The sequence below is a fragment of the Camellia sinensis genome, chromosome 12, assembly GCF_055761805.1.
Source record: "Camellia sinensis isolate YWXY chromosome 12, ASM5576180v1, whole genome shotgun sequence".
Taxonomy (NCBI): Eukaryota; Viridiplantae; Streptophyta; class Magnoliopsida; order Ericales; family Theaceae; genus Camellia; species Camellia sinensis.
In genome coordinates this window covers 39,685,176-39,757,264 of record NC_138972.1, presented here as the reverse complement: position 1 = coordinate 39,757,264, position 72,089 = coordinate 39,685,176, and the positions used below count along the sequence as shown (strand labels likewise).

At 39.6% G+C, this 72,089-nt stretch overlaps 2 long non-coding RNA genes and 1 pseudogene across 3 annotated transcripts; all 3 read right to left on the bottom strand.

Moving 5' to 3' along the window:
* Nucleotides 1–48,949: 48,949 nt before the first annotated feature.
* On the bottom strand, nt 48,950–52,664 carry LOC145803520 (peroxidase 60-like; annotated as a pseudogene). Its single transcript, XR_014345534.1, has 5 exons — nt 52,600–52,664; nt 51,078–51,223; nt 49,922–50,172; nt 49,648–49,807; nt 48,950–49,478 (listed from the first exon to the last, which is right to left on the bottom strand). The product of XR_014345534.1 is annotated as a peroxidase 60-like (transcript).
* Nucleotides 52,665–52,708: 44 nt separating this feature from the next.
* Nucleotides 52,709–53,562, bottom strand: LOC145804136 (uncharacterized). The gene is made up of 4 exons (XR_014345753.1): nt 53,434–53,562; nt 53,222–53,328; nt 53,005–53,049; nt 52,709–52,777 (listed from the first exon to the last, which is right to left on the bottom strand). It is a non-coding gene; the product is annotated as an uncharacterized LOC145804136 (long non-coding RNA).
* Nucleotides 53,563–58,095: 4,533 nt separating this feature from the next.
* LOC114272014 (uncharacterized) lies at nt 58,096–61,059 on the bottom strand. The gene is made up of 3 exons (XR_014345752.1): nt 60,668–61,059; nt 60,413–60,590; nt 58,096–58,624 (listed from the first exon to the last, which is right to left on the bottom strand). It is a non-coding gene; the product is annotated as an uncharacterized LOC114272014 (long non-coding RNA).
* Nucleotides 61,060–72,089: the final 11,030 nt, after the last annotated feature.

Here is a 72,089-nt window from a genome sequence, read left to right as displayed (position 1 = left end):
GAACCTGTGTTTGGTTCTGCACTTGGTGCATTCTGCTGCTTTGTTTTAGTAGTCTTGTTGTGTCATTTTAAAGTTGTTTCAATTTGTTTATCGAGTTGTATTTGTGTTGTTTTGTTTATCAAGTTGTTGCATTGTTTATTGTGTTGTTATTATTATTTGTTCATCAAGTTGTTTTGCTTTGTTTGTTATGTGTTGGTCGGTTCATTACCTGATTAAGAAAATGCCAATACATTGTACAAGTGTTCAATTTCCATCAATCTTGTTTTTATGCAATGTGGTGCTCATGCGGTGCTTAGGATCCAAAATACAACACTTTTCATCAAAAAGTTGTTTTCATTCCGATCATGGTTTCTTTTTACAAAAGTGTACAAGTTTTTAAAGAAAATAAAATTGTCTAAGTTGTACAAAGTGCTAACACTACTAGCAAAAAAAAGAAAAGAAAAAAGGAAACTAAGTAAAAAACATATGAATCAACGCTAGCTATCTCAGTCTTAAGAAGCCCTCTTCGTCCTCTTTCTGGGCACGGACTTAGAGCTGTCCCTGTCAGTGCCGCTGTTTGTACCTCCCTCTGAACCAGAATCTGAACCAGAGTCATCACCACTCTTTGCCTCAGAGCCTGGCTCAGCGTCATCACCACTGGCAGAACTCGAGCCGGCATCATCGTCTCCGCTTTCGGATGACTCGGTGTGCTGAGCCACAACTTCCTCGGTCTCGTTGGTCTCATCATCGTCATCACTCATGATAGGCTCTGAAAGGCTGCTCTAATCTCGACCGCAGCGTCTTCCCCGGCCGCATGCCGAAGCCTGTCTTCCTCTCCCTGCTACTGGAGGGGGTGCTGATGGTCCTACTGTTGCTGCCGCCTCTGCTGTCGGTAAATATGGGACTTGAAAAGCCAATTGGTATATGTCAGCCATAGTATGTGTATCCGGTGCAACTATGGTGCGCAGAATGAGTACATGCAGAAGTCAAGAACAGAGTATGAATACAATATGAAAATACAGTGTGTCAGATGTGATCTATACATGCAGTGTATTAGTACAGTGTGGGAAAGTGTTCAGTAGAAGTGTCATTTTCAGTATGTCAGCAATGTGATGACCGAAATGCAAGAAAATTGAAAAATTACCTGAATACCGTGGAAGTTGAGCAGTGCCTCCCTCTTCAATATCATGCCCTCAAATGAGGCCAACATCTCGAGTAATCCCTCGACGTACCCTGTGGGTGCCTGCATATGAAATTTGAAATGATCAGTGTCCGGAATTAATGAATATATGAGTATCTAGGCAAGAATGGAAAAAATGAGAACTGTAGTGCATACCGGAGGTGAATCAGGTGCTCTGACATATCTGTGACCAGCCATCGGAGGCATAATCAGAATCCTATAAGCCTCTCTGGTGTACCGCAAACCTGTCAACTAGGTCGAAAGCTTTGGCCAACCGAAACTCTGTCTAGAGGAGGGCACTCCTCTGGCCCTACCCCTCAGCGCTCGAACTATGCTCTTCAAAGGGATGTCTATTGCTCTCCCTGTATAAGCATGAGTACCTGTCAAGGAAGGTGTAGGGAAGTGGTTCTGGAAATACTCTTTGGATCCAATGGGGCACTGAAAATCCTCAGCTAGTAACCTGAAAAGGAATGAACACTCTGATCGGGGGTGCTGGAATTAGCACTCTGACGGATAAGTCAATATATATTCTCTCGATTGCTTGTATCTTAAGTTAAGCGTACTAGTTCTCACATACCTTTCTCTGACTGATGTCCCTCTATTTATATTATTCCCCTTGGGCCTTAGGGTCAGGCCCACTCTCGATCCATTGCATGTACATCTACTCGACTTTTATTCTACTGGTTGGAATGTCGATTCTTTTATTCGGCTCCTCAATCGACTAGGATCAATGCCGAATAGAAGTTATGTTCCTAACTGACCTCATATCTACATCCGGCCCTATTGACCTCCAATTATTCAGCTCCCACAATTGCCCCCCAAACACCCCACTAGCACTAGTCAGTCGATGTGTTTGGTTTCGAACTTGGAAAGTCAAAAATTCAGCGGTTAATCCTAATCCCAATGTGTGTCAGAACGCACATGCTTTTTGGTCATCATTGTGATTTCCCGCCCCTTCGTACGCTGCCTCCATTTAATGTGATTTAAAATTTTGTCTTTTCGAATGTATGTTTTGAATACTCAAAAGCCTCTAGTTCACCTTCTTGTGCAACTCCTTCACTTCGCGGCTTCTACAACTCCTTGTTTCTCATTTTCCCCTCTGCCTCTTGTAAGTCTTCTTCTCCTTCACTTCCAATCCCATTTCCTTGTTTGCTTTTAGTTTTTCATAATCCTTAGGCTGGCTAGGATGGCAAAACATTTGAAGGAGCTCCTTTCAGCGGATCAAATCTCCAGCTTCCGACGCTATTTTTCCATTCCCGATGACATCCATCTATCACTTTTGGCAGATAGCACCACTGATATGGAGAGGACTGATGAGAGCACAATCGTTTTTCCTCTCCTGTCAATTGCTGAAGGCGGAGTCCGCTTTCTCTTCCACCCATTTTTAAAGGCGGTCCTTTGACACTCTCTTCCCAGCCTAACGTTAATTTTTTCCGTATCATAATGGGGATTATAGCGCTGAACCGGCATCTTAGGGTAAACCTAGGTATACCTGCAATTCGGCATTGTTATGCCCTAGCCAAGTCTACTGGCCGACTGGGACGCTACTTTCTTGGGGTCAAGGATACCGATCATCACTTAGTGGCTATGCTTTCAAGCTCTGGCAAGCGTGTTGATGGCAAGATGGTCGTTGTCTGAGGCAACTAGGAATTCGACGAGGGTGAAGATCGCCTAGATCCCATGCCAAGGCGAAAAGGTGAACTAGGTGGCCGTACAGTTCATTTTTGTTTCTTTTATTACCATATCTGTATTCGGCTCTCCATCCATCTACTTATCGTTTTGTTTATGTAGGCAACGACTTGAAAAGAGTGTTGGTTTCAACTGACGACGTTGTACTTGCAGAAATTAAAATCGTACTACAGTTCGTCAACTCTCCAAACCTTCAAAAACAAGGGAGGGCGGCCCACATTGTTCTGCGGTACAAGCTGACTTACGCGACATTTTCGGCGGCAGACAACATTTCAATCTCGAGAGGCGACGATCATCTTACAGCCCTTATCGTCCCCAGCTTCAAAAACTTAAGACAGATTGGTTTAGAAGCCTCCGATTCGGAACACGTGGAAGAACATGCAACCGAATTGGTTGCCGAGGACCCGAACTAGTTGGCAGCCGAGGTAGACGAAGCTCTTAACTCGGCCTTTGAGGAAGCCGGACTCAATTCGGTCGACCCTCCCTCCATATCAGGACCTGGGGACGTCTTCTTCGAAGATATTTTTATAAACTTGGGAGACCTTCCCGGCGCTTATCTTGAGGATATGGCTAAGGAATCGCTCACGCAACTTGTTCGGAGGAAGAACGCCAAAAGGATGGCTGCTAGGAGGAGAGTCGAGGCCGTCCGATCAAAAACTCCGGCCGCCACGGTCATTGAGTCTTCACCTGTTATTGCGGAAGAAACGACTCAGACTGAAACCACTGAGATGGAGTAGGTGAAACAGGTGTACGAGGCTGAGCAAAGGGGAAAAAAGTGCCCAGCCGAGCAAGAAGCCATGCAGGACGAGGACCAAAGCAACAAACAGCCACGTATTGATGAATCGGACTTGGTTGTTCCGTTCACTGTTCAAGCAAGGATAAGGAACATGCCGATTGCCTCTGATGCATCGGCGTTGAAGGATTCGGATGTGGCCCAAAGTATGGCCTCTTCAATATCCCTGCCGATTGACAGAGCCACATTCCACGCGGAGCCCGATCTAATGTTAATTGCTTTGGCCGCTCAATCGGCCTTATCAGTACATTATTTGCCTTATCTGCATCCTCCCATCTTAATACATATATATATATATATCAATATTTTTCTCTTTATTTGTTTGTTGTAACTCTAGTTCCTTGTTTTGTAGACGGTGGGCAGAATAGCTGAGATCGGCCGCCATCAACATGATGCGATAGAACAGATCGGCTTCTTGAAAGCTAAAATTGATAATGAAAAGAACAAGGTTGTGATAGCCTCTCAAAGAGCTAATTTTGAGGCAACGCAAGCGGCGGAGGAACGAGCGAGAGCCAACTCTAAGGCCGAGTGAGCGAGGAATTCCGACCAATTGAGGCTTGCCGCCGAGGAGAGAGCGAAGGCTAGCAAAGATGCGCTCCTATTGGCCAAGGAGGTAATCTCCAAGCTGGAAGCCGACTTGGAAGAATCGAAGAAGGCAAAGGAAATAGCCAACTCTGAGATTTCCAAGGCGTTCCAAGATGGGAAGGATGCCGCCTTGGAAAGCTACGTGGAAAAAGTGCCGAAGTTCGAGAATCGGGGCTTCATACACAGCTGGATCAAAGCCCTCACTGCTGCGAATCTGACATTGGCGCAGCCGATTCCATATGAGCAGGTAGACGTTGAGCCACTGGTGTCTGACCCTGAAGACTGATTTAAGGGATATTTTGGTTTTTGGTAGGCATCTTAGATGCATAACTCTCGTGGGTTTTTGTTAGTAGATTTTCGTTTATTTAAATGTAAGCTAATTTTCATGTGTAAATTGACTGCTATTAGCGCTCAATCTATTAATAAAAATTTCCATGCTTTCCATTTATTGCATGTATTGTTTGTCTTTAATTTGTTAATGATAATTCTTTATGCTTCTCTGTTTATTATATGAGTAAGTAGTATTTCCGGTAGGTTAATCGAATCAATTAAACACCCTCTGCCTCTTTGCTCTTTAGCCAAATAACTAAAAGAATTAGCAGTTAACAATTTGTAAAGGTGCATGAAAATTCAATAGACTAACAAGTAAAACGGCTTAAGGATTCGGCATCTGGCCGATTATATTATTGAATCCGCCCTTGTTCAGGTCCTTAGATTGATGAATCTGCCCTTGCCCCAGCAGGTGCATGAACTCTGATGCCGAATGATATTGGTCCATGGAGCAACTGGGGCACTCAACTTGGTCGGTGTAAGGGCTTGCCTTATGGCCGATTAGATTGATGAATCTGCCCTTGCCCTAGCAGGTGCATGAACTTTGACGCTGAATGATATAAGCCCATGGTGCGGCAGGGGCATTGAACTTGGTCGGCGTAAGGGCTTGCCTTATGGCCGATTAGATTGATGAATCTACCCTTGCCCTAGCAGGTGCATGAACTCTGACGCTGAATGATATTGGCCCATGGAGCGGCTGGGGCACTCAACTTGGTTGGCGTAAGGGCTTACCTTGTGGCCGATTAGATTGATGAATCTGCCCTTGCCCCAGCAGGTGAATGAACTCTGACTCCGAATGATATTAGCCCGTGGAGTGGCAAGGGCACTCAACTTGGTCGGCGTAAGAGCTTGCCGTATGGCAGATTAGACTGATGAATTTGCCCTTGCCCCAGCAGGTGCATGAACTCTGACGCCAAATGATATTGTTCCATGGAGCGGCTAGGGCACATGATTCAATTGGGGCCGGGCTTTTGGAGTTTGGCATTAATGAAATCGCCTTGGGGTTGGTGCGCCCGTAGGGAACAAATGGGATGAGTGCTTCGTGCGCGTAGGCCCCATTTGTGTGTTCAAACTCGACTCAACCAGTCTGTAAGGAAGGTTAGATAAGTGTGAATGTCAAATAGACTATTCTTTAACAGCAGAGGAGAGGGGAGGACATTGGCTGAGCTTGACGCAGAGATGAATCGTAGTGGCGAGCCTATACGCATAGGTAGTAGGACCTCGAGGGAGCGGGGGAGACGCCAGTCCCCACGTCGTTGAAGTAGGTCGCCCAGAAGGGAAAAACAGCAACAGGACAGCTCTCATCAACCATGCTCAAGGGGAGAATCCAGTACAACACCGAGACCGCTGAGTTTTGCGATTTTTGTGGGGAACAAACTGATGACGGAGGCGGATTCAATTGTGCACGACCCAACTATGGCAGTCGAGTTCGCTCGACAAATTTTTCCACCAGAAGTCCAGCAGTCGATGGTCGATTGATGGGATTTCGAAGTGTTTTGGGAAGGCATCCATGGAGCGGTGAGAGGGTTGTACACCGCCTATGAAATCGGCATGCATCTATGTGCAACGCGGCGGGAGATAGAGCAGAAGGATGAGCGCATTTGGAACTTAGAAGCTCGTGCGAAGAAGGCTAAGCGTGAACTGAAGGCCAACACTACCCAGACACACTCGGCCGGCCTAGATAACCCAATTGTGGATGAAAGGGTAACGCAACGGCTGATAAGTCATGCGATTGCTGATCGAGATACAACAAGTATGTTTGCGACAGAGAATGCAAAGGCCACGGCCTATGAACGAGGCTTCCATGATGGCCGAAAAGTTGGGATAGACAAGACGAGGGAAAAGCTCGCCGAGGAAGCTTGTCGGTGTGAGAATCGTGGATTCAAGCACGGGTGGGTCAAGGCCCTCTGTGCCGTGGAGGCTCTCCGAGCTGCAGGCATTGATTCGGCGTCGCTGTTATACTAGAGTAACGATTTTCCTTTTGTGGCTTACGAAGTGGAAAAGAGCGACGATGAAGGGGACGTCGAATAAATATGATTCTATTGTAGCGTTTTTAACGCAAGTTTGAATGTAAATTATGTAATCTTGATCTAATTAATAAAATGTCTCATTTTAAATGCTAGAAAGTTGTTTATGCTATTTTCCATTTTTTGTCTATTGCTTAATCGGCCCAAAAGTGTCATGCACTGATGGGGCTCCAAATTCGGAGACGGCCAATTGGGATACCCACGATGGGCACTCAAAATCCGGAGGCTTAATCGGTCCAAAAGTGTCATGCACTGATGGGGCTCCAAATTCGGAGACTTATAATTTGGCCAATCATGATATCCACGAAGGGTACTCCAAATCCGGAGGCTTAATCAGCCCAAAAGTGTCATGCACTGATGGGGCTCCGAATTCGGAGACTTGGCCAATTGTGATATCCACGAAGGGTGCTCCGAATCCGGAGACTTGATCGGTCCAAAAGTGTCATGCACTGATGGGGCTCTGAATTTGGAGACTTATAACTTGGCCAATCGTGATATCCACGAAGGACGCTCCGAATCCGGAGGCTTAATGGGCCCAAAAGTGTCATGAACTGATGGGGCTCCGAATTCGGAGACTTATAACTTGGCCAACCGTGATATCCACGAAGGGCGCTCCGAATTCGTAGGCTTAATGGGCCCAAAAGTGTCATGCACTGATGGGGCTCCGAATTTAGAGACTTGGCCAATCGTGATATCCACGAAGGGCGCTCCGAATCCGGAGACTTAATCGGCCCAAAAGTGTCATGCACTGATGGGGCTCCGAACTCGAAGGCTTAATCAAAAGACTTGTTTTAATGAGCTGAATTTCAATGAGGAAACAACAAACTTTGTATTGCAAAAATGAAACTTGTACACGGCGAACATTCAAAACAAGCATCATGCCCCACAAGTCGGGTTAATGATAGAATTTACGCAAATGCGTGGAATTACAAGGCCGTGGCAGACTCCTCCCAGACATGTCTTTGAGTCGATATGCCCCTACTCCCGCGATTGAGTCGATCTGATAGGTGCCGTCCCAGTTTGGACCCAGTTTTCCATCAGCCAGATTCTTAGCAGCTGGAAGCACCGTCTTCAGGACCAACTCTCCTGGTGTATATCGGCGCAGTTGAACACATTGATTATACGACTTAGCAAGCTGCTGCTGGTACCGTGCCATGGATGCAAGGGAACAATCTCTTCGTTCTTCAATCAGAATCAAATCCAAGGCCAGCATCATGTCGTTTCGGCCCAAATCGAAGACTTTTGTTTTCAAGGTTGGGTGGCCGATCTCCAAGTGGATGATTGCCTGCGTTCCGAAGCACAAAGCGAACGGCGTCTCCCTAGTGGACCGCCTCAGAGTAGTGCGATGAGCCCATAACACACTCGGCAATTCTTCAACCCATCTGCCTTTAGCTTTCTCCATCCTTTTCTTGATGCCGTCCAAAATAGATTTGTTAGAGGCTTCAGCTTGGCCATTACTCTACGGATAAGCCAAGGTGGAATAATAGGGCCGAATACCATACTTGTTGCATAGTTCCCCGTAGACACCGCAATCAAACTGGGTGCTGTTGTCTGAAATAAGTGCTTTTGGAATGCTGAATCGCGTTATGATATTTCTCAATACAAAATGTCTCACATCAGTATCTCGAATGTGCGTTAGTGCCTCCGCTTCCACCCATGTTGTGAAATAATTTGTTACGACAATCAAAAATCGCTTGTTACCCGTGGTGCAAGGCAATGATCTAACGATGTCAAGTCCCCATTGGGCGAACGACCAAGGACTGGTTATAGAGCTTAACTCTTCAGCAGGCAGATGGGTTATGGGAGAAAACTTCTAGCACTGTTCGCATTTCTTCACGTAACATTCGACATCAGCTCTCATTGTCGGCCAATAATACCCCTGTGTCACAGCTCGATGGGCCAAAGTGCGGACGCCATAATGGGCACCACAGCTACCTTCATGTATTTCAGTAAGGAGTTCCTCGACTTTATCCAAATGAACGCATTCTAGGTATAGGACAGAAAGGGATTTTTTGTAAAGCTTTCCTTGCGGATCCAAGTAGTATCACAGGGCTTTGTTTCGCAGCTTGTGTGCTTCTTTCTTATCCGACGGGAGCTGTTCGGAAGATAGGAATGCAGCAATGGAGTCCATCCAACTCGGACCTGACTCTATGACATTGATCTGGACTTCCTCCGAAGGTCCAATGCTCGGCTTAGGGATGAAACCTACTTCAATTGTCCATTTAACCTCCGAGTTAATGGCGGAGGCTACACAAGCCAAGGCGCCTGCATGTGTATTCTGATCACGGGTTATTTGGTTCAATTCATGATGATCAAATTTTGCAAGCAAGGAATTTGCCATTTTCATGTAAGCGGCCATGCGGTCGTTTTTGGCCGCATACTCCCCCTTTAGTTGATTGATCACAAGTTTTGAATCACAAAATATAAGTAAACGCCGAGCACCCAGGAGATGTGCATTCCGCAAGCCGGTTAGCAGGGCTTCGTATTTGGTCTCATTGTTCGATGCTTCGAAGCTGAGTTTCACAGCCTGCTCAATTATTGCTCCGTCGGGAGCCATGATCATTACTCCGGCTCCGCTCCCGCGTTGATTGGACGATCCATCACAGTACAACTACCAAATGTCCCCAACATAAATTCTCTAGTTTGGCTTAGGCTGAATTTGATCGAACTTCAAGTCGACAAGACCCCCAGTGAATTTGGCCACAAAGTCAACAAGCACTTGCCCCTTGAATGAGGTTCTAGGCAAAAACTGAATATCGTACTGGCCGAGTTCAAGAGCCCACTTTGAAACGCGCCCTGATGCTTCTGCACTGCGGAGTACTGCCCGGAGGGGGTAGTCCGTTAGTACCCCGATGGTATGCCCCTAAAAGTAATGCATCAGTTTTCTTGCTGCCATGACGAGGGCTAGGATGAGTTTTTCCAATGGAAGGTAACGTATTCCGGCGTCAACCATTGCCTTGCTCACATAATACACTGGCCGTTGCTCCCCAAGCTCTTCCTTTAATAGTATGGCACTAACGGCCCGGTCGGAGACTGCCAAATATAAAATGAGCAGATCCACTGCCGAAGGAGTTGTCAAGAGTGGAACTGATCGGAGGTAAGTCTTCAAACTGTTCAAGGCAGCTTCGCACTCGGAGGTCCATTCGAAAGCTTTACCCTACCGAAGGATACGAAAAAATTGTCGGCAGCGATCTGTGGAACGACTGATGAACCTGTTGAGTGCGATGGCCATCGCCATCAGCTTTTGAACCTCTTTGACCGACTGAGAAGAGCCAAGTTCAAGGATTGCAGTGATTTGCCTCGGGTTGGCTTCGATTCCGCGGTGGTTAACAATAAAGCCAAGGAATTTGCCAGATCCAATCCCGAATGCACATTTGGAGGCGTTCAGCTTCATTTTGTACTTGCGTAGAATGCCGAATGTCTCTTCCAGATCGGCTAGGTGGGTTTTATCTTCTTCGGATTTGACCACCATATCATCAATGTACACTTCCATAGTTCGGCTGAGTTGCTCCTTGAACATGGCAGTGACTAGTCTTTGGTACGTTGCCCCCACATTTTTCAGCCCAAAAGGCATTACCTTAGGTCCCTCTTGGGATGAGGAATGCAGTTTTGTCTTGATCTTCCAGATGCATGGCAATTTGATGGTAGCCTCTATAGGCATCGAGGAAGCTCATGCGTTAATGATGCGCCGTGGCGTCCACGAGTTGGTCTATTCTGGGGAGAGGAAAACAATCCTTGAGACAAGCTTTATTTAATTCCGTGAAATCCACACAAACACGCCAAGTCCCATTTTTCTTCTTGACAACCACAGTGTTCGACAGCCATGTAGGATAGGTAACTTCCCGAATTGCCCCGGCATCAAGTAACCGGTTAACTTCCTCGACAACAGCAACAGTGTGTTATGCGGCTGACCGCCGGCTTTTCTGAATAATCGGCTTGCATTTGGGGTTGACGTTTAAACAGTGCTGCGAAATAGACGGATCCACACCCGACATCTCATAAAGTGTCTACGCAAATACATCAAGGTTGTTGAGAAAGAAGGAAAGTAGCTGCTGCCTGTCGGCTTCATTCAGGGAGGCGCCGACTATGATGAACCTGTCTGGATTCCTGTCAATTTTAACTCGATCCAGGGCTTCCGTGGCCTTTTCACTTGGGAACCGCCCAACATCGTCGAGGCTCTCTCCATCCGGCACCTCAATAGAATTCACTTCTAACTCTTTTGGTGTCTTTGCGGCAAGGAGATAACATGCTTGTGCCGATTTTTGGGAACCATAGATTTGCTCAATGCCGTATTATGTCGGGAAGCGGAGTAGTTAATGATAGGTTCTTGGCACGGCCTGCATGGTATGCAACCAAGTTCGCCCCATAATGAGATTATACGGCGAAAGAACCTTGACAACCAAGAATTCCACATCCACTGATCGGGAGCCCGCACGAACTGGTAGTGTGATTTTACCCAACGGGTACTCCGGATTAGCGTTGAAGCCGAATAATAGATAAGGAGCCAGAGACAGGTCCGACACGGGGAACCCAAGCTTGATGAAGGTCTTGTAATGCATAACCTCCAAAGTACTCCCTTGGTCTATGAGAACGCGTTCAACGGTGAATCGATTTACGTGTAATTCGTTGACCAATGGATTAATGTGGGGAGTGTTACACCGATTAAATTAGAATCGTCGAAGGTAGTATTTGGAGCTTCATGGGGCCGTTTTACTGGTGTGATTTGCTTTTGAGGGCCTGGATGTGACTGAATTGCATGCACGGTGGGGGCTGTCGGTAAGCTGTATATCATATGGATGACACCGAGTAGAAGTGACTCCAGCCGTTTTGGTTGAGTTGTTCTTTCGGACGTGTTGCTGGAGCCAACTGTCTTGTACCAACTCCTTAAGGTGATCTTTCAAAGCATAGCAACTGTTGGTATCATGACCAAGATCTTTGTGATATTCGCACCGCTTATCCTGTCGCCTCGTGTCAAGAGGTCCCACCATTTTTTATGGCCATTTGAAGAACGGAAGGTGTTGAACCTTAGATATAACCACACTGATTGGCTCTGATAACTCCGTGTATTTCTTGTCGACGTGCCTTGTGCGCCTGCTATCCACCTGAAGCTGCTCATTAGCTCGGTATAGACATTGGTCGTTTGATCGACGTGAATTCCGCCTTTATCTCGTATAGCCCGAGTCCGTGATTTAGGGCTCCATTGTGGTACAGCGTTTATCGACTGCACGACTTCAGACACGGCTGACTTAGTGACTTTATGCCCATCTTTGACCCAGAGGGCATAGTCTTCTACTTTGCAGTATTCCTCAACTTTTCTCATCAACGACCAGACTGTTTTTTGGAGCCGTCTGGTCAAAGAGCTGCGGAGGGCACTGTCTGGATGTAACCTCATCTTGAAGGTGATAATGGCCATGGAGTCATTGTAGGCTCATCTACTAGATTAAAACATTCCTAATACTACGCCGAATACGCACGAAGGGTTTCTCCTGGTTGGATTTACATTGCCCACAGAGAATCAGCTTGCTCGGCTGGACCTCATTAGCGATGAACCTTGCCCTGAAGGATTTTTGGGGTTGGTGGAAGCTCTTAATCAATGCTGACTCCAGTTTATAATACCACCTGACAACCAGTGGTCCCAAACTGCTCAGAAATATTCGACACATGAGGGCCTCGTCGTCTGCATGAAGCGTCGTGGCTTGCTTGTAATAACGAATGTGATTAGTGGGGTCTGATTTACCATCATATAAGGTAAATGACGGTGCTTTGAACTTTTTGGGTAGCACTGCCCTTGCAATCTGTCGTACAAAGGGGTCATGCGTATCCTTTTCATCTGAATCATTTCTTCTTCGCTTCTTCTGTGCACGCAGACTTCCCTTAGAAGAACTGGAGACTTTGACCCGCCCCTTCTTTTTGGGGTCTGGGGATGAGGAGTCAAAATCACTGTCACTATCTTGTCTCCGAGTTTGAGGTTGTCGGACATCCTTTCTCAGAGGTTGTGCCCAGTTTTGGCGCGCGGCCTGTTGGGATTTTGCCACCTCCAAGGCCAAATCCTGTCGAAAGCGCTCATTTTCAGCCATCATGTTCTCAAACCTCTGTTCGTTTTGCTTCGCCTGATCCATAGTTGCTTGTATTGTTTCATCAGCTGAATTGAAGTTCAAGGCTCTTCGAGCAGTAATGTTTTCTGGTCCCAGCATGGTGCTTGGAGTTATAACGACTGGTGGTGTAAGGTTGTCAGCGACTGCCAGAGGACCTTCCGTGACGCCCGCCATGGATGTGCTGGAATATTTCCACAGACGGCGCCAATTGTGGGGAAATGGTTCTGGAAATACTCTTTGGATCCAATGGGGCACTCGAAATCCTCAACTAGTAACCTGAAAAGGAATGAACACTCTGGTCGGGGGTACCGGAATTAGCACTCCGATGGATAAGTTAGTATATATTCTCTCAATTGCTTGTATCTTAAGTTAAGCGTACTAGTTCTCACATACCTTTCTCTGACTGATGTCCCTCTATTTATATTATTCCCCTTGGGCCTTAAGGTCGAGCCCACTCTTGATCCATTGCATGTACATCTACCCGGCTTTTATTCTACTGGTTGGAATGCCGATTCTTTTATTCGGCTCCTCAATCGACTAGGATCAATGCCGAATAAAAGTTATGTTCCTGACTGACCTCATATTTACATCCGACCCTATTGGCCTCCAATTATTCAGCTCCCACAGAAGGCATGAGATGAGTCTAGATATATGTCACATAATCCCCCTCTCCAACAAAGTAGTCGACCTCCATGCCTTGTGTAAAGTCGATCACCTCCTGGGAGGATAGACTCTCTGTGGCCCGCATGGATGGCGAAGGTAGCATGGGAACTGCCTGTGATAGAAAACCCAAGGCCTGGCTAAGGAAGCGCTTGCCTAAAAACTTGGCTCGCCCTACTGGTCCCTCAAGCACGAGCAGGTAATGGGAAGCGCCCCAAGTGCTAGCGAACTGGTATCTGACACCCTCAGGCATCATTGCCCAGGGCTGCCATGAGATCTGCAGACAACAAATACACAGATTGTTAGTTGCCATCAGATATGCAATATGAATCAGAGCTGACGTAAAGCAAAAAGAACTTTAAGTTTTGAGTTACCTCCGCTGTGCTCACTGTGTCAAAATACTAGCGGAAATGAGAAAGTCTCTCGAGTCCTTCGTAGGCATCTCTCGTCATACCGGTGAGAGTACGGCACGACATGAGGCATCTCCACCTCCGACTCCGGGGCAAGTGTCAGAAAATATGCATATACCCATAACTAGAGAAAGTAAAAGGGCAGCAGTGAGTATGCAACAGATAAATACAGATAATGTGGAATACAGAGTATGTGTGCAATGTCCAGAAAATGTGGAATGCAGAATAAAAGAAAATACAGAAAGCAGAGTATATAGTGCGGGGTACAGAAAGTACAAATGCAAAGCGGAGATCAGACTATGTGTGTACAGTGTACAGTGTGTGCAGTGTACATAAAGCGCAAAGCAGAAAGCACGGCAAGAAATGTAAAGCAGAAAAGTAAAGCATACCTCCCAGGCTCTCCAGTAGTCGCCTGCTCTGTTCTTGCTCCTGTTGGATGTCAAGCTCATGTAGTTGTACAAGGTAGCGAGGCCAGCGCCGCCCCAGTCGTAATACCGGACTTGAGACAAGTCCACCAAGGCACTCAAGAGATATAGCCCAAGAGTGTTCACCCTGTCGGTGAACAAGGTGGTGCCAAAGAGGAACATCAAGAAGCCTTGGGCGTACTGCTCGATCTTCTCTAGTGTCTCTGGCTGTGTCCCCCTGAAATGATCTGCAAACCAGGTATATCGAACCATCCCTGATCGAAAGAGAGGTGGGCATGCCCCCAGTAAGTAGATCCAGGCGGCCTCCCACTTGCCCATGTCTGTATGATATGGGATCAGTCGACCATCTACCTCGATGCCGATGAGCATAGCAAAGTCGTGCGGGGTCATCATCATGTCTCCCATGGTAGAGAAGTGAAAGAAATTGGTGGTGTTCCACCACCTCTCTACCAGCGCGCCAAATGAGGCCCTGCTCGCTATGAGACACGATACCCCTATGCAGAATAAGCCAAACCCGGCCTCGTCGACAATATGGCAGACACCAATGGGGAGGTCCATATACCACTCTCTCGCAGATGTGGTCCCATATCCTCGAATAAAATCAGAATTCCCCTGTAATTAGAATGAGCAAACGAAAGGCAATGAAAGAAATACAGTGCACGAATGTGCTTGAGACAAGCAGATGAAAGACAGTGCAAGAATGTGATCCATGCAAGAAACTCAAGGTACATGGCAAAAAATGTAAGAAGACAGTGTATACCTCAATGGCTCCGTATGATAGATGAGACTCCGGCTCCCGTAGCAAGAGATCCACAGGCACACCTCGTGTAAATCTTCTGAAATAATGGATAGTATCGGGTGGTAGCACATGCGCCTCGGGGTGGTATGTCTCCGGGTCGAAGGCCCGAACCCTGGGTGGTAGTGGTATGTGCTCGGGATCTCCCTCCATCCTTGGAGAACCTTCGTCATCGGGAATGTCGTCTGCTATCTAGAAAGGAGATGAGAAAGTAGGCGAAAAGGAGCGAAATGGGTGGAGAATGCCAAAAGTCAACAAAAGTCAACCCTCGAAGAGAGAAAATGGGAGAAAAAGTCAAAGCCCGGGAAAATGAAGAAAAAAGCACCAAAATCAAATTCCAATCGGTTCAAAACGAAGGAAATCAAGAGGTTTTAGTGAATCAACTTCATGCGGGGCGTTGGAAAATGCGTATAAAGCTCGAATCTAGAGAGAAAAATGGTCTAGGGTGAAAAAGGGGCCAATTTCGGCTAGGGAGGTGTGAGGAAATGAAGTTTGGGATTGTGTATTTAAAACCCGAATGCAAAAAGACTAAAATGGCCTGAATTGCCATTGGTGGCCGACCGACCACCATTTGTGGCCAACAACATCCAGGTGTGACCGACAGGTGGCTGACACCGCTCCAGGGTGGCTGACAGTCTTCCAATGATCTCCTTGTGTGCTTTTCTACTGTTTTGTGCCCTTGGTTCTTGAGAAAGTACAAGAAAAGTTCACTTTAAGCTCAAATTGTCTCTGCGGAAGTTCCGAACCGTGTCTTCGGTGCATGACTCATCACTAGTCAACATGAACGAGGTGTATCCTTTTGAAATATATTGCAACTCCTCCGAGAGGTAAATCGGAGGTTGTGACAGAGTCGATTTTGTTAGACACACTTTTGTTATTACATAGAACGTGTGTTTCTTTGTCGTTGCACGGAACGTGCCATTTGCATGTGATCTTTCATAGACTGTGCATTCCTCGCATTTACAAAGCCAGGCTTTTGTTTCCCATTTGCATAAAGCATGCATTTGGTAGAACATACTATTAATCTTGAGTTGAACATGCATTTTCTACAATTGATCACTGCATAGAACATGCATTCTATATTGCTGCATAGAATGTGCATTCCGACGTTGCATAAAACGTGCTCCGGTTTCAGTGCATGGAGCATGCTCCTAATAATCATGCATAGAGCATGCTGTTATGACATTTGCATAGAACATGCTTTGCTTATCTTGCTTAGAACATGCACGCTTACTATATTATGTTTGTTAAGTATCTTCCACATGCAAGCATAATATTGTATGTATGGTTCAATCAGAGGAATTCCAGATGAGATCATTCTTGTCCTCCTAACTCCTTTTGGTTAAAAGCATTCGGGCGTGTCTCCGTGTTTACACCACTCCTTTTGGTTAAAAGCATTCTGGTGTGTCCCGGTGTTTACACCACTCCTTTCAGTTAAAAGCATTCAGGCGTGTCCCTGTGTTTACACCACTCTTTTTGATTAAAAGCATTCGGGCGTGTCTCAGTGTTTACACCACTCCTTTTGGTTAAAAGTGTTCGGGCGAGTCTCGATGTTTACACCGCACCCTTTTGGTTAAAAGCATGTGGGCGTGTCCCGGTGTTTACACTTCTCTCTTCTCCTCTCGCGTGTGACGCGTTAGGACACTTCGGTTAGGAACACACGGGTGTGTCCCGGTGTTCACCACCCTCTTTCTCCTCTCGCGTGTGATGCGTTAGGACACTTTTGGTTAGAGACATTTGGGTGTGTCCCAGCGTTTACCACCTTCTTCTCCTCTCGCGTGTGACGTGTTAGGACGCTTTCGGTTAAAGACATTCAGGTGTGTCCCTGTGTTCACACCATCTTTCTCTTTGCATGTGCAACGTGTTAGGATCTTGTTTGATACCTCGGGTGCGCCTGGTGGTTGCGTTGTTCTTTTCCTTTCCTGCATGATGCATAGTTAAGTTTACATAATTTTCTTACATCCTTTCTACATGAAATGTGGTTTGGTTCATGTTTGCTTACTTCTTTTTATGTATGGGATTACTGTAGCATTTCATTGCATGACACTTGCATCTACATGTTTTATTACAGCCTCATTGCATGATCATAAGTTATGTTGTCGCATCGTGCATATCACTTGCATCATGCCCCAGAACTACGCTAGTTTGATTCCTTGCAAAAGGATACGTAGGCAGCCTGCGGGCGCAACCATTCTCTATTTTGCTTGTCTGTTTGTCCAAGTCTTTGGTCTTGTCAAAAATAGTCCTCTCTGGGCTTTGACATTCACTCCCATCATTTTATGACTTCCGAGTTCTATCAAAGAGGGGCAACTGTAGACACCCCATTTTTGACCGTCCTTAAGACTTGGACGTCATCGTTTGTGCACTCGGTGATTGTACTTGTTTGTGTTCGTATTGAGCGCCCAAAGTCCTTGGCGGAACGCCTTGTCTTTGAGCCTCTAAACCTTGCTGTTTTGTGCATGTTTTTGCACCAAGAGCTTGTTGTCTCTTGCCTGGAGAGGAGGGTGACCTGTTGGCCAGCCTTGGGGCCTGTGGGCCATGGCTTGTTTCTATCGGCCACCAGTGGTGGCCGACGACCATTGATCTGCTTTTTCAGATATTTGTTTTACAGCTGTCCAACTGTTGCTCACTGAGCTGCATCTTCATACATTTGTATGGTAGGATGTATACAAGCTCAAACCTTGATTTTCTATATATAGGGGGTGTCCTCCCTCATTTTGGAGGGTTAGACATTTTAGATAAAAAATCTCTGTCTTTCTCTCTCTCTCTTCTTATTTTATGCCTTAAAGTCTAGTTTCTCTACACTTTTGCACATCAACCTTGATTAAACTTGACCACCTTGGAGTTGAGGTCTCTTGAGGCCCTCTTTGAGCTCTAGATGAGGATTTTGGCTTGATTTGGCTTGTTTTGTTGCTCTAACTTGCATCTTGTCTTCAAAAGGTATAACACTTGTATTTTAAGCTTCTTTTAAATACTTGTTTAGCCATCTTTTTACACTGTTTTTGAGCTGGTTTTGGACTCCAAAAAACTCTGTTTTTATGGTTTAAAATGGTGGTTTGAGGCTATTTGGTGTTAAGGGATAGTCCACCCTTCTTGTTGCTTAATTGTTTAGCTTTTTGTGCCATCTTTCATCACCTTCAAATCAAAGTTTTTGGGCCTTTAAACCACTGAAATTCAGAGGATTTTCAATGACAAAAACCTACTTTTGAAGTCCAAAATTGGAGGGGATAGCCTCCCCTCCTTATGTCTTGTTTGCGTTCCTAGTTAGCATCATATGTTAGCATGTTTTTGTAGCTTAACATAGCTTATTTCCAGCATGCTTTTGCCTTAGATTTGGGCTCCTTTGGCTCTATTTTGGGCTGTTTGTGTTGTATGAGTAGTCTTTTGCATAGTTGTAGTGTAAAGGGCTTCACTAGTTTAGTGTTTTAGGCCTTTAAACATGAATTGTTTAAGTTGTTTGCATGTTGTGGTGTTGTTTTGCATGTAATTTCAGCATCATAAGCTCTGTCACTTACTCTTTTGTTTCACTCTTTTATTTTCTTTTGAGAGTGGTTTCAAGCTTGGGGTCCTTTAAGCTTGAGATTGAGTTCATTGCTTAATGGTTTAATCCTCTTTGAGGGTTCATTATCAACGGCATGAACTCTCTCTTGCCTTAAATCATCCCTTGGTTGACACTTCTTTCGCTTTAGAGAACACTCACTTTTGGACTAATTAATTAAAGAATTGATTGGTAATCTAAAATAAGTAAACAAAAACATGGCAAGTAAAAGAGGCAAGATTAAGCATCTTTTGTGTTGCATTGCATGTGTTCGAATCGGACGTTAATTCGAACACAAGGAAAATGGGACATTTCATACTTGAAGTGATGAAATGTGCCATTTTTCTTGGTCACCATCACCCTTGATAATGCATGATAGGGTGGTGGTTGTTTTGGTCTTGTTTGTGCACTCATTAAGCTTGTACAAGCTTGGCTTCTTGGCCATCATGCATGGAAAATGCTTGGTTGATGGTTTGAGGGTCAAGAGTTATGCTCCTTTGAACTTGTGTGATGATAAGGAGAGTAATAGTACACCCAACCCTTGAGAATACACTGCTTTGCCTCTGTTTGCTCTCTGTTGCAGCAAAAAAGGAAGTGCGGGAAAGGGGTAGCCGACCGGCCACCAGTATCAGCCGACCGGCCACCAATGGTAGTCGACTGGCCATCAATGAAGAAGGTTGCTCTATGTGCTCCTAAAGGGGATCAGAAGTGTTCTTGGAGTTGGCAGAATTTTCAGTGATCAAACGTGCGCAAACAGAGGCTGCAATGGCAAGCCGGTGGCATTTTCGGGTGGAGAAGCCGAGCATGCATGCATCCCTCGTCCCTCAAGGCCATTTAATTTCTTAATTAGTTAGTTGTAGCTAATCCATTCATACAAGTGTTGTAACTATTTAGTTAATTGATTCGTTTTGTAATTAATTAGCTTAATTCGGATTGTAATAATTAGTTAACTAGAATAGTTAATTAGTTTCATTTTGTAATTGTTAGCTTAATTAGCGTTGCTAGTTAACTTATTCATTTAGACCCTCCTTTGCGAGGGCACAATGTTGTAATAAGTGTGCGTGCGTGTGTGCATGTCTTCCAACCCCACGTCTTTCTCTCTTTTATTTAACCGCTTTTGATGGTTAAATTAGGAGCATATTTCGATTAGCATATCGCGTGGTTGCATTCATTCATTTGTCTTACATGCACCGAAGCTCGGCACATCATTCAAACTGTATTGTTATTTCAATACTTCTTTGAATATGTATTTCAAAGCATGTTGTCAAAGTGTTGCAAATACGATTATTAAATAGCCGAGCCTATTTAGTTGCATTATTGCATGTGTTGAATTAAGCGCTTAACATAGTTAGGATCACGTATCTTTCTAACTAGTTTTTGTTTTTGCTGGGAGTACTTGGTAAGCTTTTACACTTTAGCATACTTGCATGAGTGTGATTGCTATGTTGCCGTGTTCACATGCTTGCCATGAGGCGATGTCCTTAAATGCTAAACTGCATGAATGCCTGTGGGTGAAGGCTTGTTGTTTGAATTGAAACGATTCAACAAATGTAAGTTTTAAGCTCGCTTTGTCGTGGCAAAATCATGTTTTAAGCCCACTTGAGGGTGGCAAATTCAAACCAAACATGAGTTGAGTTGTTCCAAGTCTTGCAAACTAGTCTATACTTGCTTGTGTGCATCTCATAGTAAAGCTAGTTTAATAACCAGAGCAAGAACACATAATGTTTATAAAAAGAACATATCATGATTAGTAGAGGCCAATCTTTGATTGATTGAGCGAGCGGGGGTGCTTATTTCAGGACCTTCCCCTCTCGTACCTAAGTTCCCGAGCCGAGGTAACTTTGGTGATGATGGACACGTGGCCTTTGGCACGAGTCAGGGTTTCCTAAATTTTTCCAAAATAAAATATTTAGGTGTCAACTCTGTATCTGGCAAAGCAGTCTAATTTTGGCATTATTTGATTAAAAATCAATTTTTCAAAAATATTTGCCAGATCTAGATTCTTTGGTGTTTATCAGTTTCACATTGCACTTGTGAGACTAGATTCAGAATCGCGGGAGTCCGAACTGTGAGACCTTCTTTTCAAACCCTTTCCGAAAGGCAAGGTGCGAAAAAAGGCGAGTCCACACTCACCCGAGCCAGACCCCAGCCTTCCTCAAGTCAACTTAATCCCCCTCACTAAAAAACAAAAGATGGCTAAGAGGAGAGTCGTCTGAGCTTTAATCACCGAGCAGGCTTCTACCTCCAATGCCGAGGTCCAGGCTGAGCTACCTCCACCTCGTCAAACTCTCAAGAGTGTTGTTGCCCTCCCTTCTACCCAGGCTACCTCATCTCGCCTAGAAAGAGGCCTCACATTTCATCAGCCAAACAAAATTTGGTGGATGAAGAGCAGACCGAGCAACTTGGGGCCGAGGTGCTCGCAACCCAACCTTCTCCAGAGGCCATCACTCTAACTGTGCTGACTCATCTTTTCCCCCTGCTGTGGGCACCAGCCGTCACCTTTAAAGGCCGAACTATGATCACAATTGATTTGGTGATCACTGAGGAGGACCATATGTTGGCCTTCAATTTATCCAAAAGCCTGTGCCTGCTGGCCGACATAAAATGACACAAACAGTTGACAGAGCTCAAAGCAATTCGGTCGGCTGCCAAGTCCATGGTTCTAGTGAGTCATCACTTTGAATTTCCACTTCCACTTTTCTTTGAACTTTTTGCTCGGTTATTTTAAAAGCTGCTTGATTGAATTGCAGGCCATATAGAAGAGCCACGTTGCCCATCAGCGTGTGCTAGAGCTAAGGGAAACAACTCGGACGACCATTGCTAACGATGAGGCCAAAGATGCTGAGCTGATGGCTCTCAAGGAGACGTTGGCCAAGCTAAATGTTGAGAAAGAAAAGCTGGCCCAATTGGTTAGCACGACCGAAGAAGAAAAGTAGAAAGCCTTTGCCGAGAAAAAAAGAGCGATATCTGCGGGAGCTCTCCAAGCTTGAGAAGAAGAATGATACCAATATAAAAACACTGCAGTAGAAGATGGAGGATACTGAGGACCGCGGCTACAGGGAGGGCGAAGAGACCTATGTCCAACAGTGCAAGGAGGCCAAGGATATCTTCTTTAAGTGCGACTGGAAGACGGTGCTGGAGAAACTCAATCATGCGCCAGACTTGGATATATTTCTGAATCCTTCTCCACACTTTACACCGAGCTCCATGATGGCTTATGCTAAAGCCATTCAACAAAAATTTCTACAAGAGGAGGAGAAAGATACCCCGTCGCTGGTTGATGTTCCTCTACCTGTTACTGATCTCGATCGACAGAGTTCTTTGCCAGCACGAGCGAAGGTGTACAACCATACCGAGTTGAGCTTGATCGTTGCAGAAGGCATCACCGACTTAACACAAGAAGATGATGCTGGCGCCGACCTGGCGAGTGGTGAAGTCGGTGTTGTTGCCGATGTTGAGCTGGACAAGGTTTTTGCTTGACCGTGATGATACTTTTTGTTCTTTCTTTTCTTCTTTTGATTTTGTTATGCAACCGGGCTATATGCCCCTTCTTGTAATCCTTTCTTCTATTAATGAAAAACATCTTTTTGTACGATTTTGTGTCTTTCTTTAAATATGTCACAAAACTTTTTTTTTTGTACGCTTCGCCGAGCTAGCCAGTTCGGCCCTGTATGGTCTTACCAACCTTCTTTAGCTGAGATAACCATCGCAGCTAAAGAGTTCAAAAATAAGTTTGGTCAAACCTGCCAACCTTCTTTGCCCGAGATAACCATTTCGACTAAAGAGTTCAAAAAAATGCTGGTCAAACTTGTCAACCTTCTTTGGCTGAGATAACCATCTCAGCTAAAGAGTTCAAAAAATGAAGTTGGTTAAACCTGTCAACCTCCTTTGGCCGAGTGTGGACATGCCCGAACGTCCCGGGAAAATCTCGTTTTGTTCATTGGGGCTGCTACAGTTCAAACTCAAATGTCACGGTTCTGAATCTAATCTCACAAACTGCAATGCAAGACCGATAAATCACCAAAGAGTCCAAATCTGGCAAATCGTTTTAAAAAACTGATTTTTAAGAAAGAAGTGTCAAACATGGACTGCTTTGCCAGATACAGAGTCGCCACCTAAATATTTTATTTTGGGGGAATTTAGGAAACCCTGACTCGTGCCTAAGGCCACGTGTCCGTCATCACCAAAGTTGCCTCGGCTCGAGAACTTGGGTACGAGAGGGGAAGGTCATGCAATGAGCACCCCCGCTCGCCTGATCAAAGATCGGCCTGTACTAAGCATGATATCTTGTTTTTGAAAACACATGCGTTCTTATTCCGGTTAATTAGCTAGAATTACTATGTGATGCGCACAACACACAAGTATATACTAGATCGCCTAATTTGGGACAAAGCATTGCATATCCATTTGTTTGGAAATGGTTTTGAAGTTTGCTACTCGTAAGTAGGCTAAAATACGGATTTCAATGAATTGTTCCAATTCAAGTAATCCAACATTCACCCACAAGCATTCAGGCAGTTATATCACATAAGCAATTAGCCTTATGGCAAGCATGCTGTCATGTTAACATTCACACACATGCAAGATGCTAAAGCATAAACACTCACAGTGTACTCCGAGCCAAAACCAAGAACTAGTTAGTAATCAATGCGTGATCCTAATTCATGTCAAGATGGGTAATGCGACACAAGCAAAATGCAACTAGAATAGGCTCGGCTATTTTAAGACGGCATATGAGATGCGACAATTCGATACATGTATTCAAGTAGGGGCCAAAGTACAATGCAGTTAGTATGATGCGCCGAGCCTGGTGCTTGTAATACAGATGAATGGATACTAAATGAAATATGCCCTAAAACTAACCATCGTAAACGGTTAAGTAAAAGAGAGAAAGAAATGGGGGTTGGAAGACATGCATCACACACACGCACGCTTATTACACCAATTGGCTCTCTCGAAGGAGAGACCGAAAAAATAATACAAACCATCTAATTAACTAACTAACTAGCTAATTAATTATTACACAATCAAATGAATAACTAGCTACAACTAATTATTACAACACTTAAATAATTAACAAATTAGTTAAGCTTCGAAAAACGGTAAGGAGGCCTCGGGGAGAGGGACAAATGCATGCTCGATCAGCTTCTCCCGGAAATCCGTTGCCATGCCTCATGTTGCCTCTGTTTGCACTGCTCTGTACCTCTGTAAACTTTGGAAATTCCCAACACACTTCTGATTCACCCCATGGGCACTGTGGGAGGCCATCGGCCGAAAATCATGGTCATCGGCTAGGATAAACAGGTCATCGACCAAATATTAAGCCATCGACCAAACACTTTTAGCTGACCGGTACTGAAGATGGCCAATCGGCCATCCCTTCCTGTAAAATGCTCTTTTTTGCTGCAGCAGAGGACAAACAGAGTATGACAATGCATTTACAAGACAATGTTTGCAACTACACTCCTTATCATGTTTAAGACTCAGAAGAGTGTAGTTCCCGACCCTCGGACCATCAATCACACATTTCAATGCATGATGGCCAAAAGAGTGAAGGGTGCAATTCAATATCAAATGAAATGCACAAAACACATAACGGACCTTAACCTCTATCATGTGTGATCAAGAGGCAAGGCAATGCACACACAATGCTATGCAACCTAAGCATGCAACAACATGCAATGGAACTAAATATGTAACAAGCATGCGACAACATGCAAGGCAAGATGGATGAGCATCCAACAACATGTCAATTAGCAAGCATGTGACAACATGCAATATGACAAGCATGCAACAAGCATATAAGCATGATGTAAAGTAACAACTTTGAATAACATGGTAAATAGACTTAAACTAAAGAGGGACAGACCTCAGCCATGCCCAAAACCAGTGGCCAAACTTATGAATTGGAAGCATGAAAATGCAAAACAAACATGCACATGTAAATGGTCCAACACCTAGGCATAGGAGGGCAACTTTCAAGAGCACTTAAAAGAGGACAAATATGGACATGTGACAAACATTATAATCTCTGAAATCATGCATGGAAAGATGTCAAACCAATCAAACAAAGCAAGCAAAGCATACAAGAAAGCCCAAAGCTTAAGGCTAGCCAAGGAACTCAAACCATGGCCATGCAAGGCAAGCCCCAAAGGGCCAAGGGCACTCAAAATAGTCCCATGGTAGGTCAAGACAAGACCAAAAACATGCTCGAAACTAGCCAACACAAGCTAGAATACAACTCCAAAAGGCATGAGGCATGCAAGGCTACAAAGGGGGTGTTACACTACACCTATCAAAACCAAATATGGCATGAATTGTCCATTGAAAAACAGTGTTATGGCATATCAAAATAAGCCCAAATACCCACTTAGATGGCATCCCAAAGACCTAAGCATGGAGGCATACACAATGGTCCATTCATGAGGCATAAGGCATTAACTCTTTAAAGCATTAAAGGGGTGATAAGTGCAAGTATATGAGCATGAAACATGGACTGAAATAATATTATAAATGATGTCAATTCATTGAAATGAGCCAAGTAATGCATGCTTAAGGACTCAATACTCAAAGCTAATAAGCTAGATTGAACCATGGCTATACAAAGCAAGTCATGCATGACTAAAACAACCTAAATCAGAGCTAGAGCATGCTAAAACATGGACAAAAGTTTCTTGAAGTTAAGCCAAAAGCATGCTAGAATGACATGTTAAGGCATGATGCATGTTAAGGCAAATGAGAGGATTGCAAGACAAGTACATGAAACATGTAAGAGCCAACAAAACCCACCCAAAAAAAGAGTCATGGCATGCTAAAACAACACCAAAAACCCACTCAAACATGAAGCATATAAGACTAGTTTGTGTGATTTACACTACAAGTGTATTAGGCATGCATGGAGTGACAAAACCAAGCAAAAACAGTGTTGTATCATGGCAAAACAAAGCCTAATACATACTGAAATGAAGCTACAACAAGCTAAGCCGATGTCCTATCAACATAAGCCACTTATGCAAGTATACAAAACAACAAGGAGAGGGGATGACCCTCTCCTATTTAAGACCTCAAAACTACCTTTCCACCACTGAAAATTCTTTGGATTTCAGTGGTAGAAAGGTCATGCAAAGCCAAGAACAAGGGCCAAAAGGGATGGCCTAAAACAAGGCCTAACAAGGCCTAAGAGGGGGTAGACAACCCCAAACCAAAAAGTGATCTTAAACAAAGATCTAAAGAATAAAAAATCAGAACTTTTATCAGTTAAGAGTTAAGCTTAAAACAATAAGCAAGTAGGTCTAAAAGCTTAAGCAAGAATGGGGGTTTAAAAGCAAAAAGCTCACCCTTGAAGACCACCTTCAAGAACACAACTCCAGCAGCCTCCTCTGACCAAAACAAGCTCAAGAACAATAAAAACAACTCCTAAGGGCCTCAGCAACTAAAGGATGGTGTTCAACTAGGTGCTCTAGTGCAAAAGTATGAACAAAATACACTTTTTGAGCACAAATACACACACAAATATATATAGAGAGAGAGATATAGAGAGAGAGAGTGATATATATCTTCTTCTCTCAACTTTCTGAACCTATGGAAAGGGAGGAGGAGCTCCCTCTTTATAGAAGTTCAATTCCTAAGCTTGTTGAGCAAGCTAAGCAATTGAATCAAATCCCTCCATACACGTGTATGGAGGATGTGAATTGTGCATGCCAGCTACGACAGCTAGCATAAAATATCTGCATAAAGCAGATGAACAGGGCTCAGCCAGAAAATATGGCCGATCGACCAACATAAGTGCCAACCGACCAAAAAAAGTGCCAATCGGCCAACACTTTTGGCCGATGGCAAGAAAACAAGGCTGATGGCTTCAAGCCTTGGCCGATGTGTTGAGGAAATGGCCAACAAGCCACCCTCTTCTCTTGGAAGCAAAAACACAAGTGCTTGGTCCACAACCAAGCACAAAATAGACAAGTTGAGAGATCTTGAGACAAGGTGCGTGACCGAGACCCCGAGAACTCAAAACGAACATGAGCATGGATGATCATCGAGTGTTCAAACGATGACGTCCAAGTCTTGAGGACAGTCAAAAATGGGGTGTCTACACCGAGATAACCATCTCGGCTAAAGAGTTTAAAAAATGGTGTTGGTCAAACTTGCCAACCTTATTTGGCCGAGATAATCATCTCAGACAAATTCTTTGGTCGAGATAACCATCTCAGCTAAAAAATAGTGTTGGTCAAACTTGCCAACTGTGGACGCGCCCTCGGGCTTTATGCCACCACAGTTCGGACTCCCTTTTGTGTCACGGTTCTTAGTCTGAACCAAAGAGTCTAAATCCGGCAAATCGTTTTGGGAAAATAGATTTTTAGAAAAGAAGTGCAAAACATGGACTGCTTTGCCAGATACAGAGTCACCACCTAAATATATTTTTTTATGGGGGAATTTAGGAAACCCTGACTCGTTTGCCTAAGGTCACGTGTCCGTCATTACCAAAGTTGCCTTGGCTCGGGAACTTGGGTACGATTGGGGAAGGTCAGCTATGAGCACCCCCTCTCGCCCGATCTGAAGATCGGCCTCTACTAACCATGATATCCAATTTTGAAAACGTTATGTGTTCTTATTCCGGTTAATTAGCTAGAATTACTATGTGATGCGCACAGCAAAACAAGTATAGACTAGATCGCCTAATTTGGAACAAAGCATCGCATATCCGTTTGTTTGAAAAATGTTTTGAAATTTGCTACTCGCAAGTAAGCTAAAACACGAATTTTAATGAGTTGTTCCAACTTAAGTAATCCAACCTTCACCCACAGGCATTCAGGCAGTTCATATCACATAAGCATCTAGCCACTTGGTAAGCATGCTGTCATGTTAACATTCACACTCGTGCGAGATGCTAAAGCACAAAATACTTACAGTGTACTCCAAACCAAAACAAAGAACTCATTAGCAATCAATGTATGATCCAAGTCCATGTTAAATGCCTAATGCATACAGAATGCAATTAGGATAGGCTCGACTAATCCTAGGATGGCATGTGAAATGCAACCATTTGATGCACATATTCAAGTTTAGATTTGAAATACTATGCAGTTAGTATGATGCGCCGAGCTCGATGCATGCGATACTGATGAATGATGCACGCATGCATGGCATAAGGATGCTAAATTAAATATGTCCTAATACTAACCATCAAAGCAGGTAAGTAAAAGGGAGAAAGAAGTGGGGGTTGGAAGACATGCGCACACGCACCCACACTTATTACAAATTTGCCTTCGCTCGAAGGGACAGAAAGAATAATACAATTTAACTAACTATCAAGCTAATTAAATATTACAGACAATTAACTAGTTAAGCAAATTAACTAAGCTAATTAAGCATTAAAAGTAGCCTCGGGAAGAGGGCCTAATGCGTGCACGCTCGGTTCTGCTCGAAAGTCCATTGCCATGCACAAGTTGCCTCTGTTTCCCCTGCTCTACTCCTCTGAAAATTGCACAAATACCAAGGTATGCTCCACGGACACTGTCGATCACCACTGACCAAATGGAAACCCCACCGACCATGTTCGGATGGTCATCGACCATTTGTTGAGCTCTCGGCCATCAATAATTGGTCAGTCGGCAGTATAGATGGCCGGCCGGCCAAAGCTTCCTGCAGCAACCTGTTTTGACAGCAGCAGAGGGCAAAACATGGCATGGCAATGTATTTCAAGCACATGTGTGCACCAACACATCCCTTATCATGTTTGTGACTCAAAGGGGTATGTTCCTTGATTCTCGGACCACCAATCGCGCATTCCAATGCGTGATGGCCCAAGAAACCAAGTATGCACTTTGATTTCAAATGAGATGCACATCAAACAAACAAGTGAGGGTCAACCTCTATCATACTCAATTCAAGAGGCAAGGCATGCATGCCTATGCAATGCAACCTAAGCATGTTAACTAAGTATGCAACATGGGCATGCAATGCACAATGCATACTAGGCATACAACCTATGCAAGCAAGCATGCAAGGCATGAGGCAATGCAAACCAACAAGTGTGCAAGATGCAATGTGGATGTTCAAACATGCAACAACACACATGGAGCAATCATGTTAAATAACCTAAACATGTAACAACACACAAGTATGCAATCAACACACAAGGTGAGCATGTAACAACATGGGAATAATGGACTTAAACTAATTTGGGCCGCTCTATACTAAGCCCAAAATAGTGGCCAATGCTAAGGAAATGGGAGCCAAATGCACATACAAGCATGCATGCAAACATGGTCCATCATTTAGGCATCAAGGAGCAACTTCTAAGCACACTTAAAAGAAGCTAAACATGGGCATATGGCAAGCAATATAAGCTCTGAAAATCACATGTGGATGGTGCCAAACCAACCTAAACCAAGCAATCAAAGCATGCTAACAAGTCCAAGGCCAACCAAAGGGCTCAAACCATGGCCATGCCAACCAAGCCTCAAAGGGCCAAGGGGACTCCAAACAGCCCTAATGCAGGTCTAAACAAGACCAAAGACACACCTAGATGACATCTAAATGGTTTAAACATGCAAGCATATAAAAGAGGCCAAACATGGAGCATAAGATTACAACCTTATAAAGCATTAAAGGGACATCAAATGCAAGCATACAAGCATTCCATGAGGACTGAAATGATGCTATAAGTGGTTCTAAACCACTGAAATGATGCAAGAATAGCACGTTAGAGGGTCCGATACTTAAGGCTTACAAGAGGGATTACATGGTAGCTATACAAAGCGAAGCATGGATGACCCAAATGACCAAAAACAGACCTCAAGCACACTAAAACAATCATAAAAGCTTCACAAAGCTAGGCCAAAACACATGAGCATGATAGTCTAAATGCTATGTACATGTTAAGGTAAATCATGGCATTACAAGACATGTATGCAAGGCAAGCATGGTGTGTCTAAACCAAGTGAAAACAGAGGTAAAGCATGGAAAAATACTACCAAATACCTACTGAAACATGGCCAACATGAGTTCAAAAATGGTGCTCACACATGAGGCTTAAATGGCACATTCTGAAGATAACAAGGAGAGGGGGCGGCCCTCTCCTTCTTAGAACCTTAAACCACCATCCTCACCACTGAAATCTCTCAAGATTTCAGTGGTGAGGAGGCCCAAACAAAGTGGTCCCGAAGCTCACCAAAATAGCACAAAAATGGGGCCAAACAAGCCCTAAGAAGGGTCAAACAATCCCAAACAACAAAGTGACCTTAAAAAACTATTTAAAGCACTCAAAAACAAGACTTTTATTAGTTATATACAAAGTCTAAAAACAGTTATAAGATAGGTTAAAAAGCTATGCAAAAATGGGGAATAAAGGGTGAAGTTCTTACCCTTGTAGACCTCCTTCACAAACAATGCTCCAGCTGGTTCTTTGAGCTCAAAACTAGTCAAAAACTTCAAGAACAGCTCCCTAGCACCTCAGTAGCCAAGGTAAGGTGTAATGGTGGGGGTTTGTGTGCAATAATAAGACCAAACACACACTTATACACAAAAGAGAGAGAGAGAGATAGAGATAGGGGATATGCAAACCCTAACCCTAATATCAGAGCCCTCTGGAAAAATGTTGTAACCCTAATGGAGGGAGAAGAGGCTCCCTTTTATAGACAATCCCTCTTGTAAAGCTTTCCAAACAAGCTAGTCAAGAGGGAGATCCCTCCCTACATGTGTATGGAGGGGAGCAAAGTGTATGCCAGCTTGCACAGCTGGCATAAAAATATCTGCAAAAGCAGATGAACAGTGGTCGGCCAGCCAAAAATGCTATTTGACCAACATAGATGGCTGGTCGACCATCTAGAGTGCCGGTCAGCCAAACATTTGGCCGATGGCAGCAAAACACAGCTGGTGGCCTCAAACCATTGCCGGTGGAGTGTGGGGATGGCCAACAAGCCATTCCCTGCCCTCCAGATCAAAAACACAAGTGTTTGGTGCAAAATCAAACACAAAACAGTCGAGTCGAGAGATCCTGAGGCAAGGCGCATAGCCGAGACCTCCGGGAACTCAAGATGAACACAAACAAGGATAATCACCTAGTGTTCAAACGGTGACGTCCAAGTCTTGAGGGCGGTCAAAAATGGGGTGTCTACACCAACCTTCTTTGGCAGAGATAACCATCTCGGCTAAAGAGTTCAAAAAATTGTATTGGTCACACTTGCCAACCTTCTTTTGCCGAGAAAACTATCTTGGCTAAAGAGTTCAAAAAATAGTGTTGGTCAAACTTGCCGACCTTCTTTGGTCGAGATAATCATCTCGGACAAAGAGTTTAAAAATGGAGTTGGTCAAACCTACCAACCTTCTTTGGCCGAGATAACCGTTTTGGCTAAGGAGTTCGAAATATTGTGTTAGTTAAACCTTCAAACCTTCTTTGGCCAAGATAACCATCTCGGCTAAAGAGTTCAAAAAATAGTATTGGTCAAACCTGCCTACTTTCTTTGGCCAAGATAACCATTTTGGCTAAAGAGTTCAAAAAATTGTGTTGGTCGAACCTGCTAACCTTCTTTGCCCCCAGTTAGACAAAGATTTATATACAAATCGAAATAAATACAAGTATTGAAAAATTTACCATAAAAAGTTGTTTACTTGTTTTATTGAACATTGGACGAAAACTTTAAAGAAAATTACAAGTGAAAAGAGCTAAAAATAGAATATCTTGAGATTGACGGTGTTTCATGGCCGTGGAATAGCTCAACCATCCACATCTTCTAAGTGGTAAGCTCACTTTCCTACTAATTCCACCACTTTGTACGACCCCTCCCAGTTTGGTCCCAATTTACCGTCCCTAGGCAGCAAAGTGTTTCCCATTAGTTTGCGTAGCACCTAATCTCCAATCTTAAATTGCCTTGGATGCACCGCCTTCTTGTGTTTTGTAGACAGTTCATGTTGATATGGGGCGATATGGACTAGTGCCATTTCTCTTCGTTCTTCGGGTAGATCTAGCTCCAAGGCTATGGTCTCTCCATTCAAATCTAGAGCAAAATTTTTGCTTCTAATGGTGGGGAGGCCGACTTCTAGGGGGATTACTGCTTCCATGCCATAGGCCAAGGCAAAAGGTGTTTTGTCAGTCAACCGCCTAGGTGTGGTATAGTAAGCCCATAAGACATGGGGAAGTTCCTCAGCCCATTTTTTTTTTTTGCTTTTTCTAGCCTCTTCTTCAGACCAACTGAGACTACGTTTTTGGAGGCTTCGGCCTAGCCGTTGGCTTGAATGTATACCGGCGTGGGGTTGTAGAATTCGATCTTGTGCTTTTTGCAAAAACCACTAAAGATTCTTCCATCAAATTGGGTGCCGTTGTCAGATATCAAGGCCTTGGGAATTCCAAACCGGGTTATGATGTTCTGCTAGACAAACTTCTTGACGTCTTTTTCTTTGATGGATACAAGTGTCTCTGCCTCCACCCGATTGGGAGTGGTCCTACTATGTCTAAGTCCCATATTGTAAAAAGCCAAGAGAGGGTAAGAGGTAGAAGCTCTCTGGTAGGTTGATGGATTTGATGCGCAAACTTCTGACATTTTTCGCATTTCTTGACATACTTCTCTATATCTGCTTGTGAGATAGTTCGATAGGCTAGAGATCTCCCCCTTTGGTGGCTTCCACAAATGCCTTCATGGATTTCGAACAAGAATGCCTCGGCCTTGCTCGAATGGACACACTTCAATTACGGTCCTGTGAAGGACTTTTTGTATAGTGCTAGAGATGGGGAAAGCCAAAAATCTTGTTGACCTCCTTCTTGTCTTCTGGCAAAATGCTATCTTTTAGGAACACAATGATGGGGTTCATCCAGGAGGAACCTAGTTTGACGCAGAATACCTCGGCTGCTTCAAGTTCCTCAATGCTCGATCTTTATAATGCGCCGAAATTGTTACAATGTACCCACCTCATAACAATTGAGAAGTGATAACATATATGAATTGATAAGCTTTCATAAATCAAAGTTTAATATACAAAAAGTGACACATGTGATATACATTCATAAACGGTACATCCTGAATCTACAACATGTGTTACAAGATTGAGAAAAGAAATAAAAGCTGAATAGATAATTATATGCCCTAAAGGCTTACACATTTCCAAATCAATGCTTGGGTACATCAAAAGCGAGCCTTAAGCTCAATACATATAAAGCCCTATGCTTGTACAAAATTAAACAACAAACAAAAACAACATTGAGCTTTCAGCTGCACATTCCTCCCAAGCTAAGTCCTTGGTGGAGTCATATCCCTAGCACCCGAGAATGGTTTTCCCTTAATAAGGTAAGCCAAAGCCTAGTAGAAATAATCTAACACAACATATGCATCTTAACAAAGATATAACGGTGAAATGCATACACAATGCCCTTGTCAAAACGGTTTAGATTTTTTTCTCAAAGTCTTGCCATGCTCAAATTATATCGAAATTCTCAAATCATGTCCTTCACCATAGGAAACAAGGGGCAAATTCTTAAACCGATACAACCTTTCATGAATATTTCGTCCGCAGAAAATCGTCAAATGGCACCCATGTAAACATAGTCTATACAGACACTACTATTTCCATTTTGTAGATATTTCGTCTGTGGGAATCGACACCCATGTATACGCATGTTTTTCAAAACTTTCACCCTGGACACACATGCCAACTTAATTTGGTGATACACACCTCTTTCCAACATTCACCCCTTTTTTTCTCAAAATCATATACATTTATAATGTATTAAATGAGCAACAAATGTTCAATGCACGCGGATGAGAAATTATTTTCAATTCACCTAATCCTCATGCAATTTCTACAACAATCATAGATATCCTCCACCGATAGCCCAAAACAAATATTTCTAAACATATATAAAATCTCCAATACAGATAAACTATCCAAAATTTAAGATGTGAGCGATAATACACATCCAACTCCACCATCCATGTTAATAACCATCTAATTTCACATTTTCATCATCAATTCCCTTTATTTATACAAAGTAAATATTTGGGACATTTAGGGCAAACTCACTTTTCTTCCAAATCTAATCTTTTACAATGGTGAAGAAAACATTGGCTATTATTCACACAAAAATGAACTCCAAATACCCATCAATTTTACATATACAGTAAATAAAAAGATTTGACAGAGTCAAAATCTTAAAAACAAAATATGGTAAAGATGTACAAATTAAACCCATTAGCAATAATGACAAACCTAAGTGATTTGTGATTCGAAACAAACTTAATTGCAACAATCCCCAATCAATCAAAACTAACAATCTAAATCATCTAATACGTGTGAAAGTGATTTAAATTGTTGTTTCACAATTAATAAATTGGCACAAATCATTTTATATGAAAAAAATCACAGTAGGAGCACCTCCAATTGTGATTAGAAAAACCACGGGCGAAATGCCACTAATCAATATGAAGAATAAAAATACAAGATTACTAAACAATTTACCCAACACTCTATAAAATTGTCTTCAACAACTTGTGCCTCATTCACCAAAACCTTCGTCTCAGAATTGACTAATCTGATGTTGAATCCATAACATCCACGTTGAAACCACAACAACGAGCCACTTCAAACTCCTTAAAAGCCTTCACGCTCGAATCTTTAAAATCAACTGAACAAACTCTCTTTGATTTGGATGATCAACCAACCCTTTGATGTAAATGATTCAAATCATGAGATAAACTCACAAAGACATCAAAGGAAACAAGTAAAGAATCTCAATAGAAAAACCCTAACTCCCAAGAATAAGATCTGTTAGTTGTAACCCTAAAATCTAACTTTCGCGCTGCTTTATACTGAATAGGGTGGCAGGGACCGCTCAAACCATGGAATGGTCACTAGAGCGGTGTGCCTCATATGTGTGGAATCCATAAGTGCCTTCGCTCGAGCCACCAAAAGGTTCACTCGAGCGAACATTGAACTGTCCCAGTACTTTTGCAGAGATGTTAAACTTCTAGGAGCATGGATTCTTTGCTCGAGCGGCCATTGTGTTGCTCGAGCGGTCATGAAGAAAACAACCACTGATTACATTTGGAAAAAAATGTTTTGTTTGGGGAATTGACAACACAAGGGAACTAACAATTTTCCCCTTTGTCAATTCCCGGACAAAATGCATCTAACATTCGAATCCTGATAAACTCATGCTCTAGACACAAAACAAACCAAACAAACTAAAAAAGTACTAAACCATTATAAAACACCACCTTCGAACCACCATGAATGAACCACCTGCAAAGAAAACAACATTGCACAAACACTAGAAATCGATAACTGAATGATTAGCATGATTAGTAGTGGTCAATAAATCAAGTAACCCATCCAAAATCCAACCAATTAATTATCCCAACCAAATGATCCCAACCAAGGAAACATAATAATCCAAAACCAAAAAACCCCCCAAAAATACTCCTTTTTTTTTTGTCAGGGAGTGATAGAGGATACAGTCAGATGGGCCAAAATAGTACTACCAACATACTGTCAAAATAAGAAACAAAAAATATATCCATCAAAAAAAAATAAAAATAAAACTGCCCAAAGTAAAGAAACACAAAAACACCCATCATAGATACAGCGGTAATGGAGGGTGCTGCTGTATCTGAAGCATGGAAAGAATCTGGGCAAGCTAGAGAGAGGATTGGTCCATGGCATGCTCAATCTTTCCAGAGGAAGCCTCCAAAGCAGTGAGACACGCATTGTTGGATATCTCTAAATCAGTGATACAGGCATCGTACAAATCCATCTAAGTATCTAACCGATCATAATGTGCGCTCATGGACTGCTCTATTTGAAGGAGTTGTCTCCGAACAGTCCGAGCATGAGCAAGCCGCTCCCCCTCGCCAGTTGTTGTAGCGTCAAACTCTGTACCCTCATATATCTGATCCTCAGCTGCACCTAAAACACCGGCCCCGAACGACTCCTCCCTAAGATAGGCTTGACTCTAGGAAATGGTCTTTTTGGTGATGGATTTGATAGAACAAGAAAACTCATCATCAGCGGAGGATGGTATACCAAGAGGTGTAAAAGGCTGGTTTAGAAGACACTCGTAGGAAAGACCCAAAGACTTCTTACCCTCAAACACAGAGATCATTTTGGAAACTATTATCTGAAGGAGATTAATGGAAAGATGGTGATCAATGCAGTAAAGAACATAACCTTGATCTTGTGAGATGTTTGAGCTATGTGGGTGACATGGATGTTGGCACAAACAATGATGTTAAAAAGCCGAAAGTGGAGAAGAAGCTCATTTTGCCTAATGAGAGACTCGGCAATCCAAGTCCGCGGAGTGCCATACAATTCAATGGCAACCATGTCAAAATTGGCATTGCAAGCAACAAGAAAAGGAAAGTGACAATTTTGGACTTCAGGAATGCCAAGAATAGAGCAAATAACCTCATGATCAACTAAAACTTCCTCAGAATGAACCCAAGATTTGAAAAAGGGAGAAATAGAATTAATTGAGTGGATGTTATGATAAAATTCCCAAACCCAACTGAGATTTTGTTGGCCGGAGAAAAGAAGAACGGGCTCACCACGCAAGGAATCAAATACAGAACGAATAGAGATGTACTAAAAAATGGAGGGTTGGACATAACGTTCCAGGTGAATAGTCCTAGACACATAGAAGTCTCTATACATGTTGGCTTTTTTCTTTCGACAAAAATTTTTCTGTGTTATAAGTGAGACAAGAAATTGTGGCCTTGCGCCTTTTTGAGGACTGGGCCATGACTAAAACTGAAAAACAGAAGACCAACAGAGAAACCACCAATAAACCCTCCCATAGACAACCAACCAAGAGACAATACCAAAAGATTCATAGTGAACCAACCCCAATGTCAACCAGAAAGCACAACCTTCATTAGTAAGAAGTAAACAATTAGAGTGTAGCATGATATATAAGAGAGGTTCAATTACTCAATTATGAACTCGGCCAACTTTCACACATTATTCAAAAGAAAACTTCAAACCCTAAGAAAATGAGAAAAAAATGGTACCCTATAAATAATCACACATGACAACTAAAAAACATAAACTAGATGGAATGCTAGTATGAAATTAAAAAAAAAAAAAAAAAAAAAAAAAAAAAAAAAAAAAACAGCAACAACAACAGCAATAACTAGAAACCAACCAAGAAACATGAGAGTCCATATACAAACAACACTCACGAACAATAGAGAAAGATGTAAAATATAAGAAAAACAAACAAGAGAAACTGAACTATGATGAAGAAAACTTACCCAATAGTGATGAAAATCACTAAATAGGAGCCTAAACCAAGTGAAATTAATAAGCCAGTCAAAAATTGCCGATGGGGGAGTATAGCCCTAGGAAAGAGATAGAGCTTTGACTGGATTTGGGAAAATGAATTTGAAATGATGGATTATAGGTATATAAATGAATGCAAACTGCTTGAACTACTAATTGTTCGCTCGAGCGAAGTCACTAAACATGGAGCAGTCGCTCGAGCCAGTATTTTGTCACTCAAGTGCACAAAACAAGCTTGCAGTATTTGGGGCCACCTACAAAAGTACTAGAATGGGGAATTTACCGCTCGAGCGCAAGAACCATCGCTCGAGCAGTGTGAACAAATAGAAAAGGCTTGCAAGGCCCTCAAACAACTTGTTGAGCATCCAAAACCACTCATGCAACTATGTATCGCCTGAAACAAAAATGGATTAGTACGATGGCAATACTGGGACACTAGATGAGATAATCCACACATCATGAAACCCTCAATATTGCAAGATGGACAATATGAACATGATATCATTCGCAGGCAATGTAAGCATATATCAATGAACATAGGTAGCATATGGATGCAGGACTCAAGAGACAATATGAGAACTTACATAGTTAGTGTGTGTGTGCAATCCTTGAGTGTCAACAATTGCTAGAGTTAATCCTAGTAGTGATTGGATGGCTGGTCCTCTGGCAAGTGAATCTAAACACGGCTGAAAAAAGTCAAACCACTAGGAATTAAGGGGTTTTTGTTGAGTAAAAGTGGAGGCTCCCCCGCAATCAATGGATCATTTTTATTGATTTTTCTTGTTTTTTTTTTCTTTTGGACACTCAGTGGCGGCTTTCACGCTCAAGAGTATGGAAACCAAACCAAAGAAGCATGGATATAATAAGGATGGCCTGGTTGGTGCCTCTGAGGTAGCCTTTCCCTTATGCCTTGACTACAAAGAACTGAAGGGAAAGCCTTGGAGATACAAAAAGATGGTAGGTGGTTAAAAGATTCAACATTACCCATGATATACTAGTATATGTCAATTCCTCTAGAAATGCATAAGACACAATGCTAGAAGTCTATAGAGAAATTTGATCACTTATGCGGAAACCCTTGCAATAGTTTAACTCAATGATGCGTACAAAATGACGTGAAATCAATGAGCACGTACTTACAAAATGAGCCATTGGAAAATACACATGAATCCTTGCAAGCAACATGAGAGATGTTCAAATAAATCTATGTACAAAGATGACAAGTATGAATGACAATGAGATTATAACATCCAAGCACATACAATGCCAGTTACACACAACCACTTATGCAACAAGCCACACTCTAGTTTATAAGCACTACACCCACGGTCTTTTTAAGGAACTCAAACCTAAGAAGATCAAGGGGTTTTGTAAAAATGTCTACTCTTCGATGCTCAGTGGGTACATTTTCAAGAACTACAAGGCCTCCTCAACTAACTCTCGAATAAAATGGTGATGAATGTCAATATGTTTAGAGCGAGAGTGTTGAACTGGATTTTTGGAGATATTAATGGCACTAGTATTACCACAGAAAAGAGTAAGTGTGTCATGGTCCATACCATAGTCATGAAGCATTTTCTTTATCCAAATCATTTGAACACAACAACTCCCTGCAGCAATATACACAGCCTCGACGGTCGAAAGAGAGATGGCATTTTGCTTTTTGCGCCATGCAACCAATTATTCCCGAGATAAAAAAAAACCTTCGGATGTGCTTTTTTGATCATCAGTACACCCTGCCCAATTGGCATTAGAATAACAAATAATATCAGTTGTAATGTTGGACAAGAACCAAATCCCATACCCCAAAGTCCCACTGATATACTTGACAATTCATTTGACAGCTAAATGATGAGACTCTTTAGGACAAGCTTGATAACGGGCACAAACACCTATGCTAAACGCAATGTTGGGCCGAAAGGCTGTGAGGTACAGAAGACTTCATATCATACTCCTATAAAGGGTAGGATCTACATCAGTGCCAGAAGAGTCTTTAGAGAGGTGGAGACTCGTGTTCATAAGGGTTCACGCATGTTTGCCCGACTCTAGACCAAACTTAGACACAAGGTTCTTGGTATACTTGGTCTGAAAAACAAGCAAACCCGACTACAATTGCTTAATTTAAAGCCCTAAGAAAAAAGACAATTCTCACATCATGCTCATTTCAAATTCATGTGTCATGCAATCCGAGAAATATTTCACAAAAGATTCAGATGTGGATCTAAACACAATATCATCAACATAAATTTGAGCAACTAGAATATGTGACTTAGTAAGTTTCACAAATAAGGTCTTGTCCACACTACCCCTTTGAAAGTTATTGTCAAGAAGAAAGGTAGCGAGCTTATCATACCAAGCCCAAGGGGCTTGTTTCAACCTATATAAAGCCTTGTCTAACTTGTAGACGTACTTTGGAAATTTAGTGTCACGACCCGAACCCGCCCCCATGGGTTAAGGACGTAACCGGCCAGTAATCCTGTGATTACCTACGGCCTCAAACCAAAATAGACATAAGTCAACAGAGTAGAGGGGCCAAACGGAAGCAATAATCAAAAACTTTGTCCATAGAGCCGTGCTTATATGCACTTCAAAACAACCCAAACTTATATACGTTAATAACCCACGTCAAAAGTACAGTACCATAAAATTCTTTACAGACAGGATCGTCTAATTAAGTCAACCCATGACAGACTATTTACAAATATACATAAAGTCCTTGCCGGCAAGACAAAATATAATTACATAACAAAAAGGCAAGGATAGGTCTCAAGAGTGAGACGCAAGGCTGACTTCCTCAAAACTCGTATTTTCCTAGCAGACCTCACTGGGGCTGGGTTTGGACTTCCCTTGGCTCACCTACAAACACATGAATGAGCGTAAGTGATAGCCCAGTGAATAATATCAAATGCAGAAGTCATATAAACAATATGTAGAATAACGGCCCAATTCATATTCCTACTTAACATAGGTACATTTATATCAAAACGGCCTTTGGCCCATTCATTCTTGTCAAAACGGCCTTCGGCCCATTCATTCTTGTCAAAACGGCCTTTTGCCCATTCATTTGTATCAAAACGGCCTTCGGCCCATACATTTATTCGTATCAGACTTGTCCACGATCCCAATTAGCAAATTCATAAGGCTTATAAGGGAATAACAATTGGACATTCACAAGCTTTCAAATATTGATATTACTCACAATGATCGGCTTGTGAATTTGCCCTGAAACTTGACCCTACACATTTCATGAACACAAAAGGGTCACTAACAGTTCAATCCGCTCTTTAATTTACATATCTCTCTTTAGGCTTAATTCACATTTCATTAGCTCATTTACAAGGCTTAACATATGCCTAAGAGTGCTTACACGTGAAAGAGAACGAAAAACAGAACACATAATGCATTTCCAGAATTTCAGAAAACAGGGTGCCCGCTCGAGCGTCAACTTCCCCGCTCGAGCGGAACTCTAAGGCCTGCAAAAGTACTGGATGGGTGAAATTTACGCTTGAGCGTCCAACATAGCGCTTGAGCGGAAAGCCTCTCAACATAGCTCCCCGCTCGAGCGTGAACTTTCCCGCTCGAGCGGACACCAAGCCTGTAAGAACAATTACTGGGAGCTCGAAATCCCCGGTCGAGCGTGAACTTCCCCACTCGAGCGGACATCAAAATTCTGGGTTTCCCAGACCATGTTCTTGAGCTCCAATTCAACCTTCCAGCTACAACTCTTGCATGCAGTGGCTCAAAACTCAAATATACACATATTAGTATGATACCAATGCAATATTACAACATTAGGAAGCTCAATCTCTTATATCATTTACATGCATGCCTCAAATTAATCCCAATTCATCACCAACATATCAATTTCTAACATGCAAAGCCTATCCTTTCATAATCTCCTCTTGCATGTAAGAAATACACATTATTCACAACTTATTTGGTGAGGAAATGGTCACACACATGGATTTCCTTCAAACTTCAACATGGATTACACAATTTAAGCTCAAACATGGAAATCTATAACAATTCTTCACATGCATGCTTCTATTAGCGTGAAATTCAACATGTACAACTCAATTCCTTTTCATTCAAACTAATTCATGTTCTTGACCATTATTTCAACTTGAATTCACAAAATTAGAACTTAATATCCATGAATTCACTTACCTAGAGGCTTGATTCTCCCAATCTATGGTCAAAACTTGAATAATCTTCGAGGCTCCCAAGCTTTGAGCTAAGTTTGCTCAATTCTCTTCTCTCCTCCTCTCTACAGCCGGCTCTCTCTTCCTCTCAACAGTCTAACTCAGATTTTGAGTTCATAAAGGCTAGAGGGGAGTGTAATACTATCATACAACAAGGCCCACTAACATAATATTTCAATATAAAATATTTGGGCACTAATTCATCAATTAAATCGACTTAATCTGGCCCGAATTAATTTTTCAATTGAATTTTACCGTAGGCTCTAAAAATTACGCTAATCACAAAGGCGTAATCAATTTCGGGTTTTGTAGCCGATAAGGCCCTCAATTTAATTTCCAAAGCGGATTATTCAAATAGATATTCCTACGGTGAACAGATAGAATTGCAAAATCACATATATTCACATAATGGCACATAAAATCACGCTAAACACATAATCATATTCAAATTAAGGACCAATTTAGCATATTACGGAACAGGGGTATCACAGTCTCCCCCCCTTTAGGAAGTTTGGTCCTCTAAACTTAATTTACCTTCGTCGGGAAACAAATGTGGGTAGCGGGGTCGCATTTCCTCCTCTTTTTCCCATGTAGCATCTGTCCCATAGTGTTCTTTCCATTCCACTTTTACCATTGGGATGGATTTGTTCCTCAACTGTTTCACTTGCCTGTCAACAATCCGTTCCGGCCATTCAGCATATTCCATATTGTCATCAATAGCAACCCGGTGATAGTCAATCACATGAAACGGGTCTCGGAGGTAACCCCTCAACATCGACACGTGAAACACATTATGGATTTGCTCAAATCCCGGTGGCAAGGCAACTCTATAAGCAACTGGACCAAGCCTTTCCAAAATCTGAAATGGTCCAATGTAGCGGGGCGACAACTTGCCCTTTTTCCTAAATCGGACATGGCCTTTCATCGGAGAAACACGGACGAACACATGGTCACCAATCTCATACTCAAGAGGTCTTCTCCGAACATCTGCATAATTCTTTTGCCGATCCTGAGTTGTTTTGAGCCTTTGACGAATAGTCTTGATTTTCTCAGATGTGTCTTGCACAATTTCGGGCCCAAGCAACGCTCTATCCCCGACCTCTGTCCAACAAATAGGTGATCTACACCTCCTACCATACAAAGCCTCGTATGGTGCGATACCGATGCTGGAGTGGAAGCTGTTATTATAAGCAAATTCTGCAAGTGGCAAATAATCTTCCCAACTCCCCTAGAAATCCAAAGCACACATGCGAAGCATATCCTCCAAAGTTTGAATTGTTCGTTCTGATTGCCCGTCTGTCTGTGGGTGAAAGGCAATACTGAACCTTAGTTCTGTTCCCATAGCTTCCAGTAAACTCTTCCATAGTCTAGACACAAATTTCGGATCTCTATCCGATACAATAGATACTGGCACTCCGTGTAAACGAACAATCTCATCAACATAAATGGTAGCCAATCTATAAGCAGTAAATGTAGTTTTGACAGGCAAAAAATGTGCAGACTTAGTCAGTCTATCAACTATAACCCAAACAGAATCCATACCTCGAGAAGTCTGGGGTAGGCCAACAACGAAATCCATAGTCACATGTTCCCACTTCCATTCAGGAATAGGGAGAGGTTGAAGTAGGCCGCCTGGTTTCTGATGTTCAATCTTAACTTGCTGACACTGTAGGCACTTGGACACATATTCTGCAATCTCTTTCTTTATTTTAGGCCACCAATAGGTTTGTTTCAAATTCCGATACATTTTATTGTTACCCGGATGCATAGCAAATATGGACCTGTGGGTCTCATCTAAAACCCTCTTCTTTAATTCTGGGATATCTGGGACACATATCCGATTTCGGAATTTCAACATTTCATTCTCAATACTGAATTCTACTTTCGGGCTTGCCTCGAATTCGTCAATCACTTTCTTGAGGTACTCATCCTCTTTCTGTTTCCGTTTAATTTCATCAATGATCGCCGGCTCGGCTGTAATAGCGGCTATCAATCCGCCCTGTTCACACATTACCACTTCAATTTCAGATTTCTCAAAATCTTGCAAGATCTCTCTCTGTTCAGTAAGCAAACAGGCTATACTCCCCGTTGATTTTCTGCTCAAGGCGTCAACAACTGTATTAGCTTTCCCGGGGTGGTACTGAATTTCTAGGTCGTAATCTTTTATTAGTTCCAGCCACCTTCTCTGACGCATATTCAACTCTTTCTGCGTAAAGAAGTATTTCAGGCTCTTATGATCCGTGTAGACTTCACACTTTGCCCCATACAAATAGTGCTGCAAGATTTTCAAAGCAAAGACGATTGCGGCCAATTCAAGGTCATGTGTTGGGTAGCTCTTCTCGTGTGGCCTCAACTGTCGGGAGGCGTAAGTAATAACCTTTCCGTTCTGCATTAACACACTACCCAAACCCTTATAAGATGCATCACTAAAGATTTACACGCTTTGCCCCATACAAATAGTGCTGCAAGATTTTCAAAGCAAAGACGATTGCGGCCAATTCAAGGTCATGTGTTGGGTAGCTCTTCTCGTGTGGCCTCAACTGTCGGGAGGCGTAAGTAATAACCTTTCCGTTCTGCATTAACACACTACCCAAACCCTTATAAGATGCATCACTAAAGATTACGAAATTTTCCGTACCTGAAGGTAGTGTTAAAATTGGTGCAGTAGTTAAAATTGGTGCAGTAGTCAATCTTGTCTTCAATTCATGAAAGGCTGATTCCCTTTCTTCGTTCCACTCAAAAGGTTGCCCCTTGCGTGTCAGTTGGGAAGAGGCACTGCTAATTTCGAAAAGTCCTTCAAAAACCTCCTATAGTACCCCGCCAAGCCCATGATGCTACGAACTTCTGTCACATTGGTCGGTGTAGGCCAATTCACAACTGCCTCTATCTTCTGCAGGTCCACTGAAATTCCTTCCTTGTTGATCACGTGCCCTAAGAAAACAACCTCATCCAACCAAAACTCACATTTCTTTAATTTAGCAAATAGTTTCCTTTCCCGACAGTCCTCAAATGATGTTCATGTTCAAGTCTATCTTTAGAGTATATCAAAATATCATCGATGAAGACTACAACAAACTCATCAAGGTAGGTTTTAAAAATTCTATTCATTAAGTCCATAAATGCTGCCGGAGCATTAGTCACTCCAAACGGCATAACAAGAAACTCAAAATGACCATACCTCGTTCTGAATGCGGTTTTCTCAACATCCTCTGCCTTAACTTTCAGCTGATGATACCCGGATCTCAAATCAATCTTAGAAAACACCTGTGATCCCTGCAACTGGTCAAATAAGTCGTCAATACGGGGTAAGGGATATTTGTTCTTTATCGTTACCTTGTTCAATTCCCGGTAATCAATGCACAGGCGCAAAGTACCATCCTTCTTCTTTACAAATAACACTGGTGCACTCCAAGGCGAAGTGCTAGGCCGGATAAACCCTTTATCAAGAAGGTCTTGCAACTGTTCCTTTAATTCTTTCATTTCGGCAGTAGCCATTCTGTAGGGAGTTTTAGAAATAGGCTGGGTGCCTGACACAGTTTCAATGGTAAACTCGATCTCCCTGTCTACCAACCCCCCTGGTAACTCATTCGGAAACACATCCGGAAATTCTCTAACGATAGCAATATTATTCAATTCAACATTCTCAGATTGTTCAGACAACACGTAGCACAAATAACCTTGGCACTCTTTCCTAGTCAGTTTACATGCTTTCATTGCGGATATCAAATAAGGTGGAGGCACTTCCCCGTTACCCACAAACACAATCTCTTTCTGTTCTGGTAGGTTAAATACAACCCTTTTTGTCACACAGTCTATGGTGGCACAGTACTTGGTCAGCCAATCCATGCCCAAAATTACATCGAAATGTCTAAATTTCAAGGGCAACAAATCTACATATAGGGTAGCATCCTCGATATGCATGTCACAAAACCGATATATATATAATCACATAACACAGACTCCCCTAATGGAGCGGAGACACATAACAAATATGGCAATAACTCTAGGGGTCTATTCAGTCTGGATGCAAATGTATATGTTACAAATGAGTGCGTTGATCCAGAATCAATTAATATAAAGGCATCCTAATTACATATTGAAATAGTACCTGAGACAACAGCATTGGCATTCCGTGTATCGCCCGAAACAAGTGCAAAGACTCTCCCCTGTCTCACTGTATCCCCAGCAGTAGCAGATTTCAAAGTGTTCCCCGGCTTCGAAACCGATGCAGTGGAACTAGCTGCTAGTTTCCCACTGTTCTGATTACATTCTCGGGCTATGTGCCATTGCTACCCACATTTGAAACAGGCTCCTAATGCACGGTAACAGACTCCACGGTGCCTTTTGCTACAAATATTGCACATGGGAGCTACGTCTCGGGAAGAACTCGAAGTATTTGAGGAGCCCGTGTTTTGCTTTTTCAGAAATTTCTTCTTCGAAAAGAAACCTTGTCTTTTGTTGTCTTTCCATTCTGTCACTGGCTTAGCTTGTCTGGCTATGTTAGCCTCTGATATGATGGCTCTGTCAAGCACCCCAATGTAGGTTTCCAATTTCAGGACATTCACCCTCTCTAGGATGTCATTGCGGAGCCCACCTTCAAAATGTCTTGCTTTCTTATAGTCCGTGTCAATTACGTGTGGTGCAAACCTGGCCAATTCAGTGAATTTGGCCTCATACTCAACTACAGCCATCCTGTCTTGCTTGAGTTCCATGAATTCTGCCACTTTCCTATCCCGGACACACTGCGAAAAGTACTTGTCATAGAATATTTCTAGAAACCTTACCCAGTTAACATCCATATGGTTTTCTCGCATCAACATCCACCATCTTCTTGCCTCGTCTTCTAGCATAAAGGTGGCTAGAAGCACTTTCTGAGTCTCTGAACAGGGGAACACTTCGAATAATTTCTCAATGCCGAGGACCCACGCTTCGGCTTTCAACGGATCTAATCTCCCGTGAAACTATGATGGTTTCATTTTCTTAAATTCTTTAGTGAGAGCTAACACTGCTGGAAATTAAACTTTTAGTGGCGTTTAAAAAACGCCGCTATAGCTATCAAAAACGCCGCTAATTGTTTTTGTGACGTTTAATACCAAACGCCGAAGATGCGGCCGTCGCTGTAACTTTATGACGCTTTAAAAGCGTCGCTACATCAGTATAGGCGACGTTTTAAAAAACGCCGCTAAATGTGCTGCATAATGATACAATGACGTCACTCCACATTAGCGACGTTTTAAAAACGCCGTGATAGATCATTTTTATTTTAAAAATATAACCGTTAGTATTCTACAGTGGCGTTTAAAAACGCCGTTATAACTTTATTTTTTTTAAAAAAAAAAAAATAAATTGTGCTAATTCTGTGAGATTTAACCCAAAAAAAATCCCTTTTATAAAGATGAAAAATATACAATATATTGACTAAATTTAGGTAAACATAATACTAGATCAATTCATGCTTCTCAATACGCAAAAATATTTCAATTCCAAGATGAAATAAAGTTAACTTAGTACCTAGTGGTAAGTTGAAAGTTATTACAAAACAAATCGGCACAAAAGATGCAATTCAAACAAATTATACATACAAGTACTATGAAAGCATCTACTAAGAAACAAAAATTCCCGGGTTCTATAAGGAAGATGATGGTCCTTTGTTCACATCTCAGCATGGTCGACACATCTTGTGCTGTCACCTACCAAGCATTCACCAAAATAGGTGTTAACAAGGACAAATTTACCACACAACCAGTAAGTACAGAGAATACAAATGTAGTTGCCTAAACAATCACAGTAGTTATCAACAAGAAGTTAATAATCTAAAATGAGATCAAGACACTAACCTTAACAAGAAGGCTGCGGAACTGTGACTTAACCCAACCCACCATGTGGTCTCTGTTACCTATGAAATACACATAAAAGAATTAGCCTTATTAAGTCTATGTTACCTATGAAATACATAAACACACACACACACACACATATATATGTAAAATTTAAAGTGCCCCTATCTAGCTATGATACAGGTTCCGGCATCAATTGAAACATGTCCAATATCAGTCTAACAAAATCATGTAGCCATCTAAAAGCACTAAAATAAATTTGAAACTCCAAATGTTCAATTTTTCTTTGTTTTCTCCAAATTCTACTTCCCTTTTGTGAGGAGGTGGGTTCCTTTTGTTTTTGACTCCATTTTTATGGGGAAAAAAAAAAAAAAAGAGGAATCAACACTGAGATGATAAAATTACAAGCATTAAACACACCAATATCACTTCAACCACAAGTACAGGCAGATGGTTTGGACCAACAAAACAAGGAATATACTTGAGAAAATCTTAATGTGAATCCACATAACCCTTCTACTTTCCCAACTAATTTTTCCTTCTTTTTTTCTTCCAAGAGATGCTTGAACATGTAGAATTTTATGAGACATTAAAATTTGGTTGGAGAATGGTTTACAAGGTTTCAAATTCCTCTATAGATTAAAATCACCCAACAATAGTTTCTGAGCAAACAAAGCCCTTATGCCTCTGCATGAATAAACATTGGGTACAAATGGAAAATCTACAGCATTGGTATAGAAGAGTAAGCATGCCCATCACTCGTTGTACATAAATAAATGTCTCAAAAACTTGAATGCCACTAGCAATTCATGAAGAAAAAAAATATGGAAGAATACTGTAGTAGGATGCGCAACAAGATTCAATGCTTACCCAATTTTCAGTATAAGGACAGGACAAGCAAGTGCAAGTTCTGTAATTAAAGCATTTTGTATAGTCACAATAGAAAATAAATACTCAAAGAATAATCAAACAATTTGAATCATGGCCGACTCTACCAAGCAACTGATGGGGAGCCATCTCTCCATCAGCTTGCCAAAAGCTTTTGATTTTTTTTTTTTTAATGGTAAATTTTTTACTTAATAATCAATTGACCCCAACAAATCAGTGGTTGAATGATTGCTTGATAATATATATAGAAAATGATGTGTTTGACACTATTGACAATGAATTTATCATGCAAAAATTTCAAAAAATGGCACCTCATTGAATGCAATTGTAGAAGTTTACATATTTTTTTGATTTGTTAAGACACTAGTATTTTATTAAAAGTTTATTTTACTTGAAGTTGAAGAAGTTTAAATTTTAATTAGTTTAATTTTTTTTTCTCTTAAAAATTGGGGAACTTAAGTTTTTGGAGTGAACCCCATCCTTATAAAAACCTGGAGTCGCCACTGATTTGAATCCAATAAGATTTTAAAGTAAATTGATGCTTAGATTACATACCCAGATTTTTCTAAATTATTATAGCATAATTAAGTTACCTTTAGGAAACTGTTAGACTTAAAAGCTTTAAACTCAAGAGACAAATGTAAACTATGGGAATGCATTATTGTCAAACCTGATGGTACTTATTCTCAAGTAAGATAATCTGATCACTGAAGTCCAGACCGGTTTCATTAGCCATCTTTTGTACCTGCAGCAAATAGAGAGAGAGAGAGAGCGAGTGAGTGAGTGAGTCAGAGATTTGGGGGATTGGTTTCTCTGAGACTGTAGTGTTTCTCAAATTGAAATAAGTTGGTGAGAGATTTGAGGGTTTGGAGAGAGAAACACTGTTACCAATTTTGCAGTTTCATCTTCAAGGTCTGAAGCTGCAATCCAGTCAACTGATGGCTTCAATGAACACGCAATACAAGCATGCAGATAGAGAAAAACGTGGGGTGTCATTAAAATAATTCATAGCCACATCACTACTTGAAAGGGAAAAATCGTAGATATTTGGTATATTTACATAGCAGATAGCTTTGAAAAGAAAGAGCATTCATGGTAAAAACAAACACTCATCATCCTATTGTCCTAACAGTTGATGAAACAGAGCTTCTTATTCCTAGAGAACAAGTTTATCAGAAATTTCTTGCCACAAGCCTAAGGTCCTACAATCAATTTTAACAGCTTTTTCCTTGGGCTATATTTCGATCATTGACTTGTGGTGGGAAAAGTCAAGAAGAAAATGAAGTGAAATAAGACTCTTTTTTTTTCCACTTGATAAATCCATGATCTGAACATAACACTAATTTGTGTTGGTGTGATCGTGCAGGTTTGTCACTTCTGAAATCCCAACTAGAGAATAACAGCCATTCTGAACAAGCATAGAGGATGTCAAAACCATTCAAAAGCAGCATAAATTTGATTTGGAAATCATATCCCACGACTGCTGCGTATTTCACTGTGTCAGTGGTTTGTGGATCCAACGCCAACTCTTGATCAATTTGAAGAATACCTTTTCCTAGTAGTATTTGCTGGTAATAAGAATTATCCACAACATAGGCACTCACAGGGTTCTCATCAAGATCAGCAGTGTTATCAACTGTTGCATTTTGAGGACACCGAGATTTCAAAATCTCTAACAGCACGAGATTCATGATCGGGTCAGGCTTTCCACTGTTTTGAAAATTATAGAGACGATCTTCGAAGAGTGAACAATGTGCAACTCCAACAGTGTGACCACCTATATAAAATAGTCACTTAGTCATTAACAAACAATTGATTTGTCGTGCATATATCAAATAAATCACTTGAGAAGCAGTGATGACAGCACTATATTCGAAGCATTTTGCTGTGAAATTTTACTGTTTAGCATTACTAGATGAGAAATAAAGGCGGCGAAGGTAAATTACCAAGAAGATAAACCATGTCGATGACATCAAGTCCTTTATTGGCAAATACATTGATGGAATCAGACACGGATATAAAAGGAGCTGGGAGATCCACATTTTGAGCTAGAGATACAAGACCGTCTCTTCACCCTGTTTGCACCGCGTATCTATTTCCTCCAGCCTACATGTACCCAACCCAATATAAACCACCATTGTAAGTTATCACATCATTATATGTTGATTAATAGCAGAGAGAGAGAGAGAGAGAGAGAGAGAGAGGGGACACATTACTCACCAAAGACACTACATCTCTGGCAGCCATAACAATGATATCAGCACATGAAACTACTCCAGGACACACTGCCTCAACAGCAGCTTTTGCTGCATCAATAATGTGAAAGCCCCTTACACTTAGATTAGGAAATGCAGTTTTCTCGTTGTTGCTCCCATCTAGTAGGATTGATGCATCACATCCCTTTTCATTGTTTAAACCCAAATAAATAAATAATAAATCAAAGTTGGTGTAACAAAATTCAAATTGAACATCTACATGTAAAATGAACATCTACCACATTAATCAATATCCTAGAACAGTTTCTTCTGTTTTTCTCATTAGATATCATAGACCAATTCTATTAATAACAGTTGAACCTGATAAATAATCAAGCATTACAACAATGTCTTCATGTATAGCAACTACTCATGTATACTCAAGCAAATTGATAAGTCAAGCAAACAATGAATGAGCTTTTCCCACAAGCGTCACACTAAAACTGAAGAAGCTTCCAAAGAACAAACTAAAGATAAACTCACTCAGTTATAGTAATTCATTCAGAATCATTACACCAAAGCAAGTTGATTAGCCAATGTTAAAACCCTTGAATAAACTAACTTACAAACTATAAAGCCAGAACGACAAATAAAACAAAATACCACATAAATAAAGAACTCATTTTTGATGAATAATATTGACGTCTTCAAATATTGAATGTTCACTAAATCAAACATACAGCAGAAAAAAATGTATCCAATCCTTGACATATACACACAAATTTCACATGCACAAACAAAATACATACAAAACACTGATGATCATGGACAAGAGAGAGGGAGAGAGAGAGAGAGAGAGGGTACCTCTTTATTCAAAATTATGATGCTTATCTTCTCACAGAGATTGAAAACCCTAAAGAACAAAATCCACATAAATATCAAAACGCCAACCCCCCAAAAAAGACAAGACAAGACTTCTTTTTCCTAAACATTCAAATGAATAGGCAAAAAAAGTAGAGAGAAAAAATGAAAGAATCAGTAAAGTTCAATGTTTCATATCTTTGTAGAAGCAAAAACAAGGTCAACATATGCAAATGCACATTTCAAACATTTTTCTGTACCTGGCGGACAACAGCTGATGTCAACACGAGCAACACAAGGTCAATAGCTGATGTCAATACTTTTCATTGACACGATGTTAGGATTTGAAGCCTCAACACGAGCAACACCAAAGTCAGCTATTTTAACTGTACGAGTCTTGTCCAGAAGCATATTCTCTGTCTTCACATCTCTGTGGACAATCTTCTTGGAATGAAGATAGCTCAACCTGTAAAACATTGAGAGGAAAAAGAGTACCTTCAGTAAAGCACAAGTTGCAAATCATCTTAGGAATGCCAAACTCCACAAAACTTGTGAAAAATGAATTTGGTTTCAACAATTTGAAATACAAAATAAGATACAGATGGAGTTAAGGTTTGACCTTGAGAACTAAATACCAATTGTTTATAGTCTAGGAAACACATGCTGCAGCAGTGACTTCCTACATCACTGCTCCCTCCGTCCCATTTTGTGTGCTACTTGACAATGCACAAAATTTTAAAGACAGAATCTTTGAACCATAAATTTACAAAAAAAAAAAATATCCTTGCTCATTTGAATAAATCTTTTGGGATTGTGCATGTGTTTAAACATAAATGTAAAGAAGAGATAATATAAGGTAATGTTAAAATCATTTTTTTTTCTTTCCAAACCAAGACACATAAACAACAAGACTTCCAAAAATCATTAAGACAGACACAAAGTGGGACAGTGGGAGTACCAAACAACTATTGTTTCAATTCTCAACATGAAGTAGAGATAAGTTCATGAATATAGATCTTTCATGAATATCCCACATGGAATAGCAGATAAGTTCCAATAACCCTCATGCATCACCTTCTGGTAGTTTCATTCATAGTTGGATGGTAAAACCCAAAACTATGATTCTACCTTAAATTACAACCTTCAAGAAAAATTATTAGACTATACCCGCTAAGAAAAATTATTAAACTATGATTCTGAAAACCAAATTTATAAAAATGTAAAAAAGAAACATCAGCCAAAATAACAAAATTATGTAAGTTTTGGCACCAGATGGAAATGAAATTGTTCAAATTTAACTCAAACCATAATTGTAAAACACAAGCAGATGAAATCTATTTTCAAATTTAACTCAAACCATAATTCTTTCACTATCACATCAGTATGACTAATACATGCATAATGATTTCATCTAGTTAGCACATGCACAATAAGATAGATTTCTAATTTTATGACCGATTCATGTTAATTAAATGTGTCTACTTCACCTAAAAATATCATGCATATGTATGTTAATTCCATGAAGCACCTTGAACAAAAATATCATGCATATGTATGTTAATTCCATGAAGCACTTTAATTAAATGATTTCATCTAGTTAGTCACATAATATGTAGCCGGACCCAGAGTCTCATTATCCCTCTCATATATAATCTGATTACTAGAACACCACACTTGACTGCAAAGTTGGAATCTGTAAGCCAATGGGAAAGAGGAATTCGTCAGATTTGGGCTTGGAAATGTGCTTTCAATTAACAAAAATCAAAATCAGCCATGCATAACTCCTTATTCATATGCATTATATGGGTTCAACGCATTTTAATGGGTTCAATTATACATTACCTTGCTAAAAATGCTGATAGCCGTTCAACAGAACGACATCTAATTAATAGTATTACTATATCCATTGGTGAGGATTGAGCTGTCTTCAAAAGAAGGGTCATGAAGGCACTTACAGACAGGAACACTACGATGGCAGGGAAAGTTCCTTTGAAGACAGCTCAATCCTGAAGGCAGAACACTAAAAGCAGACAAAGAATGCAAATTGATTATAAAGGTGTTATATCTGGTGAATCTAAGCAGCATCAAGCACATGCATGTTTGACTACTGATAAAGGTGCTGGTTACTAGCTTATGGTGTTAAACACTAAACAATATAATGGAAAATGACTGAAATTTCCTTTAGCAACATTGAGTGTTCAAAGGCTACTGAACAAGGTCAAAAAAATACAGCAACGAGAGAATCACCTGTTGTTCGAACTTTCTATTGTGAAGTTATTGGCAACTAAATTACTGCATATTACATCCCAAAAAATCTCGTTGTTAGTTTCAATAGTACAAAACCAACGCAGAAGATATGAAGAGGTACAAAATGCAATCTTAACAAATATTTTGCACTCAAAACTATTACAGGATGACAGGATGGTAAACCACAAAATCTGAAAATAAAAGCAGAGAGAAGGACCTTTTTTTTTTTAGGTTTTCTAGACGGTCAAGCAAATACTCCAAGGCACTGTAGTCGTTAGTGTTTACATTGGCTACAGATCGAGCAATATCCACTAGCTTGTTTATCTGCCATTCCAAGGTACTTTTAGCAACTTAATTTACACAAGGAAAACTCGAACAAATTAAGAAACCAAATTATAAAATAACTACGGAGAGGGAAATAATCCATACTTCATAGAGAAAGAGCCAGACAACTTTTCCTCAACAAGATGAGCAGAATGAGTAGAACGTCCGCCATTGTGATCACCATCTGAGAAAACTAAATAATCAACTAAGTCCAAAAATGATCTCAAATCCAACAAATGTCATAATCACAAGCACATTTGGCATTTTCTCAAAACAAAAACACAACATATTAAGGTAGAATGACAAAGCAAACAAAAGAAGAAATTGAATAGATTTTCCAAGAAAATAAATACCAAATCGAGAGAGACGCGAAGGAAGAGCTTGAGAGAGAGAGAAATCGATACCTCGCTGGAGCTTCGAAATCAAGAGAGAGAACTTCAAAATCGAAATCGCTTTGAGATGAAATCACTGAGACTGATCTGAATCTTTGAATCTCAAAGACGAATCTCTGAGAGGGTTGACAGAGAGAGAGATCTAGAGAGAGAGAGACTGCTCTGGCGCTTCGAAATCGAAATCGCTCTGAGACGAAATCACTGAGACCGACTGAATCTCTGAATCTCAGAGATGAAACTCTGAGGGTTGATAGAGAGAGATCTAGGGAGAGAGAAAGAGAAACACCGCTGTGGGGCTTCGAAATTGAAATCGCTTTGAGATGAAATCACTGAGACCGATCTAAATCTCTGAATCTCAAAGATGAAAGATGAATCTCTTAGAGGGTTAACAGCGAGAGATCGATCTAGAGAGAGAGAGAGAGACACCACTCTGGAGCAACATCGTGAGATGAAGAAAGAGGGTTGTGAGAGAGGCGAGATTTGAAGCCGTGAGTATTCAAAATAAGGGTTTACATAGGCTTTAACAATTATTTGCAGATTTAAAAGAGGCGCGTGAGGTCTAACGCATTTGGAGGCGTGTCTCAACGCCTTCTATTACAAAACGGCACCGTTTTATTTACTGAAATATGCGACGTTTTTAAAACGCCGCTAAATATTACGAAAAGCGACGTTTTAAAAAGTGTCGTTAAAAAAATGCCGCCAAAACCTATATTTCTTGTAGTGTAAACGGTATGAAACACTACAAAGAAAAGTGATATATCAGTGTTGTGTAAAGACACCCACTCACTAGTGTTTGGTTTCATTATAAAAAGGAATAACAATTTGATTTCAAAATTGATAGTAACCATGTATATAACGAAATAAACAATGGTATACAAGCCAATTCAACAAATTTCAGAAAACGATTTCAAAACTCAAATCGTTTGACAAATATTAATCACATGTATACATTTTAACATTAACAACAAACATAAGCTTACTTTCAATTTGTTATGACATATGCCAATTCTGTATACAAAATATATATTAAAAAAAAAAAAATTATACTCAGATATATATGAAGAACATGCACAGAAAGGAAAAACTACACAAGATAAGAACATAAATGAAAATATACTGCTTGTATAAATCACAAAACAAATTTGTAAAATCTGTCCTTACACGCCAAATCAGAAACGTATTCTACTATTGTACAAGAATACGAAATTCTGAATCTTTTCTATCTACACAATTTCTGATACTCTAAATAGTTTCTGATACTCGAACTCGTAGATAACAAAATAATACTGTACTAACAATAAATTAAATTTGACTCAACCATAGATTAAATATCCAAACACAGAAGATCAATAACAAATAATCTGTAACAAAACTTGTGTACGGGAAAAAATAGAGAAGTAACAAAATCTCACTTAAACACAATTTCAGGTAAAAGTCAATAATGCTTATTGTTTCTACTATTACCAAAAAAATAGAAGCAACAAAACAATGTTGAAGTTTTTACAGTAAGCATGAAACAAATTGTGTAGAAAAATTAATTTGCAAAAAAATAATTTAACCAAAAAATAATAATAAATTTGTATTACAAAATTACAAACAAAAATTGTAAAGCAAATAAAGAATTTATGTCTTAAAGTTGTAGGATAATATTTTTGAAAAATCAATTTAATGCAAATAAATAATAAAATAAAACACACAAAATTTCTTACAGAAATTCTATAGAACTTAGAATAGATTGTGATTGGGGTCAGTGTTTGAACACTATGCCTTTAAGACAAAAATTCGCCATTGCCTCTGGTACTTGTGATTGGTGGACTCCTGCCTCTAGGATACAACGATTACCACATACATAAATTGCACAACTTTTATGTGTATAACGAATCAATTTGTACTATGCACTATCTCTTTATACTTGACTAGACATAATGTTTGAATCTTAAAACTCCTTATCCAAAATAAATGCCACGGGGATGGTATTTATAGAAGTATTTATGACCATTCATAAGGTTCATGACTCTTAAGGTCACACCCTTTCATATAAAAGATACCATGAAAGGTTGCATCGGTTCATTCAAATGGAGTCCATTTTCATTCACTTCTAAATTTTTTCTAACAAAAACCATAAGCATCACTACTAGAAATCAGCCACTACCAACATCACTATGAAGCATGGATGTCATAGCGGTGTCGAACGCAGGAATAAGAAGATACACCACAGATATATATGGTATAGGCATGTCCCATTTGTTGTTGTTTTTTTTTCTTTTTTTCTTTTTTTGTTTTGTTTTTTTTTTTTTTTTTTTGTTTTTTTTTTTTTTGTGGTATAAGACACAACAGGACGTGAAGGGGACACAGAAAGCCCTAAATAGAATCCCTAATTCGAAGAAAGAGAAGAAGAGACCTAATCTAAAATCAGAAGGAAAAAGATATGTGTATATGTAGATATATATATATATATATATATATATAGAGAGAGAGAGAGAGAGAGAGAGAGAGAGAGAGAGAGAGAGAGAGAGAGAAACGAAGAACCTGTTTGAGGATGGCATTCTATCGATCTCTCCGTTAAGCTCCATCCCCATCGAACTCTATCTACAGTCTGGTCTGGTAAGTCTCTCCCGTCTCTCGTCGCACTCTCTCTTGTTTCTATCATCTATCTATCCATAATGCCCATAATACGTATATAATAAATATACTATTATATATCATTTGTCTATCTATTGTAAATATATAATAAATATGGAAATACTATTGTATATTATTTATAATAAATATATGATATATTTTTCTTTAAATCAATTTCTTTTTTCTTTTTCTACTTATTTATTTAAATATAGTGACTTTTAAATATACGTTGAATTAATATTAGTTTTATTAATTTTGATTGTGTGGAAACTTTACATTGCAAAAAAATATGTATATATATATTTAAAAAAATTGTCATGTCCTTCACCGTGTTCGTGTCTGTATTTTTGTTTTTTTGTCCATTTTTATGTTCCTATTTTTTTTAAAATCACCATGTCTCAAGTTTGGTATCAGTGTCCATATCTGTGTTTGCGGTTGATAGAGGTAATAAACCTTTATGTTTGAGTAATGGTGCTTTACCAGTAAGAAGGAATTACACCATAGCCATAAATCTTACGAATTCGGCACTGTTTCAAACTAAACCCAATTAGATTCTTTAAAATCACTGATCGCATAAGAACTTCATTGTTTTCCTTGCTATGATTTGGGTCTTCGAGGAGCAAAATGAGTCAAAGGAAATCGATATTCATGGCGAGAGTAGGGGACTTGCAGATAAGGTAGTGACAGTAGCCGTCGGTGATGGGGTTGGAAAAGAGAGGAAAGGGGAGGCAGGGATGAATGTGTGAGAGAGGAAGAGCGTAAGGGTGAGTGTATGGTAATAAATGTAAACTTTTATAAAATTCAATAAAATGTTGATGGTTAACCTTTCAATTGGCTCTCCGTAATTTATGAGATGGTTTTTTTTTTTATGAGATGGTTTTTTTTATTAATTTTCTAACTTTTTGATTAAAATATGAGATAAAAAAATTAATATATTTGAAATAATTTTTTGATTTTTTATGAAAATATGTGTAAAAATTAGAGAGAAAATGAAATTTTTGACTTTTTTGTATAAGTTATAAGCTTTTTAATTTCTTTAATAATTTTTTGACTTTTACACTAAAACTATTACATGTCAAACAAGGCCTGAGCCATGAAAAGTTAAACCCGATTATAAATATGACAAATAATTTGCGATAATTGATTTGACCTATCTAAGAGCATTTTTAATGGTAAATGCTATAATAGTATTGTCATTACTATAAGTTGACAATGAATAGTAATAAATTGTCAAATTATAGTAATGGTACTCCAATGATCACATGTCCTTTTAACATATCTAAACAAACTTTTCCTCTAATTTTATAGGTATTATTTGGATATAGATTTTTACTAATTTTTTTTATTGTTTCTTTTTTTTATAACCTTTTAAAATATTTTCTAAAAAAAATTAAGGTAACGTTTGGTTCAATTTTCAAAACTCAATCAATGTGTTTTGTTTTAGTTTTCTGGATTAAGTTTTTTAAAAATTGGGTTTTTTGGTTTTCGTGTTTTTTTATTTTTAGTGAATATTTTTTAAATTTTAAACATTCGCCCCCCCCCCCCTTTTTAGATAATAAAAAAATTTGTAAAAAAATATTTTAAAAAATTAATAAATATATAGAAATACAATTTTTTTTTTTTACTGAATTCTTCTATTTTATATATATACTAGTGAATGCCCGTGCCTAAAGGCACGGTATAAATAATGTTAGGATTAAAACCAAACGACACTAACTAATAGGGAAAGAAAAAAAAAAGGAAAAACAAAATCGAAATCAACAACTAACATAAACACTCAGTGGTGCGCTTTTGTTACAATAAATCAAAAAAAACAACTCCAATTTGGCAACAAATTGAACTCATCCTGGTAACCAATGGTGTTTTACACAAAAGAAAAGAAGCAAAAAATAATACTCAATGGTGTAGAAAATGTTGTACACAATTAAAACTGTTAATTAATAGTAGTGATGTGAAGAATTAATTAAGTCTATATCAAGATACAAAGTAATAACAAATTAGTATTAGGAATATCAACTGATAAAACTAAATGACACTAAGTCACTATATCAAGATACAAAGTAATAGCAAATTAGTTTTAAATTTTTTTTTATATATAACTTTTCTGGGATTTAGAGATTTTTTTTAATAAAGATTCTCACTTTTTCCCATTGCCTACAGATTTACTTTTAACCAGGCAAGTTCTGAACTTGTATTTGCACCCACTCAGGTCCCATCTTTCCCCAAGCTTCAAGTCTCTGGCCATGCGAGGTGTCAACCATTACACCATTGCAGCACCAATCCTATCACAATTACATAGGAAAGAATTTAAACAGAATTAGTTGCACAGTAAGTCAAAACATTGATCAAGACAAAGATGGTTGACGCATATCTTATAAACACCAAATTATGTTATCTGAAGCAAAATTTTAAGCAAAATTAGATCTCTTGACTAATAATACCAAGATACATATCATTCTAATTTCCACCCCATTAAACAAAGAATTTTTCTGCATATGCCGAAGGTCGTATACAATACACCCTACTTTGGATCTTATTAACATTGATAAAATGTCATTTAAAACAGTTTCTCTCTCTCTCTCTCTCTCTCTCTCTCTCTCTCATGAATCACAATGCCACAAGCTGACTGAATTCAGGAACCCCATACAAATGACCACTAACTATAATCATCATCATCCTACATTAGAATTCTCTAAATACTCTACACCACCCCAGTAGTTCCTTCCATCAGTAGCCAAGCCTTTGCACTGGGATACCGCCATGATTCACCCGTGCAAAACTAAAGAAAATTCGGGAAAAAAATTACTGAACTAGTAACCTCCAAAAATGTATGAAAGAGAAGATATTCCAGGTGTCCATAGCAAATTTGGAGTTAACATGAAAACTGTTTCCACAACAAATTAGCTGTGTATGAGTCCACCATCTCATCTTGCATTTAATTAAAATATACCTAATATATTACAATAAATTATAATAGGAAGGACCCATTTTTTGGGTCTATTTTCAATGGATAACAATGTTAATTTTTTTAAATAGATCTTTTAATTTGATAATGGGTTAATTTATTTTAAGTTAATTTGAGCCTTCTTTAATTTTTTTTTTAACTTAAAACATACCTAATATATTATACTAAACCATAATAGAAGGAGACCTATTTTTTGAGTCTATTTTTGAGGGGTCCTAGGCCATGGCCTTATTGACCCATGCTCAGGGAAGGCCATGGCCGACACTGGATATAAATTCACAAAATGTTATACGCTGTATATATTATACTATTTATACTAATTAGTGGCAATGGTGGTGGCGTTAATACGGGTGGAGTGTAGTTTGATTGGTAAAAGTTGATACCCAAAACTTTTTTTTACTTTTAAAAAAATTAAATTAGTTTTGTAATTATAATGATATAATTTTATCATATTTATTTTATAAAAAATATATAATTTTTTTTAAAATTGTATTTATCTTGTATATTTTAAAATAAACATAATAAATTTGTTTAACTTTTTACAAAAATCTATATATAAAAAGAAATGATATGATCTAAATAAATGTATTTATTTTAATCATTCCCAAACAATCCTTAAATAATAATAATTAAAATAAAAAAAATAAACCTACGAAATAAATAAATAAAAAAACTCCCCTAAGAGGGATCAGTGGGATTAAAATCGTTGGATCATGGCAGACTCGAGGCAAGAAACCACAACATTCAACATTATTCATCAAATGAGAAACGGATGAGGTAAGACCCTCATGTTTACAGTGGTGTTCTATCTCTCTTACAAAATTGGAATATGCTTTGATACATAATTTTAGTTATAGCATAAATGTTGGGAAAGTAACAAATCCAAGTCCATGACTGTGAGACATGAGATCACACTGGAAAAGTTGAGACACATCTTTCATAACATCTACGGGCCTTTTGGAACGTGGAAAGGTAAGCTCAGATTGTAACTTCTTCATATTATTTTTTCTCCTTGGGGGTTTTTATTAATTTATTTTTCTTTTCATTTGACAACCACAGGTGGGAGGGAGAAAGCCCCTGCTGCATTTTGCAGAAAGGCCCTTACCTCTATCAATAGGTTTGAGATGTGGGGAGATGGGCTACAAACCCGATCTTTCACCTTCATTGATGAGTGCGTACGGATCTGAGTGAAGAAGCTCTGCAATTATGCTAATTTTATGCAGCTTATTGAAATCATAGCTAGTGGTGATGATGAGCAGCGGTGAAAGTTGAAATCGACTACCCTAAAGCAGCAACAAAAACATTTCAAAATCAGAGGATTGAAAAATACAACAGAGAGAGGGAGGAGGACCGAAATTACCTTGTGAAAGGAACAACCGAGGGTGGGAGAGAGGGAACCTTGCGACTGGTGATGATGAGCAGCGGCGAATCGATTTCAACAAAGACAACAACGATAAACAACAGAGGCTCTTCTTCTGGCTTTTTCGTGTCTGTTAATTGGGGGTTAGTGTGGGTCTTGGTTTGATTTGGAAGTGGGTCTGGAAGTGCATTTGGAGAGGAACAAATGATGGTTTTCTTGCTCAAAGAACTACCCATTTTAGATGGAGAGAGAGATGGGGAATTACAGAGAAGAATGGGATGGAAAGGAAGGGAAATGAGAGAGAAACATGTGTTTTAGGTGGTTCTGTTCAAGAAGAACAGAGAGGGAGAGAGATAAAAGGAAATGGGAAGGAGACGTGGTAGAGAGGGAAGGTGGGGGACGTGGGTAGTTGGAAAACTCAGAAAGAAATGTTTGGGCGGGAATTATAATTGATCTGAACCATTAATATAAATATAGGATTCATCTTAGCCGTTCAAACGAAATGTATCTCTGATACATTTTATATATTTTCAAAATCCGTTCTGCTTTATTATATAGATATATATATATATATATATATATTTTCATATTTAGTGAATTTTTAAAAGGTTTTTTTTACAATTTTTTTACTTTTTAGGTGCATTTATGTTAGGTGAGTCTAAAAAGTAAAAAAATTGCTTAAAATATTAAAAAAAATTCAGTAAAAACAAAAAAAAATACGGAAAAGTAGAATTTTCTAAAAAGTATTTTTGGAAAAATGGAACTAAGCAAGCTGAATTCTGTTTTTAAATTATGATTTGAATCTAAACTCATAATCAAATAAAATTTTAAAATACAACTCAAAATTACTTTTAAGACTCTTCTCTACTCTTTCTTTTTTATTATTATTAATCAATCAATCAATCATTTTTTCTCTCTCGTCGCTCCTCTCTCCTCTCATATTATCTCACATTCTATACATCAATCAATCAAAAAAAAAATTAATTACAAATTATTCCAAAACTATTTTCAAAACTCATAACCAAACAAAATTTTTCTTTTCAAATCATAATTCAAAAACTCAAAACTCAAAACGCAATTTCACACTCAAATCATAATTAAACTAAACCACATAGGCCTTAAATATTTACATTCTACCTAACTAAACAAATATAAAAATTTTAAAAAATTGAAAAGAAAATATAAATATAATTTATTCCACCATTCGATACCACTACCAAATTAAAAAAAAATAGAAAGATTATTAACTACATTAAAAATTGAAATATAAAAATTACATTGACAAGGAAATACTAGAAATTACAAATACAAGAAATACTAAAACTACTAAAAGTTTGAAAAATTAAAATTAGATTGAAAAATAAATTACATTGCCTCTCTTTCTTTCTTTTTAGAAATTTCTAAGGCTTCCAAATTCTCTCTCTTTTATCTCCAAAGCTCTCTCTTGCTCTCTTTCTCAATAAACTTCTTCCATTTTCTCTCCCTTTCATCTCTCAGAACTTCTCTCTCTCTCTCTCTCTCTCTCTCTCTCTCTCTCTCACGCACCTCAATTCTCTCTTGTTCTTTAGCACTTGTCCATCTCTCTCCTTCAACGATTGTGTGTGTTTGGGTTGGAGTTCATTTCATCCGGATTCGTTCGAATCCATCAAAGGCCAAAAGGAGGTAGAAGTTCGTTCGATCCATCAAAGTTTGTTCGAAACTTCATCATCCAAGTTCATCTAATTTATCGCAAAATTTTAACAAAATCACATTATAAAGAAGGTAAAGAGGACGAAATTGAGTGAAAAAGATAAAGAAACTTCAAACCCCTTTCCAAGTATTTATTTTTGTGAAATTACATTTCTAAAATTGCTTGAAATTTGCTTGAAATTTATGAGAAATTGCTTGAAATTTCTTTGAAATTATTTGATTACTGTGGTTATGATTATAGTCTTTTTAGTGATTGTTGTTGTTTTTTTTTTTACTTATATATATATATATATATATTTTCTGTTTGGGGGGTTTTGCTTATATCTCCATCTCTAAAAATTTGGAAAATAGTATTTATTATTATTATTATTATTGTATTGTTGGAGTCTGGATCCTCTGCTGTCATTCCTTGCAGCTATTCCTGCGGTGGCCCAAAACGACGTCGTTTTGGGGCAAAATTTCAAAAAAAAAAAAAAAGACACAGAATCAGAAATCAGAGAAGAGAAAGAGGGGAAGAAGAAAGAAGCAGAGAGAAAGAGAGAGAGGAGAAGAAGAAAGAAGGCACCACCGCAAGCCTCTCTTCACCCACGGTGCAACCATCTCCCCGCCATCTCCGACTAGCAACAGAGTCCGAATCTTGTTCTTCTTCTTCTTTCTCCTCCTCTTTTCTCTCACTAAGACTACCAACCCAACAATTATCTTGATCTTTTCTCCTCTTTTCTTTGCCGCCGGTCATCCTCGTTGTTGTTCCCCCTGGTCCTAGCTTGCCATTGGAGATGCTCTAATCTTGTATAATTTCAAAATTTTCAAAATATTTGTTTAAAGATATAATTAAAAAATTATTTTTTCAAAAATAAGGAAATACATGTGGCATTTAAAAAATTTAGGCGGCAAATTATTTATTGGGCATTTATCATTCAAAATATATTCAACAATTTAATAATTAAATAAACAAATGAGTCAAATAACTCATTGATTAGACATAAGCTAAGATAATTCTCCAAAGATAGGACTTGATCCAAGAATTAGCATAAAAATTTAAACTCAGTTTCTAGACTACTTTTTATGTTTAATACAGAATAACAAATTATGATATAATTTAAATATAAAGTTTAAATTTATTATTATGAAATGCTTCCACTAATTAACTGATAAATTTTTTAGATAAGTTCCGAAGTTAGAGCTAGAACATATTTTATATGTTCCGCTAGAGCATATGGTTTTCTTACAAAAATATACCTAAATATTCATATAATAGACATTTACGCCTTTGAGGCTAACATAATATAAGCAAAATCGTAATTCATTTTTTTTAATATTACGTTTTAAGAAAAACGTTTTCATCAACAAAAGCCTCACAATGTTTCAACGGAAATTTGTGCCTTTAATGTTTTCATACACAAATATATTTTTGCTTATATTATAGCTATTAGAGGCAATAGCTTTGAGCCTCAAAGAAGCAATGTCTTGGAGCCTTTAATTTTTTGTTATTATTTAATTTTTGATTATTTACTTGTGCCCGCGCATAGCACGAGTATTATGTTACTTAGAATGTGTATCATTTCAGTATGGGAAACGTGTAACGCTCCAAAATAATAATAACAACCGACCTCATGATATTCAATGAAAAAGCAAAAACTCACATAACAATAACCTTTCACTGATATTATTTTTCCATACAAAAGATGATATATGCATGTATAAATTCATAAATCCTAAATCCTAAATCTATAGCATATGACATGTATGAATAAATTGGAACAAAGTAGAGTACAAATAAGTTTATGCCCTAATGACTACATATTTCGAAGACAATCCTTAGTTACAACAAAGTGGATCAAGTCCCAAATCATTTAAAAAGCATGAGTCTTGTACAAAAGATAATTACAATAAAAAAAAAACAAAAATGAGCCTTTAGCTTCACAATCCTCCAAAGCTCTTTAGTGGAGGTATATCATTAGCACCTGAAGGTTGGTTTTCGACATAAGCAGAGCTAAAGCTTAATAAAGATACTTGAACGCAATGTATGAACTTTAACAAAGTCATATGGTGAACGCATATGCACACCATTTACCAAAACATTACATTTTCTTTTTCAAAATAATGAGATGCCATAGATATATGTCAATTTATAAATCAATACTTTTTAAACCAGAAAATAGGGCAGTGGATACAAAACATTAGGAATCTCTAGGTACATGTCGGCCAGTAAGCTATACATGCACTACCAAAGCCATTTTACCAGTACTAACCAGAATGATCAGCACCTAACGGCGCGAGTTTTTAGACTTTTACCGAGAACACACAGGCTAACATAATAAAACCACAACCACAACCACAACCCTGACTAGATCCAATACAAAATATATAAGTAAATGCTTTTCATTTAACCTATTCTTCATGCAATTTCTACAATAATCAAAGTTATCCTCTACTGATAACCCAAAACAAATATCTCTATACAAAAGATAAATCTACAACAACAATTATAATTTCATAAATTTTCAAAATGGAAGTGATAATACATATCTAACAACACTGTCATCATCAACTGATACATTTATTTTATCTTTTCAAAACCCAACATCTTTCCCTAGGTCAAACACTAATGATTTCCAATAAAACATATTTTACTTCAAAAACCCATTTTTAGGAGAAATATCTAATATTTCAACACAACTCAACAATATACTCATTCCCGCAACCTTTTTCAAGAACCGATTTGAAAACCTCTCTTTTACATTTCAAAAACCAAACCCTAAGTCAAACCCCCAGCTCTCAAAATCACAATACTTTACAAGGAGCACATAACAAAGCTAAGAATCATACAAAGAGGTTGAAGAAGTTCTTACCTCAAGAGTAGAAAAAAAAGAAAGCAAGACCCAACTCTTGACGGAGTTAAAAAAGGAAGTTTCACCGATTAAAATGTTCACATTTACGAGCTCTACATTTTACTCCAAAGCACTAGGGCAGCGAGATCAATGGATTTGGGTGTATTTGAGTGTTTAGGTAAGAACTTGTTAGTAATGGGCGCCCATGTGACATGACCATTTGAATTTGAATTTGAACCTTATCCAAATAGGTTTTGAAATTGAATTCAAACCTATTTAGGATAACCACTCATGATACAGATATTATCTCCATTAACTGATATGGATAGATAATAATAACACATTATATATCTGGTATATGGTTATGGGTGATTAAGAGAGAAACAACGTATGATCTGAGTTTTACCCATATACTGACTCTCTCCCAAAAACAACGATCAAGTCATTTGCACTGTGATTTGTGTGGGTGATATTCATTTTGTAATATCACTTCACTGCTGGGTTGGTTTATCAGATTCTAGAAGCACGTGATTTACCCACAAGGTTCTATCATCTAAAGGTATGATCTAAATATTTTATCCGCTGCATTTTTTATACTTTGATTTCCATTGGTGTTAGAGCCATAAATATGGGTATTTTCGTGTTTATTTTTATGCATTAAAATATGTGTATATTTTTTATATAAATATATATACATGATATATGCATGAATATTAATGGAGGAGGAAGATGAAGTGCACGGTTTTTTGCATTTTAACTCCATTGGATTGAGAGAGTGATATACCTCATTTTTATGTTGTTTAAATGTCATTTTTAATGCCATAAATGTTTTTATTGTGAAAAACGGAGTCCGACAGTACAAAAATCGGACCAGAAAACACCCGGGAAGGCGGCACGTGTGATTCACGTGCTGTATGACGCCGTCCAGAACCGCCACGCGCTCTCACGTGCTGAGACGCCCTAGGCGCGCTTCCCACGCGCGAGCTGTCCCCTCCCTTCCACCCGCTTCGAGCCGTGCCGCTTCGAGCCGCGCCACGTGCGCAGCCACGTACGCGCCATGCGCCGCGCCGCGTTGAGCCGACTCGCGCCGAGTTGCACTGAGCGGCGGCCAGCTGAGCCGAGCCGTTTTTTCCGCGCTGGCTTGACTCTAAGGCTCTGTTTGTTTTTTTTTTAAAATTTTGAATTGCGTTAATTGGCCATAATTTATTCGGTATAGCTTTGTTTTAAGCATGGTTGGTACCGTCAGACTCGGAATTATATTTTATATCTTCTGTAAAATTGTGAAAATTTTATGAAAATAAAAAATATTTTTCCTGAAATAATAATGCATTATTTTTGCTTTAAAATGCATCTAGTGTTGCATGATTAAGTTTCTGGGGCTGAATTTTTTATTGTAGACTATTGATGTAGTTTACTATTTACTGGTATAGTTATAGCATTTTATCAGAATCTGGAATATTTATTTCTGATTTTATGTGTGTTTATTAGTTATTTAAAATTCCAGGAAATACCAGAAAATTCCAAAAAATTTCAGTATAATATACTTTCTGTTATGGCATAATTTGAATATTAAATACAACATATTTTTTTTTGGGTTTGCAATATGTTGTAATTAGAGGAGCATGATTATTTATTTATTTATTTATTTATTAGAATTCCATTATTAAATGAATATAGCATGAGTTATTTGTAAATTTACATTAAGATGCTATTGTATGGAATTTATCATGCTTTGTATATGCCATAGTCAGTGGGAGGTTATTCGGTTAAGAGAAATCTTTGTAGATTAACTCCCGAAAACCAATATTTTGCGCATAAATTAAATTAAATTTTGGATAATTGTCACCTGTGGCTCAAGAGATGATTACGAGCATAGCGGATTTTCGATCTTGCGATTTGTGTAATATTGCCACTATTTAATTTAGATTTTTGCGGCAAAATTATATTATGCTAATCAAATTAATCCTAATACGAATTTCTCTCTAAATTGATTTAGCTTATGGAAGTTAATTTGGTTGACCTAAACTTAGTAGAGATGTTCAAATGTGAACAAACTAATCCCATTCTTTAGATGAGCAAAAGTCTTGGAGACTTTAGGTCAAACCTTAATTAAGCCAAAGTAAGGAAACATGACTCAAAGTCGCTGTGGTTTTGTTGCCTTGTTTGGCACAATAAAAACTAATGTGTGCGCTATGGTTAGCGGCATACTATGTAGTTTTGGTTGGCGAGTTTTGGAGTTATGAAATTAGTAAGCCCTCAATAGATCAGTATATGATCTTGACTAATGAGCTGCGCGGATTGACTTTGTAATTTGATTTGTAAATAATGTTACATCATTGGATGAAGTAACATTCAAGAGTCACGTCATCCAAGAAATGCGAGCTTAAATAAATTAGTCATTAAGTGTAAGACGAGTAGCCAGTATGAGTAGTGTTTTGCTCTCTACCCAATTATTGGGAGTGGATTGAACGAAATTTCATGCACTATAATAGTGTGCGTAGAAATATCACGTGAAGTGAAAAGATTAGCGCTTAGAAGCTGCAAAATCTATTAACACTAAGTGAAAAGATTAGCGCTTAGTGGCTGCAAAATCTATTAGCATTGCCAACTTGTCTAAATCTAGACACTTACTGTTTCCACACTTGAGTGTGAGACATGAGGAGGGGCTTTTTTGTATGATTCCTTAGCTGGGCTAACGTTTTTGAATAACATTTACCATTAAGTGCAAACGTTGCAGCATAGTAATGAAAAGGTCAAGGCCGACAAGGTTGTTATGACTCTAAGAATTTGACGCATCACTTGTGAGAGCATTGTATTGAATTAGACTCTTTAGCCTAATTCCCGTTTAAGTTACTTCAAGAGCTGTCATAGATTGATAGCTTATTCTCTCCTTCTTGTGGATAGTAGAATTAATTGCAAGTAACTATAAAGCGAGAAATAGATATGGCAAGAGGAATATCGCCATCTTTCAACTAGATGCATTAAAGTGTATGAAGAATAAAATTGACTTGAAGGTGCAGGGGATTAGCACTTACTAGTTAAATTTGCGACTTAGGCGCACTTGATATCTCCATGACATCCTTTTATGATCTAGTGAATATGAATTAGTCCTGAGTCATTACGTAGTTGGGCCTAAACCTTTTTAAACTTATCTTCGAGAACTCACACATTAAGATGATTGGAATTAGTTTATGACATTGGTCATGAACCGGTGGCTTATTATACTTAATCACATTAATGAGATGATGGCACGATGGTTTGAGTAGGCCTTCTTGGGCCTACTCGCTTATGACATCCTGCTCTCATGTGAATGTATAACTTTGGTCGCAATGGGTGCGCACAAGTAAGTAGGAAAGCCGTAGAAGGTCATTTGTATTGGCGCATTTAGTCCACTATGATCTTTGTGACTAGATATGTGTAAAGGTATGATAGCTAAGTCTCAATCTCGACACATTTATAGATTACGATACGCATCTGAGTCAAGACTCTTTGATCTCCCATAAGTCAAAAGTTTTGAGATGATTTTTTGACATTGCACATATGAAGTTGAGATCAATTAGATAACAACTTTTGTGCTTTTAGTTTTGACCAAGATGACGAGTATCTATTTGAGTTATTTTAGAAAACTCTGTGAAGAGAAATGGATGCTTAGAAAATTGATTATTCCTAATACTCAACAACACAATGGTGTAGTAGAGATAAGGAATTAAATATTGTTAATGTTAGGTGGATAATCGCACAAAATGTTTGTTGCCTATATCCCTAACTAAGTTCCCTCCATATTAGATTTTACACTCCATTTGAGTAATGGATTAGCGGAGAGCCATCTATGGGCGATCTGTAACCGTTAAGCAACTTATCTTTATTTTACTTCTCAAAAGATTGCGAAGTTAAGACCTAGGATTCTATAGCGCATTATTGTATGCTGTCTTGTAAACACAAAGGGTTATGTGGCGCATTATTGTATGCTGTCATGTAAACCCTCCGGGTCATGTGCATATAGGTAAGTAGCTTTGTGGTAGTGTAACAAAGTCATATAAAGTTTTCTTAATAAAGGTGACGTGAATAGAGTTTTGGAACTCTATAAGATAAAGAATTCTAAGCATAGCGCTTTTATGTAGCCTAGTTGAGAATGGAAAGAAATCTCCAATATCCTAGGGACAGTGGGAGCGATGTGCCTACTAAAGGATTACTTCATTAGAGAAGAATACTCTACATTCTTAGTTGCGTGGTAGCAAATCTGAAAATTTTCCACGTCATCACTGGGTGATTGAGAAGGAAACATTCATGATTGCTCCGCAAGATGATAAAGAGCCTAGGATAATGCTAAAGGCTCTAATCCCCTGTTTTTAGAAAGTGGACTAATGTTGCGCGGTTTAAGACAAAATCCTTGAGGATTAACCATTTCTATAATTTGGTTGACTTTCCATTATGACGCGGAACTATTCTAAAAGTTATGCGTAATTTGGATAGTCATTGTTGAGGCATAAGGCTCGCTAGATACCGAAAAGTCGCACCATTGAGGAAAGTGTAGACCACGAGAAGACTTCCTCTTGGGGATTGAGGTTATTTTGACTTCCTCCTTGACTTCCTCCTGGGGAGTGAGGTTATTTTGACTTAGGCTATAATTGACATAAGTTCGAAACATTGATTTGTGGACATTGTGACCCAACTTCTCGTTGGAGAATTGGATAAGTAGATCCGTAGGGATTTACCTTCTGTTTTTATGGTGAAAAGTTAGGAGTGCAAAAAGGTTGCTAGTTCCAATAAATCTTTTACAGCCTAAAACAGTTATCCAAATAGTGGTTCTTAGATTTCGACAAGCCATGATAGGCAAACGATGATCGATGAAGACCACTGAGGCATGATCAATGGTCCAAAAGAAGTTTTTCCTTACTTAGTCATTATGAGCCATGAATTTATAGGGTTGTCGCCACCTAGGGTGGCCAGTCCTCTATTTTAGATATGATGGACATGGGTGATGTAATTTGTATGCTCGGATATACGATCCTTAGGGATTGTTTTAGGAGAATTCCTGTTTTGTCTTCGATGACTTACATAAGGAATATCCTAAAACGATTCTAGATGCAAAATTGCAAACCCATGGACTTACCTATTGATAAAAGCCAGAGCCTTAGCTATTGAGTGAATCCTCGGATTGTCTTTGAGAGAAACAGATGACCTATATTCCTTGATCTTTTCTTTGTTGTGGGAGCCTAAAGGACGCTATGTGGGCATATTCGGCATGATAAGTGTTATCTTTGGTAAATGGTCAACTGAGTTGTTTAGACATTGACCATGCTCATTAGATTGTGGATAATATGCTTTAATAGTAGCATATTAATTTGCTCCTTGTAAGATTCAATGCGCTAGTTGGGCGCATCTGCGTTGGTTGGGCGCATTAAGAATGAACGCAAATTGGTCACCAAAAATATCTTTAGAGAGGTTATTGCGCAAGAGGTAGTGATCTTAAATCACTTCATGTGAGGCGCACATGGTGGATTCCGTTGTATATACTTATCGCAAGAGGTGTTGATAAGGCTTATGTTTGGAATCTAGAATAGTGATCTTGAATCACTTCATGTGAGGTGCACATGGTGGATTCCGTTGTATATACTTACTGCAAGAGGTGCTGATAAGGCTTATGTTTGGAATCTATAATTGCGCAAGTTGTGGTCATTTTTTTTAAATCGATCACTTATTTTGAGATGATGGGATGTTGACACTATTATGGTTTGTGTCATAATGATTACCAGATGATGATGTCAGCAGGCAAGATTGGCTCACTCACACGAGCAATCGTCCTTGGCGCTTAGGAGCGAGCAAGGTTGAGACTAGTGGTTTATTTTTATTTGGAGCCAAGAGAGGCTTAAATAATCCACTATGCATGTCGCCTTGGTTACAACCAAGATGAGGTCGTGTTAAGGACCAAACATGGATGTAAGTACCCACTTTCCATGTTGTGCCTGTTATGATTAGCCAGATGCGAGATCTCATTTGGCGCTTGGAAGGCGAGCAAATAGAGAATTCGGGTTAGGCGCTAGAAAGCGACTAGACTAATATCTGTACGGTGTATCGAGTATGACGTCACTCTTTATGGAAGAGTTACTCCACTGTAACATGTATTCATGCTGCATGTGCTTGGCGATCGAGTAATGAGGTGAGAGAATGGATCCCTGTTTCCTCACCGTGTGAGTCTTACATGTCATTATTGATATGACTTTCATTTATGTACCCTTTTGTGACTTTTGACTATGTCATAAGGTAAGGGGTTGATGTTCTGCTACTTTGGTATGTTCCCTGCGGTCATGTATGATTCTGCCTTAAGGGACATCACTGGGAAAGCGGTCAATCCTAAACTAAATGGCATGAGGGCAAAGGGAAGATTATCTAGTATTACACCACCGTTGTATATTCACTGCCGGCAACTCACATCGCTCTGTATGAAAAGCGAATTGAGTGTGAATATATTGCAAGAATTGAGAGGGTCAAACATGCTCTTTTTAAGGGATTAGAGATGTTTTTTGGACCAGTGTAATTAGATTAGTCTGGGGTATATGAGACATAATCTCTGTTCTTTTTGGGTTGATGTCTCTATACTGACTCATATTGAGTTTCTAGTATAGAGCTCCCACATGCAGGTGTTCTCAGCGGTCGCACGGTGCATTGGCTAGTATGAGATCGTTCATTTTTGGGGAGATTGAGATAGAGATGTGGCAGTGTCATGCCAACTCATGTGCGACACCCAAAAAAGGATGTGGCAGTGAACTATAACGCCCTGCTCTTTCATACCCCAAATACTCCACAACAAGCATAGAAAAATACCAAAATCATCTTTCTTATTGAACTAAGATTTAAGAAATTACAATTTCAAGTTTACATTTCCAAGATACCTTGTATTC